This window comes from Leucoraja erinacea, chromosome 14 (genome assembly GCF_028641065.1).
Source record: "Leucoraja erinacea ecotype New England chromosome 14, Leri_hhj_1, whole genome shotgun sequence".
NCBI lineage: Eukaryota > Metazoa > Chordata > Chondrichthyes > Rajiformes > Rajidae > Leucoraja > Leucoraja erinaceus.
This window is the reverse complement of record NC_073390.1, coordinates 47139553-47211641: the sequence shown is the minus strand read 5'-3', so window position 1 is coordinate 47211641 and position 72089 is coordinate 47139553. Positions and strand designations below refer to the sequence as shown.

The 72089-nt window shown below is 43.8% G+C and overlaps 1 protein-coding gene and 1 long non-coding RNA gene across 2 annotated transcripts; one reads left to right on the top strand and one right to left on the bottom strand.

The window, feature by feature from the left end:
* Window positions 1-5410: 5410 nt before the first annotated feature.
* On the bottom strand, window positions 5411-8471 carry LOC129703805 (uncharacterized). Its single transcript, XR_008724629.1, has 2 exons — window positions 7632-8471; window positions 5411-5773 (listed from the first exon to the last, which is right to left on the bottom strand). It is a non-coding gene; the product is annotated as an uncharacterized LOC129703805 (long non-coding RNA).
* A 26865-nt stretch (window positions 8472-35336) lies between these two features.
* otol1b (otolin 1b) lies at window positions 35337-47411 on the top strand. Its single transcript, XM_055646338.1, has 4 exons — window positions 35337-35714; window positions 37554-37643; window positions 39903-39974; window positions 46522-47411. The coding sequence occupies exons 1-4, from the start codon at window positions 35372-35374 to the stop codon at window positions 47403-47405; spliced, it is 1389 nt and encodes a 462-aa protein (XP_055502313.1). The 5' UTR covers window positions 35337-35371; the 3' UTR covers window positions 47406-47411.
* The last annotated feature ends 24678 nt before the right edge of the window (window positions 47412-72089 follow it).

The window sequence follows — 72089 nt, the reverse complement described above, 5'->3', positions numbered from 1 at the left end:
ACAGGTGGAAATTTATCAATATTTATTCTTACATTTTAGAGCTTAAAAAGAGTCAGCTTCTGTATGAGCTTTCTCTTCTCTGCCATGACACTTGAGAGGAAATGACCAAAATGTCAATTTATTTGGGGGGTTCACCTGTTATGGGTCTACGAGCAATATCACTGAAACTGTTTACACAGTTTTGCTGTCATTTATTATTAGTTACTAAGATGGAGGTTCAGAAGAGAGCAAAACCAATATATGCTATGAGCTGGCATTGGTAGATATTGCAATGATTGGTAGACACTTGCTTATGCAGCATCCATCTATGGGTGGTAGTGATTCCAAAAGTGATGCTGGATTGCTGGTTTCATTCTAAACTCACTCCTGAAATTTATTATGGGCCACACTTCATTCACAGTTTTGGACTGATGCGTGCTCAAATGGAAGAAAAGTCCTTTTCAACAAGATCCGGGTGATATGTGTGGGAAGTCACACGAGATGAGATCCTGGCACCTTGAGCAAAACACAAAATGCTGGAGTAACTTAGGATCTGTGGAGGGAATGGACTCGGTGAGGACAAAAGGACCTGTTTCTATGCTGTATCTCTAAACAACTAAACTAAACACATAAGATCATAAGTGATAGGAGAAGAAATAGGCCATTTGGCCAATCAAGTCTGCCATTCAATCATGGCTAATCTATCTCTCCCTCCTAACCCCATTCTCTTGCCTTCCCATAACCTCTGACACCTGCACTAATGAAGAATCTATCTATCTCTGCCTTAAACATATCCACTGACTTTGCCTCCACAGCCTTCTGTGGCAAAGAATTCCACAGATTCACCACCCTCTCACTAAAGAAATTCCTCCTCATCTTCCTAAAAGCACGTCTTTAATTTTGAGGCTATGAACTCTTGTCCTAGTCTCTCCCACTAGCGGAAACATTCTCACCACATCCATTATCCAAGCCATTCACTATTCTGTACGCGCCAATGAGGTAATCTGTGGAGGGAATGGACAGGTGATGTTTTGGGTCGGGATCCTTCCTCATACTGATGATCAGTCTGAAGAAGGGTCTTGACCCATGCATTATAGGAGTATATTATCTTTATATTTTATATTCTTGGTGTTTGTAATACTTGAGATACTTAAATATTATCCTTTATCTATTATCCTTTGTATTAGCTTTGCTCCGCCTGTTTGGATTTGGCTTTGCTCTGCATGTTCGGATTAGCTTGTTTATGTTGAGATAAGACATTTGTGCAAGATAGTTGTGCTCGCCTTTTGTGTGCTTTGTTTATATATATTGAGGGGGAAGGTGTTTGAGTTCTCCCCTCAAAGCTAGCTCACCACTTAGCGTAAATCTGTTGTGATGGTTATATGACCTTTGTAACTTTGTAACATCCTTCGTTGAGACGACTAAGAGCGATAAAGGAGGGCTAAGATAGGAAAGTAGACGTTGGATTAGAGAAATAAGTGGCCCAAGAAAGGGGAGTCATGTAATTTAAAAATAGGAATTACGGAATGGAAAATAACTGGGAAGGAGGAAAAACGTAAATGCAAGTGATTGGTTATTGCTGAGGGAATGTTTGCAAGTGCTGGTGTACGGAAAAGCACTGGGGGTGGGACATACAGAGTTAAACATGCCATAAAAAGAGGCGACTCTTTGTTTGAAAGTGAACACTCAAGTGATTTGCTCTTTGAGTGTTCCAGCCTTAATTTGCAAATAAAGGTTTGAACTTCTTGAAGAATTCTCCGCGTCGCCTGAGTTAATTTTGAGTATCAGCAACCACAATAGTATCACCTCTCCATTTCCGCCCCAGATGCTGCCTGACCCGCTGAGTTCCTCCAACACTTTGTGTGGGAGTGGTTTGTGTTTGATCTGCAAATTGGATAACGTGCTGCTACTGTAGATCATCGTGAGTTGGCTGCAAATACTAAAACACTTAGACAATTCCATTCTATCCTATGGTAGCCATTACTAATCATCAGAAGATAGACACAAAGTGCTGGAGTAACTCAGCGGGTCGGAGAAAAAGGATGAGTGACATTTCGGGTCGGAACCTTTCTTCAGACGGAAAGTACTTCCTGACCCGCTGAGTTACTCCAGCACTTTGTGTCTATCTTCGATATAATATCTGCAGTTCTTTACCACACCTACTAATCATCATTTGCTTATCCCAGTTTCTACTCTGGGGCAATGGTCTGACCTTCATTCATCCACATAATTAACAGAACAAACTATGAATACTCATTCCAAAGGAGTGGATAGACAAATAAGCTGCACATCGTTTAAGATGCAACCTCTACGTTTCGATACCTTATAAAGTTACTGGTGAATGTAATATCAGTTTCTCATCTGTTGATTTCTTCTTAGTTTTTAAGAAGGAACTGCAGATGCTGGAAAATCGAACGTATACAAAAAAGCTGGAGAAACTCAGCGGGTGCAGCAGCATCTATGGAGCGAAGGAAATAGGCAACGTTTCGGGCCGAAACCCTTCTTCAGAGTTTTTCGTTTTTTTAGTTTTTCTTCATTTTTGTTGGATTGACAGTAATTTATATGAATCTGAATCTCAGAAGCTACTTCACTATAATTCCCTGCACTTGCTCTTGTATGCATAATGTTCTCTCCTGTAAATATAGTTTCAAGATGTATCACTCTGCTTTCTTAGCTGAACTGAGTTTAGTTATTTGATATAAATAGATGCGATTTGGGAAGTTAAGCAAATTTAATCATTTTGGACCTACTTATTTATATTCTGCATTATCATTACAATTTGAATAGATATGTTGCTGAGAACAAGTCACATTCTACACTTGCAGTAAACTCAGGCTTATCCACTTTTCATTCATCTTGAATTCTCATGCGATCAACAAAACTTTCCAATAATATTAAGAGTGAAGTTATTTCAGGTTGAGACGAAAGAAACGGCATTTGTTGGAATCTTGAGCAAAACAAACAGAGTGCTGGAGGAACTCAGCAGGTCAGGCAGCATCTGTGGAGGGAATGGACAGACTTAGTCTGAAGAAGGATCCCAACCCAAAACGTAAGTTTGAAGAACTGCGTGGCTTTTCTCCGAGATCTCCGATTTCCTCCGACATGCGGAAGACGAACAGGTTTGTAGGTTAATTGGTAGGAAAATGTAAATAAAAATATTGTGTTAATGTGTGGGGATCACTGGACGGCACGGACTCAGTGGGCCAAAGGGCCTGTTTCTGCGCTGTATCTCTAAACTAAACTAACGGGACCCAAAATGGGACCTGCCCATCTACAGATGCTGCCTGCCCTGCAGAGTCATCCCTCCTCCATACATGCAAATTGGAGGAACAGCACCTCATATTTCGATATATATGCAATATATCAGCAAAATGAACATTGAATTATATTTTAGATAACTTCCACTCTCCTCCCCTCGCTTCCGACACACGTGATGGATTATTACTTTAGCGGCATGGTGGCGCAGCAGTAGACTTGACACCGATAGAACTCGTGTATTGGTCATTACTGGTTGGCGCGGACGCGGTGGATCGAAGGGCCTGTTTCCACGCTTGTGTCTCTAAACTAAACTAAATTTACATTCTGTGGGACCAAGGATGAAGAGTCAAGGTGTTGCTCATGGTGTCAGGGTGCAGAGGAGAAGGACTATGTAGCTCACACATCCACCAAAGTCACTGTGGAAGGCTTCTTGCATTCTGAAAGAGCAAGTTTATTGTGAAAATGATCAGGATAGTTCTACAATGTAGCCCATACAAAATGTTGGGTTATTGTTCTCTGCTGTGTGCTCTCTAATGTATCTGACAAAAAGCCATAATGATCGAGTAGCCCGAAGAATAAAGACATTAGGAAGTTGATGAGGCTGCATAATCTGCTCGGACTAATACCTTCATTACACAGGACCTGCAGTAATTACCCAGTCCTTTTGTTAATGGCTTTTCCCAAGCATTATGTATCAGTTGTCCTTCCTAAAAATGCTTAATTTCAAACCAAAGTTAAACAGGTTTCACTCCCTTATCCCTAGATGTGCATCAGAATTCATGAATAAAAATTGAAGTATATTATTACAACCTTATTATTCCTTAAGATATGTTCTGTTGCTTTGTTTCAATATCTTAAGAATTAGATTTAAACATTTTAGTGGTCAGCAGGACGTAGCTGCAACTATATTATTCAGGACGAAGAATTTGCAAGTATGAAGCTATCAGAAGATACTAAAGCACAATGGCGCAGTGGTAAAGTTGCTGCCTCACAGTGCCAGAGACTCGGGTTCAATCCTGACTATGGATGTGCGAGCTCCCTGTGACCGTGTGGGTTTTCTCTGGGAGCTCTGGTTTCCTCCCACATTCCAAAGATTTGCAGGTCTGTAGGTTAATTGGCTTCTGTAAATTGTCCCTAGTGTGTAGGATGCAAAACTAGAACAAAATAGAACTGGTGTATGGATGATCATAGGTTGTGGACTCATTGGGTCAAGGGCATCTTTCCACTGTATCTCTAGACTAAACTAAATGTAAAAGTCAACTTTATACCCACACAAATACAGCATTTCCACACACAGGGGCAGTGAAAAGACAGCAAAGAAGGCGAAGGACAATGAGGAAGAGGTTATTTTTAGTACAGCACATTAATTGTCAAAAGCGCTTTGGACCCAATCTTTTCACTGCGAGGTTTCAAACGAAATGCCTTCGATTTAATTGTGATTGACAATATTGGTGCAGATCATAAAGATTACAAACACATAGAGCACCCAAGACAGACAACAAGAATTTACATAAACATCCATCCATCGCTGTGATGGAAGGCCCCCCACGCATAAACAGTATTTCTCGGTCACACTGCACTCCGTAGAGGCCCCCCCCCCCCCCCTTCTCCACTTTGAGTCAAAGGCAAAGATTCCCAGGGATCTGGCGATGGCGATTGTCAGACCGCGGATGGAATTTACATTAAAGCCACGCCGGCAGCATTTCATCTCCTCCCCGTCGCACTTTAACCGGTCTTGTGTTATTTAGAAAACCCCCGGCGTGCGCTAGATGCAGAGTCCCGCGGCCATTCCAAGTCTGCGCGGGGGGGCAGATTCGATCCCGACCGATTGCTGTCTGGACCCTCTGACCATGTAGTTTTTCTCCAAGGTTCTGTTTGCTTCCACACTCCAAAGACATACAGGTTTGTAGGTTAATCCATGCATGAATTGTCCCTGTATCTCTAGACTAAACTAAATGTAAAAGTCAACTTTATACCCACACAAATACAGCATTTCCACACACAGGGGCAGTGAAAAGACAGCAAAGAAGGCGAAGGACAATGAGAAGAGGTTATTTTTAGTACAGCACATGCCACGGATAGACAAGAGCACCCTGCAAGCAATGAGCAGAGGGGTCTTGCAACACAAAAGCGCCTCGTAGGCAAATGCAATTTACAATCTTTTCACTGCGCATGTTTCAGACCGTTTGCGACATCGCCTTCGATTTAATTGTGATTGACAATATTGGTGCTTGATCATAAAGATGTCATGGTTACATGGTTCAGAGAGCACTCCCAGAAGAGGAGCAGACGGAGGAAGAAGAATGGATTTTGAAGAGGCTGATGAAGTCCATGTGGGACTTGCAGTGGGACTCACCCCCACGCATTAGGCAGGAGTTTACAGGTGGATATTTCTTGAGGTGATGCACTCCTGCTGATTCCGTAGGGGCCCATTGTGCATGGCCTCAAGATCCTCAATGCTTTCCAAAGTGCTGCTTCTCCACTTTGAGTGGTCACGGGCCAGAGATTCCCAGGGATCATTGGTGATGTGCCACTTCTTAAGGAAAATTGGACAGACTTGAATTATATTTTCACAGCATGATGGAATTTACATTTTTTAAATAATTTGTCAGTGATCAACATCTCTGCAGCATTTCATCTCCCCCCCCCCCCCCCACCCAGGTATCTTTAACCTATTTTTTCCTGTTATTTAGAAAACCATTCTCCCATTTGTCCAACAAATAGATGCAATACCATCGTGCGGCACGGTGGCACAGCGCTAGAGTTGCTGCCTTACAACGCTTTCAGCGCCAGAGGCGCAGATTCGATCCCGACCGCGGTTGCTGTCTGGACCCTCTGACCATGTAGTTTTTCTCCAAGATGTTCTGTTTGCTTCCACACTCCAAAGACATACAGGTTTGTAGGTTAATTGGCTTGGTATGCATGTAAATTGTCCCTAGTGTGTATAGGATAGTGTTAATGTGCAGGGATCGCTGGTTGGCGCGGACTCGGTGAGTCAAAGGGCCTGTTTCTGCACTGTATCTCTAAACTAAACTAAAAAAAATAAACATTGTGCTGGAATCTTTTGAACCAATAACTAAAACAATTCTGAGTCATAGTTTGTAGAGTACGGAAATGGGCCCATTGTCCCAACTTGTCCATGTTGACCATGATGTCAATCAATGCTCATACGTTTGGCCCCCATAAGGCCCGTTTTTCTCTAAGCCTTTCCTATCCACACATCCAAATGCCTTTTAAACACTATCGTTATAATTACATCTGACTGCAATGTTGGAAAAGGGAAAGTCCTCAGCAGGGAGACTTGTGTGAGATTCTTTGAGATATCGCTTCACAGGAGAGGCTGGTATGTGGTATTTTTTAAGCTATAATGAGTTCTGAAGGCTGCATAGTTATGAAGCTGATGGAATGTAACCAGTCTATCCTGTTTGTGTCAGATCTGATCTGTTCTGGTGTAAGGTCATCCACCTGTAATATTAAATCAATATTTTCTCTCCTCAGATGCTAACTGAAGCGTTGAATATTTGCAGCATTCTCTTTCATTTTAGATTTCCAGCAGCTGTTCTGACCCTTCAGCGTCAGAGTTCAGTGTTCAACACAGACTATCACACAAACCAACCTCCCTTCCATTGACTCCATTTACACCTTGAGATGCCTTGGCAAGGCCACCAGCATAATCAAGGATGAGACCCACCCGGTCACTCCCTCTACTCCCCTCTCCCATCAAGCAAGAGGTATACAAGTGTGAAAATGCACACCTCCAGATTCAGGGACAGTTTCTTCCCAGCTGTTATCAAGCAACTGAACCATCCTACCAACAACTAGAGAGCAGTCCTGAGCTATCATCTACCTCATTGGAGACCTTTGAACAATCTTTGATCAGACATTACTGGGCCTTATCTTGCACTAAACGAACTTCACATTATTCCCTTTTTGAATGTATTTGCACACTACATAGCTTGATTGTAATCATGCATTACCTTTCCGCTGACTGGTTAGCATCCAACAAAAGCTTTTCACTGTACCGGTACGCGTGCCAATAAACTAAACTCAATTCAACCGGCGTTCTACGCCCGGTTTGATATTTCAATTTGTATATTCCACAATACTGTTGAGGTATAATTATTATTGTAAGGGAAGCACCAAACTGCTTGAAGAACTCCTAAAAACGTCTCCTGTTTAATACTACACCATTGTCTGGATCTGTTGAAAGGACAACAGACCTACTTCTGGTTCCACCGTTGCATTTTATTTTCTTTCCTGCTCCCATTTCTTCCCCTCTATTTATACTTCTCTGGACAGATGAGCTTTGATGAGCAGTGTAGGCAGGAACTGCAGATGCTGGTTTAAACCGAAGATAGAAACAAAATGCTGGAGTAACTCAGCGGGTTCCTTACCTTCCTTCTCTCGGACGGCATCAACGGCATTTCAAGTAGTCTGAACAATCTTACATTGGCACTCCTTCATGTGTATTCCCTTTGTTCTCCCCACTGCCCCTGTTCTGCAACTTAAAACATGTTCGTTTTTGGCAATTCCGACAAAAAAAGTCACGGACCTGAAATGTTAGTTTTGTTTCTCTCTCCGCGCATGCTGGCATACCTGCTGAGTTAGACTTTAGTTTAGAGATACAGCGTGGAAACAGGCCCATCGGCCCACCGAGTCCGTGCCGACCAGCGATCACCCCGTACACTAGCACTATCATACACACCAGGGACAATTTCCAACTTACAGAAGCCAATTAAGCTACAAACCAGTATGTCTTCCACTGTCTTCCAGCAGTTTTGCTTTTTATTTCTGCTTTCCTGCCAAAGTAAATTCACCCTGGCAGACAGAATCTGGGGTGTGTTGATGGGGAAATAAAGTGGGGTTATTGTAAATGAGGTCAGTGGAGATTTAATGAGCCAAAGGGCTTGCCTCCATGCTATATAATTGAATGAAATTGCATTTTTTCTGCTCACATTCCTGCAGCTTCAACCTATGACCCACATGTTACAGGAACACAGCACCCTCTGGTGACTTCTCAATGAAAAAGTATCATATCATTGCTTATATAAAAATGATCACAAGTAAATATGGGGTAGCTTTCACAGATTGCTATTCCCTCTACATGGCAGATGAAGAGCCAAGAGTGTTTAATTGTCATATGTACTGGAAACAGAACAAGGATATTCTTGCTTGCTGCACCATGCAGATCTGTAAACACAGTCCTCATATATACATAATAAACAAAACAAAAAAATTAAACGCATGAAAAACCTCAATACTAATGCAAAAAAGCCTGAAGTACTTGGAGCAACCAAGACAGTTTGCAATTCATAGTTTAGTTTAGTTTAGAGATACAGCATGGAAATAGCCCCTTCAGCCCACCCAGTACATGCTGACCATCGATCGCCTGTTCACACTAGTTCTATGTTATCCCACTTTCTCATCCGCTCCCTGCACAGTAGGGCCAATTTAAAGAGCCTACAAACCTGCACATCTTTGGGATAAGGAAGGAAATGGGAGCACCTGGAGAAAGCCCACGCAGTCACAGGAAAAACATACAAACTCTGCACTGGCAGCACCTGAAGTAAGGCTCCTCCAAAAAGCAAAAAAGTAGATTTTCAAATATTTTGAATTCTAATTTACTTTTTAATTATTGCTTTATTAGTTTACTAATTTAGAAATTGATTGGTGACAAAAACCAAAACAGAGGAAAGGGTATTTTTTAATTTTATTTAGAGATACACCGTGGAAACAGGCCCTTCAGCCCACTTTATCCACGCCGACCAGCGATCCCCGCACATTAACACTATCCTGCACATACCAGGGACAATTTACACACACACCAAGCCAATTAACTTACATACATGTATGTCTTTAGAGTGTGGGAGGAAACCGAAGATCTCAGAGAAAACCCTCGCAGGTCATGGGGAGAATGTACAAGCTCCGTACAGACAGCACCCAAAGTCAGGATCGAACCTGGGCCTCCGGCGCTGCAAGCGCTGTAAGGCAGCAACTCTACTGCTGCTCTACCGTGCTGCCCGGTATATTGTTGGGAAAAAAGTCGATACATGCACCAAGCGTTATCAGGCAACTGAACGGCCTTTTCATCAACTAGAGTGTGGTCCTGACCTCCCATCTGCCTCATTGGCGACCTTTGAACTATCTTTAATTGGAATTTAACAGACTTCAATGCTTTTATCCTTGTTTTATAACCCAGCCGTCTTTAACCTTCTGTTTCCAGTTATTTAGAAAACCATTTATCTTAACAAATAGGTGCAATAAAGGACACCTCTATTCCCTGATTAATTTTATTGGTATCACTCTGGTTTACAACCTATGTTTATCTTTACTGCAGCTAGCAATGCCCCGTAATCTAAACGCTTTCTAAATCTATTTATTACCTTTCCTAACACGATCCTAAAGTTCCCTTAATATGGCCACATTTCCCATCATGCTTCCCAAGAATGTAAGCTGTATGGTTTAGTGTGGTGATACAGTGTGAACAGGCCCTTCGGCCCACCAAGGCCGCACCGACCAGCCATGCCCACATATTACCACTACCCTACACTAGGAACAATTTACACTTATACCAAGCCAATTAAAAGGCCTGTCCCACTTGGGCCGTCACTTCCGCGACAGGCCGGTGGTGACGGTCCCGCGACGGTACCGCGAGTGGCGCGCGCGTCATCATGCGCCCACACAGCCGTCTGGATCGCGTGACGTCATTTGAAGATGGACTCAAAATGCAGGAGTAACTCAGCGGGACCGGCAGCATCTATGGAGAGAAGGAATGGATGATGTTTCGGGTCGAGACCCTTCTTTAGTCTGAAAGAAGGGTCTTGACCCGAAAAGTCATCCATTCCTTCTCTCCAGAGATGCTGCCGGTCCCACTGAGTTACTCCTGCATTTTGAGTCCATCTTCAATCTTCTTGGCCCCATTCTGGGAGTAGGAGTGGGGGCGGATCCGGATCTTCAATGATCGTTTGCCTGCTTCTGCTGCTGTTGGAGGTGAGATGTTGCGTCGCACCAGGGTCTTGGGCCTGTCCCACTTTGGCCATCAGTTACGCAACAGGCCGGTGGCACACGAAGATTTAGTGCAAGACGAAGTCCACACTCCTCCACGCCACTCCACACTCCTCCACACCACTGTGCCCGTCCCCGTGCTACCCACACGCTACCCACACGCTACCCACACGCTACCCACATGCTAGCAGGTCGCATAAATGGCGCGCGAAAGACAGCCAAGTGGGACTGGCCCATTAGCCTCAAACCTGTACATCTTTGGAGTGTGGGATGAAACTGAATGTCTTGGAGTAAACCCACGCGGTCACGGGGAGAACATACAATCGAACCCGAGTCTCTGGCGCTGCAAGTGCTGTAAGGCAGCAACTTTACCACCGTGACGTCGGTTATTCGCATAATTTTCAGTATTTCCCACATCAAGCCACACTATATATCGAAAATATTTCATCCGTCATAGAATCATACAGCTTGGAAACAGGCCGTCTGGCCCAAGTTGCCCATATGCCAACCAAAATGCCCATCTACACTATTCCCACCTACTTTTCACACAGAGAGTGGTGAATCTCCGGAACTCTCTGCCACAGAGGGCAGTTGAGGCCAGTTCATTGGCTATATTTAAGAGTGAGTTAGATGTGGCCCTTGTGGCTAAAGGGATCAGAGGGTATGGAGAGAATGCAGGCACGGGATACTGAGTTGGATGATCAGCCATGATCATATTGAATGGCGGTGCAGGCTCGAAGGGCCGAATGGCCTACTCCTGCACCTAATTTCTATGTTTCTATGTTTCTATCTGCATTTGACCCATATCCCTCTAAATCTGTCATTGTACCTGTCCAATGTATTTTAAATGTTGTTATAGTACCTGCCTCTACTATCCCCATATATCCATATATCTCTATATCCATACCTTTTCCCCACATGCCCAGTCCTTCATAGTCATTGATTGTAAATTCTCCTCCTCCTCAACAGCACTAGTGGAGTCTCTTTATCAGAAGGACTGCAGCAATCCAAGAGTTGCTCACCTCCACTTCCCACAATCTAAATTATATAAGGTATAAATACTTGGCTTCTTGGGACAGCCAGATCCTAAAATTGAATGTTAGTGAAACCACCCATTAAAATTATGAAAAGCTCATGTATTTTAATGGAAGTGAAGTGTAGACTAACTTGTCTCTTATGAAGGGTTTCGGCCCGAAACGTTGCCTATTTCCTTCGCTCCATAGATGCTGCTGCACCCGCTGAGTATCTCCAGCATTTTTGTGTACCTGTCTCTTATGAATGTATACTCCAACCAAAACTGTCAGCCAACACAGGGCACATGGGTCCCCACAAATCTTTACTGCAGTCCTCTGTTGGCAAATATATTGGGGGATGTGGGAGGGGTTGAGAGTGTTCAATGCTTCAATGGTTGCTTATTCTCATATGTATTGAGGTCCAGTGAAATGCTTCTTTTTGCTTACAGATCAGTAAATTATCACTACACATAAATACAATCCCAGATTAAATACAGAGTGTATGGAAATTGTCCACTGAGGACATATACAAGTGTTGTCGTGTTTTGGTGCCATTATCAAAGTCCACCTCGCTTCAAGTGCAGCTTCAGGTTTAGTTGAAGTTAGTTTATTGTCACGTGTACTGAGGTACAGTGGAAAGCTTTTGTCGCATGCTAACCAGTCAGCGGAAAGACAATGCATGATTACAATCGAGCCATTCACAGTGTACAGATATATGAAGGGAATATCATAGTTAAAGTAGGAAATGTTACTGTAGGTGTAGAGATTTAAAAGTGTGGAGCGATTGTAATGTATCATTGCAGATCCACATCTGTGACTAGCTCACAAATAGACAGTCCTCAGGTTTGCTGGGAATATGCAACAGTAACACTCGCTGTGCTATAGGTCCCAGTGGATACTATCATCCAACAAACAGTAATAAGCCCATTATATTTTCTCTTCTTCCACTATCCCCTTCTCAAGCTAGTCTAGCGACTCCCAAGGTCTGCATTTGACGAAGCCCTCTCTCCATCACTATTTATTTATCTCGTTCTCTTTTGAAGGTAAGAATGGAAGGACAAAACATGGTTACAATTGAGTCACTCACATTGTTACAGATACACAATGAAGGGAATTTAAAAGAGAGGAGCGATTCTAATCCGTGATTACAGAACCCCTTCGGTGACTAGCACACAGAGAGGCGCCTGGGTTTGGCGCCATCTTGTGTAACTTGTTGGCCTGACGGCATTGCAGGGACAGCTTCACATTTTAATTCAATTCAGGTACACAAAAATGCTGGAGAAACTGAGCGGGTGCAGCAGCATCTATGGAGCGAAGGAAATAGGCAACGTTTCGGGCCGAAGCCCTTAAATAAATTCAGTTTCAGTATAGAGTCATAGTCGTAGAGTGATACAGTGTGGAAACAGGCCCTTTGGCCCAACTTGCCCACACCGGCCAACATGTCCCACCTGCCAGCATTTGGTCCATATCCCTGTCCTATCCATGTACCTGTCTAACTGCTTCTTAAATGTTGGGATATAGAAAAATAACAACATAGAGCTTGACAATTGCAAGTGAATTATCTTGTAAAGCAGGAAGATTTTGCTGGGTGAATGTAGAAATTCACTGTGAAAATGTCCTTGGCAAATGCCACCGTTGCCATGCTGTGAGAACGGAGAGGTTGAGAAGGAGTTTCTTCCCAGAGGCCATTGGGACTGTAAACTCCTATCTCACCAAGGACTAACTTTACTGTACCATTCTACTGTTTTTTTAAAATTGCTGTTTTTATTCCCTGTTTTTTTTTTCCCTTTTTCCTTCCGCCACAATATTTAATATATAAAAGAATATGTGATTCTATGGTTACACAAAAAAGCTGGAGAAACTCAGCGGGTGCAGCAGCATCTATGGAGCGAAGGAAATAGGCAACGTTTCGGGCCGAAACCCTTCTTCAGACTGTGTATACTGTGTATACTCCACTGTGATTCTATTCCATTCTGTTTGTAGTTGTTTGTTTATTAGTTTTTTTGCACAAAGTCCGCGAGCATCGCCACTTTTCATTTCACTGCACATCTTGTACGTGTATGTGACGAATAAACTTGACTTGACTTGACTTGACTTGTTTATTGTCACGTGCACCGAGGAGCTTTGTTTTGGAGGCACTATGAACATTTTACATTGTAACAATTCATTCTCAGTGAAGTCCATATTTAAAGAAATAAATATGGTGAATGTAAATTACAACAATGCATCATTTTCATTTAAATCTCCATGAAAACATTCGCTGTTCAAATTGTGTTTTTTACGACTGTTATATTTTTGTGCTGTCCCCTAGTGGTCTGTTGCTGTAATCTTCATTAAATATTAATCCCAGAATTAGACTATTGATCGTTTAACTTGAGCCAATTTAATTGTGTTTTTCTTATCAAGTTGAACATATAAATTGTATTTCTCTTATCAAAACTATTTTATCGCACTGAAAAGATCACAGTGTTCTTGCGGGTCTTGAATAGAGTCTGTGATCATGGAGAACATAAAGGTAAGGCACAATAAAACCTCTGGTCATAGTCATACAACATGGAAACAGGCTCTTCGGCCCAACATGCTCATGCTGACCAAGATGCCCCATCTACACTAGTTTCACCTGCCTTTGATATTTGGCTCATATCCCTCTAAACCTTTTCTATCCATGTACCTGTCCAAATATCTCTTAAATGTTGTTATTGTACCTGCCTCAAGTACCTCCAATGGCAGCTCATTCCATATACCAACTACCTTTTTGTCATATCTTCAAAAAGCTCAATAAGATTTAAAAAAACCCTCAAAAGTTAATGTTAGTTTAGTTTTAGTTTTGAGATACAGCATGGAAACAGGCCCCTTGGCCTACCAAGTCTGCTCCAATCAGCGATCCCGCACACTAACACTATCCTACACACATTAGGGACAATTTACAATTTTACCAAAGCCAAATAACCTACCAAGTTGTATGTCGTTGCAGTGTAGGAGAAAACGGGAGATCTCGGAGAAAACCCACGCAGGTCACGGGGAGAATGTACAAGCTTTATACAAACTGCACCCATAGTCAGGATCGAACCCGGGTCTCCGGAGCTGTAAAGGGCCTGTCCCATGAGCATGCGACTGCATGCGGCAAGCGCGACCTAATGTGGTCGCCTTGCGGGGCCGGTCCCACTTCGATCGCCGGCGCCGTATCGAGTTGTGCGGAGCTGGTCCCGACATCGCACGAGGCTCCGAAAAACTGACACTGTTCAAAAATTCCGCACGACCACGGCTTGCCGGCCCGCAGCCGCATTAAGGCCGTATGCACCGCCTCGACGGGCGTATGCACGGCCTCGATGCCGTACGCAGCGTCTTGACGGCATACGCCTAGCGCAAACTTCCCGCGGACTTCGCTCGAACTTCACGTCAACTCGTACGGGATCACTCGACCTCCACGCGGCCCCCACTTCCGGTTTGGTCACGTTCGCCGCATGCAGTCGCATGCTCGTGGGACAGGCCCTGTACGGGGAACACTCGACCTCCGCGCGGCCCCCGCTTCCGGTTAGGTCACGCTTGCCGCATGCAGTCGCATGCTCGTGGGACAGGCCCTTAAGGCAACTCTACCGCCGTGCCACCGTCTTTAGTTTCATTTATTTATTTTGAAAACCTTGAATAGTCACAAGTTACGGCGATGCCATGCCACTTTATGCCAGCAGCACTGGTATTACCTGCAGTGTTTAGATGAGTTTTATGTGGATTGCTGGAATTTGAGGCGCGGCAGGGCACAATTGGCATCAATTAATTCAGACCAAGTGGAATCTCAAATTTATTTTAGCACACCGTTTTTGTCGAGCTTCCGATCATCATTCAACCAAGTGAATCGACCTCATCATAACCAAAAAACTGTGGAAATTACCCCCTAGTAATAGCTCATGCAGAACGCTAAAATGAGGTATAATCATTTATTGAGAAAGTCATTTTAAATGTAGGTTAGGATCATTTTTTTCTCGATTACCTCCCATTGTGAAAGCACTGTTATAAGAGCAGCATTGTGCCAGTAAGTGGGTTTTCTGGTAGTTGGAAATGTTATATACATTTTCTCCTGTTATTTTTCTAATTAACTGTCTTGAGTTGGAGTTTCTTGGCTTAGAAATTTCATTAACTTATATGAAGTACAAAGTATAGGATTCAATTGATTGTCAATTGAAAACAGTAATTATGATTGAGAACTGAAGCATGATGCTGATTTCATTTATTCCAAGATTATTAAAACATAAAAGCACAGGCAGCCGATATGTAATTAGTGAGCAAATGCCTCTTCTCAGTCATGCATGGTCATTCTATTTAAAAGACTTGCTGTTGATCGGGTAGCAATATTTCTGGTGAAAACTACCACAGCAAAAGTCAAGCTCTGAAGGTAAACTTGCATTCTTAGCACAATCAAAAAAAATGACGAGGGAAGTTTGAAGCAGAATCTTTAACGTTTTACAGCAATCAATTTTGAAAATGTTTTTTTTTGTGTATTTCCTTAAAATGCAAAAGTACTCTAATTAGTTTAAACTCTGATAGACACAAAATGTTGGAACTCAACGGGTCAGGCAGCATCTCTGTAGAAAACGAAGAGAGTGTTTAAGGTCGGAACCCGTCTACAGACCGCTAACTTAAATTAAGTTAAAATTAAGAGTGCGTATGTGATTTTTTTTTTAGCATTAATTTCTTTTGAGCAAAATATTGATGAATATTTATTAGGGAACTTATTTAACTTCAATGTTGATTCAAAAGGGTTTAGATTTCATTTAATGTGCAATTGAATCATAACACAATGGTAACTTTGACTGTCTTTTCAATGGAGTTGGTAAACTAAGCACTGAGCGGTGTTGTTGAACATTTGGAAGTGAAACAGTTGATTGAAAGTTTCTGAGAAATGCTCAAAGGCTTTAGATCCAAAAGATTCTACCAACTGATGGTTTCATGTTCCTTTTCAACATAAAACACAATTGCTTTAAGTCTTAGATGTCACAAGAAGAAGTGGTAAACAGCAATGTGGAAATGAGAAAAGACCTTGCTTCAATATAACAAGTTTCCCTTTACACTTTGTGTTCACTTAAAGTAATACAACTAGTTGAATGGTTGTGCTTATTCCTGAATAGCAAACGACATAAATCTGAGCGTCTCCACTATTTATATGATAACATTTTCAGCAATTAAGCTAGGTTGGTGTTTTCTTTAAACCATTCATCAAAGATAGACTTGTATATCAAGCTTGGTTCAAAAAACGGTGATTTTTAATTATATTTGCACTTTTCAATGGTAAGCACGTTATGCACTTTCTAATGTAAGTTAAAAACAATAGTGACAAGGTAAAATGTGTGGGAAGGAACTGCAGATGCTGGTTTACACCGAAGATAGGCACAAAATGCTGGAGTAACTCAGCAGCTCAGGCAGCATATCTGGAGAAAAGGAAGAGGTGACATCTGAAGAAGGATCTTGACCCGAAACGTCACCCATTCCTTTTACCCAGAGATGCTGCCTGACCCGCTGAATGACTCCAGCATTCTGTGTCCATCTTCAGTGACAAGGTAAATATCAACTCAACCTAAATGTTGAATATGCATGATGCAATCAGTTAAGATACTTTCTATAGTACATCTATAGAAGTGTTGTTTACTTAGTGACAAGATAATTACATTTCAAAGAAAGTGGAGGTGCTGCAACACCTTCTTCATAATTAACTGTATTTGCTGGGCCCAGGACAACACGGCACAGTGACGCAGTGGTAGAGTGGCTGCCTCACAGCGCCAGTGACTCGAGTACGATCCTGACTGTAGGTGCTGTCTGTGTGGAGTTTGTACGTTATCCCCTGTGACCGCGTGGGTTTTCTCCGGGTTCTCTGGTTTCCTCCCACACTTCACAGACGTGCAGGTTTGTGGGTTATTTAGCTATGTAAAAACTGGTAAATTGTCCCTAGTGTGTGTGGGATAGTGTTAATGTACAGGGTGATCGCAGGTCGGCGTGGCCTCGGTGGGCTGAAGAGCCTATTTCTCTAAAGTCTGAAGTCTAAAGGTTATCGGAGATGTTAACATCCAGGAATTTGAGGCTGCTAACGCATCCCACCACTGAAAACTGCCCTGTGGTCTCCCGACTTCCCATTTCAAGGTCAATGATTACTTCCATGGTCTTGTTGACATTGGGCAATAGGTTATTGTTGCAGCACCATCAATCCAGGCGTTCTATCTCTCTCTCCTGTGCACTGGTACAACACCGCTGGCGACTCAGCCAATGACAGTGATTTTGCTAGTGAAATTATAGATGGCATTGGAACTGTGCTTAGCTACATAGTCAAGGATATAAAGACAGCAGAGCAGGGGGTTAAGCACGCAGCTTGAATCTCCAGGTAAGTCCTCTTTGTATACGATGGGAGAGTGGAGAAGAGCGAATGAACAGGATGAAATAGACCCGTTACTGTGCTGGCTGCTTTCCTAAGGAAGCATGAAGTTAAGATGAGTATAGGAGCAGGGAGGTTCTACTGCAGTTGTACAGGGTCTTGGTGAGACCACACCTGGAGTATTGCGTACAGTTTTGGTCTCCTAATCTGAGGAAGGACATTATTGCCATAGAGGGAGTGCAGAGAAGGTTCACCAGGCTGATTCCTGGGATGTCAGGACTGTCTTATGAAGAAAGACTGGATAGACTTGGTTTATACTCTCTAGAATTTAGGAGATTGAGAGGGGATCTTATAGAAACTTACAAAATTCTTAAGGGGTTGGACAGACTAGATGCAGGAAGATTGCTCCCGATGTTGGGGAAGTCCAGGACAAGGGGTCACAGCTTAAGGATAAGGGGGAAATCCTTTAAAACTGAGATGAGAAGAACTTTTTTCACACAGAGAGTGGTGAATCTCTGGAATTCTCTGCCGCAGAGGGTAGTTGAGGCCAGTTCATTGGCTATATTTAAGAGGGAGTTAGATGTGGCCCTTGTGGCTAAGGGGATCAGAGGGTATGGAGAGAAGGCAGGCACGGGATACTGAGTTGGATGATCAGCCATGGTCATATTGAATGGCGGTGCAGGCTCGAAGGGCTGAATGGCCTACTCCTGCACCTAATTTCTATGTTTCTATGTTTCTAAGATGGAGTCGATGGTGGGAAGATGGGATGATGGTGAAGGATTGGGCTACATCCAATTTCTGCAATCTCTTGGATAGGAAGAATTGAGATGGTTAAGGGCCAAATGCAGGCAAATAGGACGCCCAAAATTCCAAATTTGGTTAGCATGAACAAAGTGGATCATCGGGCTTGTTTCCGTGCTGTACAGCTCTGTGAATCGATGACCATAGAGTCTCCGCCAATGATTGATATTATCATTGGAGATTCAGGCATTCGAAACAGATATCAGTAGTTCTAGTTTAGTTTAGAGATAGAGCATGGAAACAAGCCTTTCGTCCCACTGAGTCCTTACTCATCACCTGTACACGAGTTCTATCCTACACACGAGGAACAATTTACAGAAGCGAATGAACCTACAAACCTACACGTCTTTGGAATGTGGGTGGAAACTGGAGCACCCAGAGAAAACCCATGTTGTCACAGGGAGAATGTACAAACCTTGTGCAGACAGCACCCGTCGTCAGATCGAACCCGGGTCTCTGGCGCTGTAAAAGGCAGTAAATCTACCGCTGCACTACTGTGCCACCTATTGCTTTTTGATATCAAAGGTTTTTGGATATTAAAGCAATCGAGGAATATGGGGGTGGGGGGGAAATTATGTTTGATGTAAAAGCTCTGTCATGGTCTTGTTAATAATTGCAGCATACTTGAAGGGCTGAATGGCCTACTCCTTTTCCTATGTCTTGTGTCCAAATGCATTCTTAAATCAACATTACAGGAGGGATGACATACTTCAGGTGGGTGTTGGCATTGATCACACATGACATCTTTCCAGCACAACTCATGACATGGAGGGCATCCAGAAATCAACAGGATGGCACAGTGGCATGGTTGGTAGAGCTCCTGGCTTACAGCACCAGAGACCTTGGTTTGATCTTGATGTTGGACGCTGTCTGTGTGGCGTTTGCACATTTTCCCTGTGATCAATAGTTTCATAAGTTCATAAGATCATGTCATAGGAGCAGAATTAGGCCATTTGGCCCATTGAGTCTACTTCGCCATTCTGTCATGGCTGATCTATCTTTCCCTCTCAACCCCATCCATCTGATGCCCCCTTCCTCCAGTTTCCTCCATCATCGCAAAGATGTTCGGGGTTTGTAGGTTAATTGGCTTCTTTAAATTGCCGCTGGCTTATCGGGGGGTGGAAGCAAAAGTGGGATAACAGAGGACTCGTGTGAACGGGTGATTGATCATCGACATGGATTTGATCGGCCGAAGAGCTTGTTTCCCTGCTGTATTATTAAATCAATCAAAGGAATAGGTGCTTGGAAAATGACATGTATCCTGCATATTCTAGTAGGCAGAGTATAGCAAGAAAGAGAACAAGGTTGAGAGATGCAGTCAGACAGAATCTTGACACATTTACATCTACCATCCAGAAGTGAATTTAATAGGACTGATAAGATGAAGGAATGCCTGGCAGATGTAACCACATTGATTCATCAAAATGACTAGATTTGGCTAAAAATTGCAATCTTTTAGTTTAGAGATACAGTGCGGAAACCGGCCGTTCGGCCCACTGAGTCGGCACTGACCAGCGATCCATGCACATTATAACACAACCCTACACACACGAGGGGCAATTTTACATTTACACCAAGCCAATTATCCTACAAACCTGTACGTCTGGAGAGAGGGAGGAAACGGAAGATCTCAGAGAAAACTCACGCAGGCAGCTCACGGGGAGAAAGTACAAACTCCATACGGACAGCACCCGTAGTCAGGATCGAACCTGGTTCTCTGGCACTGTACAGCAGTAGATTTACTGCCACGCCACTGTGCAGTAATATTACCCAGCAGCACAGTAATCTATGTAACCAGTTGGCAACCGTAGCCAGAATAAATGGGAACAGAAAATATTCTGTGAAAATAAAATTATTCTTGTGGAATACATTGTTGATAGTGGAGCAAAGAAGTTGAGCAGATCCTAACCTTAGAGTTCTGCATCTGAGCTGGGAATCTGACGTTGGCTAGTGAATACGTTGGAGTATTTTATTCCCCCAACAAAGTGCTTACGTTGGTAAGTACACAAAACTCACAAAATATAAGCTATCTGAACGATTCTCTAAATATCTTTGTTTATCATGTTTTGGCACCTTGTAGAAATGCTCTGGACACTTGTGGTCATTTTGCCAGCATTGGCTTGGAGAATACAAGCTCAGAATGGAATCACCCCTGCAAGCATCGACTCCGATATGGCCTTCGCACCAACGGACCAGGGCGAATTTGGATCGAGTGAAAATGAGCCTGAAGATCTAACAACAACTGCCTCTTCAGAAGTTGAGACAATTTCATCCGAACTGTTCACAACCATTCAAGGGGGGTTTCAAGTGAATGAAGCCCGTATCCTAAATGCTGTGCCCCTACCACAGGTTACCACCCTTGTAAACGATGACAGCTCAGAAACTGACGAAACGCCCTTTACAGATGACAATGGTAATGTATTGATTGTTTGGAATCAATATTTTATTAAGAAGCACCTACCCAACCTTTCTCCCATAATAAAGGCCATTTTGTTTCATGAGAATCACAAAATGATAAATTCTTAATTTTCTTTCCTGCATCTGAACCAGCAATACGTCGGTAAAATTACAGGGCGGGCACTAATAAAGTAAAATTGAATTATAACTTACCAGATTGCTGCCTGGATTAGACGGTAATAGCAGGAAGGAAAGATTGCATAAACGGATTGTTTTCTCTGGAACGTCGGAGGCTGATGGAGACCTGATACAAGTGTATATAAATGACGAGAGGCATCGACGGACAGTCAGAACTATTGTCCCGGGATGGAAATGTCAAAGACTAGAGGGCATAGTTTTAAGGTGAAAGGGGCAGAGTTTAAAGGATATGTGCAGGGCAAGTTTTATGCACAGAAAGTGGTTGGTGCCTGGAACGTGCTTCCAGGGGTGGTAGTGTAGGCAGATGTGTTAGGGGCGTTTAAGAGGCTTTTAGATAGGCACATGAATATGCAGGGAATGGATGGATATGAATCACGTGCTGGAAGATGAGATTAGTTTATCATTGCATCATGTTTGGTACAGACATTATGGGCTGAAACGCTTGTTCTATGTCCTATGTTCTATGTCCTCTGTGGAATTCTCTGCCTCAGAGGGCGGTGGAGTCAGCTTCTCTGGATGCTGTCAAGAGAGAGCTAGATAGGGCTCTTAAAAATAGGGGATATGGAGAGAAGGCAGGGACGGGGTACTGATTGGGGATGATCAGCCATGATCACATTGAATGGCGGTGCTGGCTCGAAGGGCCAAATGGCCCACTCCTGCACCTATTGTCTATTGTCTATTGTTCTATGGTGGGGACGAATCCCATTGTCACCTTCAAACACGAATGAAATAAATAAATAGTGATGGTGATCAAATGCAGGTCTTTGGAGGCGCGGGACTAGATTGAGAAGGGGATAGTGGAGGAAACAGAGTGATTAGAATGGACATTACTGTTTGTTGGATGATAATATCCACTGGCACAATAGCACAGCCAGCAAGCTACTGTTGCATTGTACCAGCAACCTTGAGGACTAGCTATTTGCGTGCTGGTCACGGAAGTGGATCTGCTCCACACTTTTAAATCTCTACTCCTAAAGTAACATTTCTTACCTTAACCATGATATTCCTCGTATCATGTATCTGTACACTGTGGATGGCTCGATTTTAATCATGTATTGTCTTTCCGCTGACTGGTTAGCACGCAACACAAGTTTTTTCACAGTACCTCGGTACACGTGACAATAAATAAATAAACTAATAATGAAAAAATTCTCCCTGTGGTTTTTCCCGGATCTTCCCATTTCATCCCATGAGATGAGTAGGTCAGTTAATTGGTTGCTTTATATTTTCCCTGGTGTCGGTGAGGGTAGAATTAAGGAGTAGTTAAAATAATAGTTTACAGGGAGCTGAATAGATTTAGTTTAGTTTAGAGATACAGCATGGAAACAGGTATTTCAGAACATTGACTCCACCCTGAACATCGATCATCCCTTCACACGAGCTCTATGTTGTACCACTTTCATATCCACTCCCTACACACTAGGGACAATCTTCAGAGGACAATTGACCCACAAAAACGCTTTTATTTGGGATGTGGGAGAAAACCGGAGCACTAGGAGGAAACCCGAGAGAATTTGCAAACTCCACACAGACAGCACCAGAGGTCAGGATTAAACCCTGGTCTCTGGCGCTGTGAGGCAACAGCTCCACCAGCTGCGTCACTGTGCTATCCAAAGTCCGGTGAGAGCTGGCATTGAGTCGATGGGCCAAAGGGCCTCATGCTATTTTGTGAAAATATGAAATATTTTAATCGTACAAAATATCACAAGGGCAGAGGGAGTCATATATTCATTCAATAATATATCTCATTCCTCACCAAGAAAATGGATACGGTAAAGCCCTATTTCTATTCCATTCAGTTTTATGTCATGATATGCAATCTTAACAACATTTGCTCTTGTTTATTATAGACAATAGGATGAATTTTATAATTTATTGCAAAAATTTAATTTGTGTCTGTTTCTCATTCCACTTCTTTCACAGTGTAATGACAGCAGCAGCCAAAAGACTGTCTGCTTTGTTTTACTTTAACTCAATAACTCAATAATTGATGAATGACTCTATTTCAATGTGTCTGCTTTTTTATTGAAGGGCTGAGTTTCTAACAAGTGCTTTGCTCTGAATATTGTTTTCAGGCTTGTCTGACAACAGCGATGAAAACACTTTCACTGAAGAGCCAAATGGGAGTCAGGAATTAGAAGAAGACAGCGAACAAACTGATTCGGATGAAATGGAGCTGCCAGATGCAACGGACAACTCTGTGAGTCCATCCACCTCAACGGGCGAAATATCCGATGAAAGAAGCAATGGGAATTCTGGAAAGGAAGACAGTCCTTCGGGGGAGTTCCATGCTAAGCAAAAGGCATGGAACCCTAGAAAATAGGTGCAGGAGGAGGTCATTCGGCCCTTCGAGCCAGCACCGCCATTCATTGTGATCATGGCTGATCGTCCCCTATCAATAACCCGTGCCTGCCTTCTCCCCATATCCCTTGACTCCACTAGCCCCCAGAGCTCTATCTAACTCTCTCTTAAATCCATCCAGTGACTTGGCCTCCACTGCCCTCTGTGGCAGGGAATTCCACAAATTCACAACTCACTGGGTGAATTTTATTTTTCTCACCTCAGTCTTAAATGACCTCCCCTTTATTCTAAGACTGTGGCCCCTGGTTCTGGACTCGCCCCACATTGGGAACATTTTTCCTGTATCTAGCTTGTCCAGTCCTTTTATAATTTTATATGTTTTTCTATAAGATCCCCCCTCATCCTTCTAAACTCCAGTGAATACAAGGCTAGTCTTTTCAATCTTTCCTCATATGACAGTCCCGCCATCCCAGGGATCAATCTCGTGAACCTATGCTGCACTGCCTCAATCACAAGGATGTCCTTCCTCAAATTAGGAGACCAAAACTGTACACAATACTCTAGATGTGGTATCATCAGAGCCCTATACAATTGCAGAAGAACCTCTTTACTCCTAAACTGAAATCCTCATGTTATGAAGGCCAACATTCCATTAGCTTTCTTCACTGCCTGCTGTACCTGTAAGCCAACTTTCAGTGACCGGTGTACAAGGACGCCCAGGTCTCGCTGCACATCCCCCTTACCTAACCTAACCCCATTGAGATAATAATCTGCCCCCTTGTTTTTGCCGCCAAAGTGAATAACCTCACGTTTATCTATATTATACTGCATCTGCCATGCATCTGCCCACTCACTCAACCTGTCCAAGTCACCCTGCAACCTCCTAACATCAGGCAGGCATTGCTGATCCAAACAAGCCAACTGGTGAGTCCCGACCGGTACAGGCATTTTCAGTTGGAATATTTGATCAATGCCAACTTCCATCAAAAGACATTCCAGTTCGGTTTCAAAATGTTTTCTTTGATGAAAGGCAGTTGTATAATAACAGCACGGGAAAGTTTACAGTTGAAATTAATGGCGTTTACTTATTCGCCTAACGTGCGATTTTCTTAAGCAAGATTGCAAGGGCTGTTTTAATTGTTATCAACTCTCCTGTTATCAATAGTGATGTGTTCCAGGGGAAAGGAAACAATAATCTGTCTTCTGCATCTCTGATCTTGTAGGGATGAAATCTGGTTTGAATTTAAACTAGAGACAAAGAGCCGTAACCAAGAGGCCAAAGTGCGCACGATATTTACATTTTCGGGATTTCTGCTGTCTCACTAATTAATTGTACACTCATTGCTAAAATGTACTTACGGCAATGGAATATAGTGATGTTCTTTATCGTCCTTACAATTCGTTACTATATTGAACATATCTAGAATATCGAAAATAAAAATCACATATTTCCTACCTGCTGTAACACATAATGCCTTTTTTTTCTTTCTGTATAACTTGTGTATCATCAGAATAAAAATATTTCATCAGTAATCCTTTTGTGATGAAGAAAGGTACATATTTGTCGTGAGGTTTACGGAAAACACTGAGTTTGTAGCATATTTGCATCATGCAACATGCATCATCAATTATGAGCTGGTCTGCACTTACCAAAGACTTCACAGTGGTTTCCCAAGGGAAACTAGTTGAACGGAGGAAGCTTCGTTCTCAGTGGGATATGCAACATATAAGTGCTGCTTCAGGGGAAAATGGATGAGGTGTGATAGAGATCAGAGGAAGAGACTCTGCCATGACAATGCAGGAAAAGACATTTAACTTAAATGGACAACTTAGTTGGACGTCCAAACTTTTAAAATGTAAAGCTTATGATTACTTCTTTATCAACATATAATGTGCTGAAGACACTCAATAGGTCAGGCAGCATCTGAGGAGGGAATGGACAGGCAATGCTTCAAGACTGGGCTCTTCAGACTGATTGCAATGGGTGGGGTGGGGGTGGGGGGAGAATGCTGGAAAAGAGAGTTGGGGACAGAACAAAGGCTGGCAAGTGGTATATGTATAAACACAAAAAGCTGGAGGAACTCAGCGGGTCAGGCAGCATCTTTGGAGAAAAGGAATAGGTAACGTTTTAGGTGAAGACCCTTCTTCAGAACTTCTCGACACAAAATGTCCTGCTCCTTTTCTCCAGAGAAGCTACCTGACCCGCTGAGTTACACCAGCTTTTTGTGTCTATCTTCGGTTTAAATCAGCATCTGCAGTTCCTTCCTACCCAAGTGGTATGTGGATACAGGTGAGGGGTGTTTGTGATTATCCACTAATCACTTGTCAAGCTTAGTCCCACCTCCACCTCTGTTTTCCAGCTTTCTCTCCCCCGACAACCACCCCCCCCCCCCTCCCACACACCCCACCCCTCTCCTTCTGCAATCAGTCTGAACAAACACCAACCCGATAGGTTGCTTGTTCATGTATTAAGGCATTTTTGCATCCTACACCCCCTGGGGCTAATTTAAAGAAGTCAATTAACCTGCAAACCTGCACGGCCTTGGGATGTGGAAGGAAACCGGAGCACCCGGAGCAAACCCACATGGTCACAGGGAGAACATACAAACTACGCACAGACTGCACCCACTGTATAGGATAGTGTGTAGGACTCGGTGGGCCGAAGGGCCTGTTTCCATACTGTATCTCTAAAGTAACCTAAACTAAATATGTACAAAATTGTTGAGATTTCCTCACGAAAATTGAGCCCAATAATTGAACATTGAGATAAGACACAAATAACAATGATACTGTGCATCTATAACACATCCTTGAACACTCATTTTGCATTTCATTTTACTTGGGTTTATCTAAAAACTTTGTCTAACCAAACTTTGATTGGAATAAGGGGCGGTTGAAACTTTACTGAATCCAGTTCAATTCCAAATGATTTCCTTCAAGTACAAAGATCCCTGAAGATGGTGAAGATATAGACACAAAAAGCTGGAGTAACTCAGCGGGTCAGACAGCATCTTGGGAGAAAAGGAATATTTGACATTAGACGGCATAAAATAAGATTTGATTATCTTGGCATCATGTTTGGCACGGACATTGTGGGCCGAAGGGCCAGTGCCTGTGCTGTACTGTTCCATGTTCAATGTTCTATGAGACCAATGTTTAATAAAATGGCTTTGCTTTCTGCAAAGACAGCATATATATTTAGGTTTAAGTAAAAAAAATGCTAATGCCTGTGAACAGATGTCCAGATTTGTGGGTTAATTGGCTAGATTAAATTGTAAATGGTCCCTAGTGTGTGCAACATTGTGTTAGTGTGCGGGGATCACTGGTCGGTGCAGACTTGGTGGGTCGAAGGGCCTGTTTCCGCACTGTACCTCGAAACTATACTAAACTAAACAACTCAACAAATGTCGATGGGTACAAAAAAGGCTCATTATTCCAAACACCATTTTTCCATACATTTACTGAGTAATTTTTTTGAAAATTTGATTTGTTTTGGTTAAGCAGTTGACATCACTGAATATCTCCAGTCTATCTACATGTCCAGCATTTGAGCATGTCAGGACTTACACTTTATCATATAATTTAACTATTTAAACTCTCTTCGTTAGTTTGTTTGTTTGTTTGTTTGGTTGGTTGTCAGTCACATCTCCTCCAAAACCCAATGCCGAAACGGGGATGTTCACATTCCGGTAGAGATTTACCTCATGATTTAAAAAATCTCCTCATCTGTAAATTTGGTTAATTATTTCCCGAGTTTTTCACTAAAATTGTTCACAAATCTGACTTTTTTTTTCAAATCTAACTGCTGGCCGGCTGATGACGTCACAATGCCTTTGCCTGTGGCCCGCCCCCCTCCCCCCCCCCCCCCCCCCCCCCAGCTCTGGATTAAAGCAGCTGCTGTCAACGCGCAGGCGCACTGTTTTCCACCTTCACCACCCTCCCCCCTGATTTTCAAAAGGCGCTGAAAGAATGAGCCAATTCTGTAGATCTCGAGGTCCCTGAGGTCACCAGAGGTCACCTGAGGTCAGAGGTCACCTGAGGTCACCAGAGGTCCCTGAGGTCACCAGCGCTCACCATCTCCCAGTGCTCCCGCTCTGCTTATGAAGAACTTTCTCTTCACGCCCTGCGCACGAGTGAAGTCACCGTCCCTCCCCCTCCCTTACTACCTCCCGCTCCCTCTCCTATCCTCTCCCCCCCCCCCCCCCCCCCGCTGCTACTACCCGCTCTGGTTTTCCAGAGAGTGGGGCCCTGTACTCTCTCCCCAGACTATCTACCCCCACTCACTCCTCGGCTCCCCTCCACCTCTCCCCCCCCCCCCTCTCCCCCCCCCCTTTCTCCCCCCCTCCTTCCTTCCCCCCTACCCCCCTCTTCCCCCCCCACCTCTACCCCCTCTCTCTCCCCTTCCTCTCCTCTCCTCCTTTCCCTCCCCCCTCTGCCCCTCTCACCTTTATCCCCCCCTCCCCCCCCCCTCCCCCTCCATCTCTCCCCCCTCCCCTTCTCCCCCTCCTCTCTCCTCCCCCCTCCTCCTCCCCCTCCCCCTCCTCTCCCCCCCCCCCCTCCCCTCTCCTCCCTCCCTCCCTCTTCTCTCCCCCCTCTCCTCCCTCCCCTCACCTCTCACCCCCTCCTCTCTCCCCCCCACCTCCTCTCTCAGTATTTCAGTATTTACTTTAATGTCATTTTAACCGAGTACTTACATACACAGGTTAAACGAAAACATTGTTTCTCAATCAGTTCCCATCAGTGCGGTTAATAAAAACAGAATAAATACATATAACTTTAAAAAATAAAATTACCATATCTAAAATAGGCCTAAAATTGAAATATAAACAGACATTCAGACCGAACAGTGGCTTTGCTTTGACAGGTGCCTGGCTGTCAAAGTATGGGCGAGGTTAGATGTGTTGGTGTATGATATATGGGGAGGGGACACAGTACGTTAACTCTCCCCACTCCTCTCTCCCCCACAACCTTTCTCCCACTCCTCTCTCTCCTCTACTCTCTCTCTCCCCCCTACCCCCCCCCCCTCCCTCTCCCCCTCTCTCTCCCCATCCACTCTCCCCCCTCCCCCCCTCTCTCCCCCTCCTCTCTCACCCCCTTCCCCTCTCTCTCTCCCCTGCTTCCACTCTCTCCTCTCCTCTCTCCCCCCTCCACTCTCTCTCCACATCCCCCCTCTCCCCCCTGTCCCCTCTCTCCCCCTCCCTCCCCTCTCCCTCCCCTCCCCCCTCCTCTCCCTCCCCTCCCCCTCTCCCTCCCCCTCCCCCCCTCCCCCCTCCCTCCCCCTCCCCCCCCCCCCCCCCTCTCCCCCTCTCCCTACCCCCCTTCCTCCCCTCTCACCCTCCACCCCCCTCCCCCCTGTGTGAGTGTGTGGGGTGGTTAATGTGTGTGTGACGCTGTGCGTTGAGGGAACAGGACCCAACGGGTCCCCCTTGGTCTAGTTGAGATTAAAATCATAATCAAATTTTTAAATGTCCACACCTTTGATCAAAATTCCCCTCTTTGCGCTACAAACGTCTGTTCATCGAATGACTCTATGTGTCAGCACTGTGGGAATACCTCAACAAGACAGATTGCCATGTTTCAAGGTGGAAGCACTCCATCTCATTCACAAGGGCCATAAGGGAATAGTGATGAATTTTGGACTTGCTATTAACATTGCAGCAATTTGATGAATAAAAAAAAAGAAGGTTGTTACTTTTCCACGTGAGTAAATAAACCAGTATGGCACTTTAATCTGATGCCACCAAGTTCCGTACTTGATGAAATGCCCTTTTTAATGAGGTTGATCTAAAACGATTATATTTTCTGATCAATAAACAATAGACAATAGGTGCAGGAGTAGGCCATTTGGCCCTTCGAGCCAGCACCGCTATTCAACGTGATCATGGCTGATCATCCCCAATCAGTACCCTGTTCCTGCCTTCTCCCCATATCCCCTGACTCCGCTATTTTTAAGAGCCCTATCTAGCTCTCTTGAAAGCATTCAGAGAACCTGCCTCCACCGCCCTCTGAGGCAGGGAATTCCACAGACTCACCACTCTCTGTGAGAAAAAGTGTTTCCTCGTCTCCGGCTTACTCCTTATTCTTAAACTGTGGCCCCTGGTTCTATATCATAGTCATAGAGTGATACAACGTGGAAACAGGCCCCTCAGCCCAACTTGCCCACACCAATATGTCCCAGCTGCACTAGTCCCACCTGCCCACGTTTGACCCAAACCAATGTGCAGACCAACAGGTATTGCATGTCAATTTTTTCCTAATGGAGCTGGTTCAAGTGCACTCCAGGAACAGTAAATAAAAATTAAAAACATGCAGCAACTCACTTATTCCTGAGTGCTCTCGGTTACAGCTGCAACCTTTGAAACCTCACCTGTTCAATATGCAGGTTAGTAATTCATCGCACAACCACTGGAATACTGGATGCAGCAATCTATTTTTCAACGAGGTATTATGCAATCAATATTAATATTTATAACAGTAATGTACATGTTCACTGACCTATCACAGTTCATAGTAATTTCAATATCTACAAAAATGGTAGTTACCTGAACAATTTTCATCAACGTTAGCACCGTACTGCAGACATTACACTTAACATTTGGAATCATTTTCTGCCTTCTACGTTGAAGAAGATTCATTGCTACAAAGTGCCCTTTTGGATTTGAATATCTCAAATTCATTCAAAAATTATGCATTTCATGATACAGGCGCACAGCCTTTTATCCGAAATTCCAAATAACGAAAAGCTCCGAATAGCGGACATGTTATCGGTCCTTGAAGAAAGGTCCTTGAAGACGTTCACCGAGGGAGGCCCGTAGAGGTGACAGCGGAACCTCCGGTCGGTCCTCGAAGAAAGGGGAACTAAATCCCCATTCATAAAAGAGAAGGTGAGGGCATATTGCGCGGGAGGGTTAATAATTGACAATCTGCTGCTGCCTGCCCGCTGAGTTAAAAAGTTCCCACGGTAGACCCACGATACACAGTGTATCGTGAGTCTTGCGTGGGAACTTTTTAAACTCAGCGGGCAGGCAGCAGCAGATTGTCGCTCCCTTCAGTTTCACCCCACCTACACCCCTCTGCTTCCCGGCCATGTGTGCGACCCCTTCCCTCCCCTCTCCAGCTCCCCGCCCATTGCACCGGCGCGGGGGTTTTGTACTGTCTTCACGTCGGCAATGCCAGCAGGTCAGTGCCAGTCACAGGAGACGTCAGGACCAACGGGACTCCGATCCCCAGGCCCACTGCAAGCACGGAGACCCCAGATCAGCAACTCCAGCCGCCCACAGCCTGAGCTGTGCCCCCTCATCGGGACACCGACCCCCAGGCCCACTGCAAGCACGGAGATCCCAGATCAGCAACTCCAGCCCAGCCCAGAGGAACATGCAGGAGCAGAAGCTGATGGTGTGCGAGGTACGTCTTGTTCTTGGGGTGGCGCAGCTTGGGCTGTGGGCAAACTGCCACTTGTCGCCATAGCGGCCCATCAGGGAGCGGATTCCTCTGGAGTTAGAGGGGGAGGGGGGTATTGTGCTGTTTGATCGCCCCCTGCTATCCCAGGGACAGGGAGACACAGCGGCTTTTGAGAATGGTGGGAAATCACTTCCAAAGTTCTGCCCACACAGTCAGTCAGTCAGTACACCTCTCCTACACTTGTCTCCCGCACTAAGATTATCTCGCAGAGAATGATCCCAGCCTAACCCTCCCTATTCTCTCCTATTCTGCAAGAAAAAACTACATTGAAGACTCAAACTCGCGATCGAGTAACTGCCGGGATCGAGGTGCAAACTCGCGACCTTGCGGATATGAGCCGAGCACTCTACCACTGAGCCAGCCGTTAAAATCTACGCTAAAAATCTCCCATTCCGAAAGCCGAAAAATTCCGAATTACGAAAAGTGTCTGGTCCCAAGGCTTTCGGATAAAAGGTTGTGCACCTGTAGATGAAAATGTCCCAAAAAGCAATTCAATCATCATAAACATAAGGGGTGGCACTGAGGCGCAGTGGTAGAGTTGCTGCCTTACAGCACCAGAGACCCGGGTTCGATCCTGACTCCAGGTGCTGTCTGTACGGAGTTTGTACGTTCTCCTCATGACCGCGTGGGTTTTCTCCGGGTGCTTTGGTTTTGCACAGGTTTGTAGGTTTATTGGCTTCTATATAGATTTGTAAATTGTAGGATGGTGCTAGTGTATGGGGATCACTGGGCAGTATGGACTCGGTGGGCCAAAGGGCCTCTTTCCCCGCTGTATCTCGAAACTAAACTAAACTAAAGATGTTAAAATAATAGTAATTACTAGACTAAGTTGGGTCCCAGCATCACACGGGAGGGCTGGTCACCCAACAGAGAGACTGGGCAGTAGAGAGAATTGCGATTTAAAAAAAACATTAATATCTCTCAGATTTTTCATCGGTGGGAAAAATCCTCTGGTCCAGTCCGGCGGAGGGGGGCTCTGAGTGAGGTGTCTAAAAATGACGGCTGTAAGTGGCGGTGTTCTCTCGGAAATCACATCGCAGTGTCAAAAGCGGTCAAGAACTTACTTTTAGTAATATAGATTTACAGTGCAGACAGAGGGAAGGGGAAGCCAAAAAGTGAAGAATGCGGTGGGTGTTCTGCTCAGCACAATGGCTGGAAAATGGCCAACGAATTTAACTAAGTTCCGGTGTTTAACCCACGGAACTGATTCACGACCGTGTACCTGAGCAAGGTCTGACTCAAAGATGGCCCTTTAGTATCCAGATATAAATGATAGCGTTGGTTTTTAGTTTTAGAGATACAGCATGGAAACAGACCCTTTAGCCCAACGAGTCCACGTCGACCAACTGATCAACTGTTCACACTAGTTATTCCACTACACGCTCGGGGCAGTTTACAGAAGCCAATTAAACTACAAATCTGTACGTCTTTGGGATGTGGGAGGAAACCCCCCCTTCCGACCATGGGGAGAATTTGCAACCTTCACATAGACAGCACCCGAGGTCAGGAACAAACCCGGATCTCTGGTGCTGTGAGGCAGCAGCTCTGCCGCTGTGCCATGGTGCTGCCCAGGTACTGTTTGAAAATATAATTACACTGAACATATTCCATTCTAGTTTTGCTCTTTTAGTTTCGTTTGGAAATACAGAGTGGAAACAGGCCCTTCGGCCCACCAAACCTGTGCTAACCAGCGACCACCCCACACACTGGCACCATCCTACCCACTAGGGACAATTTACAATTTTCACCGAAGCCAATCAACCCACAAACCTGCACATGTCTTTGGAGTGTGGGAAGAAACCGGAGCAACTGGAGAAAATGCACACAGTCACAGGGAAAACATACAAACTCCGCACAGCACGCATAATCAGGATCGAACCCGGCTCTCTGGCACTGTATAGCAGCAACTCTACCGCTTCTCGAAGTTAAACAACAACGGAGCATTTATATACATGAATGTTCTCGATAGCTAGTTTTATTTCCTTTGCCTACTAAGACTTCAATAGATTGGGTACACGACACGCTTCACTGTTTCATTTTAAGTTGATTTTCAAAGATCTGCGGTAACATCAAAACAGCCAATGCAGAAAAATTCTGACATCCATAAATTGGAGCTTTTTTAATATTACACGTTACATTTAAGATGAATCGCTGAGACTCAGATTTCAAATTCCACGTTGACTCTCCAAAAAATCTTTAAACATACATTGCAACCATAGAATAAAAGTTTGCAATGGCCTTTTCAAATTAACCAGTTGGCATTACACAAACCCATTTGCAGCGAATTTAGGGTTGGCTGCATGGCTCATTTTACAGAATCCCTGCATTGATTTAATATTCAGCTTTGCCTTGCAAAATGTAGGCTTCCGAACTCATTCTTTTTGAAACCTGCTGTCTGTTATTATAACACAGTAATGTGAAAATATCTCTTACATACAAAAAATGGATTTAATTCTTTTGGACATTAATTATCTAAGACTTGCAATAATCTCTGCACAATTACATAACAGCATGGCATAATTCGAAACTAATTAAAAATGAATAACACAATATAATAGCTATTATCAATCCTTTAGTTTTAACTCCAAATATGCCATTTGAATTGAAAGGTGACATCCTTTTGAAATTCATTTCTATAATTAAATAGTTGAATCACATTTTCAAGAAATAGAAGGAACTGCAAGAAGTCATTGAGATACAGAATACAACTGTTAACATACTTTCTGCCTCATCATTGGAGTTTAGAATTAGGTTAAAAGAAAAATCAGCCAATCCCCCTTCTGAAGAAAAACAATCTCCTAGATTGCCATTGGTCCAGAGTAAGGATAATTAATAAATAAATCAGTGATTGTAAGTCAAGTACTACATTTAGTCCAACTGATGCTGGGTGACTGGAATAAATGGTAAGACAGCAACACAGCAGGTATGTCCATATGTTTAGTGGCATTTGCTTCACTATTTTGTTCATTCACGGTGGAACAATTAACATTGGTATGTTCCAGGGTGGTGTAATACTTACTGAAAACATGGCTTTGCGGTTCTAACTATACGTAATAATCAACAACGGGCATTTAAATGATTTATTTTGTCATTACAAACCGTGAGTAGTTTAAAGCAAAAAGAAAAATCACACTTTTTATTCAGTTGAGGTGCAATTTTGCTGGTGTTATTTGGCACGAACGACGCTATAGTCCGATAACTCTTAACATTTCTCTTTGAATCCTTAACCCAATTACCGAGAAAACTGTGCTAATATGTTGCTCTTTCCGAATCCTGTTTGGTATATCAATGGCCAGTACAAAATAATCTAATGGGAGTGCTAATGGTAGTGTTCATACATTTATCAACATAATTATTTCCTCCTGTTATGATTATATATAATACAAATGATTGTGTATAAGATGGGTTCTTGTATATATATATATAAATACAATTATTGTACATAATATTGAATATTCTATGTATACAATATGATGAACATTTATAATACTGAATTACCATATAATAACCATATAACAATTACAGCATGGAAACAGGCCTTCTCGACCCATCTCGAATTGTAGGCTTAACAACTTTGAAATTTACTTGGGAGTAATAAGAACTGTTAAACTCTACCGCTGTGCAAAAGAAGCGACAAATATTTGATTTCAGTAGTTTTAAAGAACCTAAAGGGCAGAGTTACAAAATACTCAAGTTACATTTTGCAACAAAGACTTGAGTTGTTATTGGGTAACTTGGTTTTTGGTTACCCCAATGAACGTCAAATAACCCTTTGTCATTAACATATTGCACTAGCATGGATATGCTCGTACCACTAAGTGTTCAGCACAATAGTGAGTCTGTTTGTGTCTTTCTATTGCACTTTATACAAGTGGAACCGAGAACTGCTCAGTGATACCTGAGTTAGGCTATTGCTTTGAGAAACACATAATATCGGCTCCATTGGAAGTCATATGACCAAAAATCAACAATCAAAGGCAAACGGCAAATATTTGGTTTCTCCCTTTTCACTTGTGAATAGGGACTGTAAAATATGTTAATGATCATTATTTGCTATTTGAAATGGTGAATTACACTGTTATTTTGTGCTTTTCTTTTTGAACTGCCCCCAGGCAAAATTTAATTTCTGTTAATGTATAATATGAATAATTCAACAATGGCAAACAATGATGGCACAAGAAACTGCAGATGCTGGAACCTTGAGCAACTGTTGCACTAATATTGGGGTTGGTGCTCTCATTGAGTACAGTGGTTTATATCTATTGTGCACTGTGTTTACAAGCCTTTTGTGCTGCTGAAAGTAAGAATTTCATTGTTCCGTTTCGGTACATTTGACAATTAAACATTCTTGACTTTTGACTATCGTTTTTATTTAATTTATTGATCTCTTTCTTTGAGAAATGGATATGCTGCAAAGCATCAGGATGATATAAACCTCCAGAACAAAACAAAGTTGTGGCCTGTTCACGTTTAAGTAATTTGTGTTAAACGTTTATTGAACAATAAGAACAAAATGACAATGGTTTCTGAAATACAATTTACTTTTTTTTAGTCCTGCACTATTAAAACATGTACTCATCTTTGTTTTCAGCTGGAGAAAATGTTTAGTCCTTCATGGCATACCAAACTGCTGTTGTTCCTCTTCATAGCGCAAATGTCTGCAAAAGATGAGTTCAAGAAAGATGAAGATTTCACACGAGCTCTAGTCCCAACCTCAACTGCATCTGCAGAAGAACTTGGTACTGATAATGTGGACCTTTCATCTGAAAGCTCCACGTTGAAGTCGACATCTCTACGTCTATTTGACACCTTCCCAACGGTGCCTCCATTTGAAGATAATGGAAACTTTACTGTCGATTCAGCCGAGTTCCTGTTTAATTGCTGCGATTGCTGCCCGCCCATACCAGGACAAAAGGGAGACCCGGGAGAGTCAGGAAAAGCAGGTGACCATGAAAGAGTGGTAGAAATATCTAGTCAATCTTCCACAACCTCTTTTGAGCCAGTGCTCCTCAACACATCTTGCTCATTGCCATCATTGTCATCAATATATATCACATTTATATTTAAAAAAAACTGCATTAAAGAGCTATAGTCATACACCATGGAAACAGGCCCTTCTACCCAACGCCTATGCCAACCTAAATGCTTCACCTACACTAGTCCCACCTGCCGGCATTTGGCAATATCACCACTCTAAACCTGTTCTCTCCGGGTACCTATTCATATGTCTTTTAAATGTGGTTATAGTACCTGCCTCAACCACCTCCTCTGGCAGCTCATTCCATATACCCACGACCCATTGTGTGAAAAAAGCCGCCATTCAGGTTCCTATTAAATGTTTCCCCTCTCACCTTAAACCTGTGTCTTCTGGTTCTTGATGCTTGAGTTATGCATGAGTTTGGTCACCCATGCTCTAAGTTATGTGATGCATGAATGCCCTCATCATCTTGGGGTTAACTTGGTGCAAAACCCTGGGAAGCTTTGGCCTATGCACTCACATTTGCCATAAATTAAGTTGAAAACATTAAGATTCCAATTATGTAAGCTCCTTAAACAGATGGAGCAAAGGATATTATCATTTCTTGTATCTTGTTTGAAGGGAAGCAGAGCTAAATGTGAATGACAACCGTATCCTAAGGCAGCCTGCAACTCAATAATGCCACCCCTGGTTGCCTGCACATGATGAGAGTTACACCATTTATTCTGAAATGTTTTAACATGTAATATGACAGGCAGCTGTATTAACATGAAAGAAAAATGGAAGTAAAGAACTGCAGATGATGGAACTCTGAAATAAAAACAGAAAATGCTGGAAGCACACAGCAGGTCAGGCAGCATCTGAGGAAGAAGTTTCACCATGTAAATTGACCCTAGTGTGCGCAAGATAGTGTTAATGTTCTGTGATCGCTGGTCAGTGCGCATTCGGTGACCCAAAGGGGCTATTTCCACGCTGTATCTCTAAACTAAACCAAACTAAACTAAACTAAACTAAACTAAACTAAACTAAACTAAACTAAACTAAACTAAACTAAACTAAACTAAACTATCAGTCTAAAGAAAGGTTCTGTTCCAAATCGTTGGGGTAAAGTGATGCAGTTACAGGGACTAGGTGCTAACTCCACAACTGAGTGCATTGGAGGCTAGGCTTGAATGCAGGCTGTTGGAGCTGGGAGACAGTTGCACAAACCGCAACGGCAGTGGATCATACCCAACGGGTTTCTGCATGTCCTTCATCGACCATTTTGAGATACCTAAGCAGTGAAAGGCTTCATTAGACAAATAGGTTAACAAATGGGCAAAAGGTATAGAAGTGTGAAAACGCACACTTCCAGATTCAGGGGCAGTTTCTTCCCAGCTGTTGTCACGCAAGTGAACCATCCTACCGCAACTTGAGAGCAGTCATGAACTACTATCTACCTCATTGGTGACCCTCAACTATCTTTGACTGGACGTGATTGGCTTTATCTTGCAATAAATATTATTCCCTTGTCATGTATCTGTACACCATGTGTGGTTCGATTATAATACTGTATTGTCTTTCCGCTGACTGGTTAGCACGTAACAAAAGCTTTTCACTGTACCTCGGTACACATGACAATAAACTACTGCTGAAACTCAAACAGAGTTGGAATGAGGTCCCTTCCAATATTGCCAACTAACAATTGTGGTTACTTTATTACTTTATGGTTTGATGAAACTGTCTGCTTTGTCTATTAATGACAACACAGAAATGCTTCAGAATTTTCAACTCAACACTTATTATGTTGTAATTTTTTTCACAGGACCATCAGGTGAAAAAGGAGATCAAGGGGTAGAGGGCTTGCCTGGGGCTACAGGGTCACCTGGCATAAAAGGTTCTGAGGGAGAAAGAGGTAAGCTAAATATGATATCCCTGTCCATGATTTAACCAGTTGCCTTGTTCTTTAGGTACCAAAGGCATTAACATTTGGTACCGATTCTGAAGGGCACATTTGCAGTTTACTTGAGCAGCACATCAAATTGACTAGTATGCTTATGAGGTATCTGACATGTATAAGAGCATCGCTGGAGATTGGAAGTATATCATGCGTGTCACTGATTTGATAGCTTCCCTGTCAAACTGGGTCGAGCCAATATATTTAGCTCACTGTGTAAACTATGCATAGGAAGCTTGATCTAACCTGTAGGAAGAAATCCCACTTGCATTATTTAAAGAGATCTTCACATTCAAATAGTTTTGGGAGTATACTGTAACTAGGTTGGGATGTATAAAATCATGAGAGGAATAAATGGTGTAGATGCACATAATCTCTTGCCCAGAGTCGGGGAATCGGGAACCAGAGGACACAGGATCAAAGTGAAGGGGAAAAGATCTAATAGGAATCTCAGGGGTAACCTTTTCACATAAAGGGTGATGGGTGTATGGAATAAGCTGCCAGAGGAGGAGGTTGAGGCTTGGACTATCACAAAGTTTAAGACAAAATTAGATACATGGATAGGAGAGGTTTGGAGGGATATGGACCAAATGCAGGCAGGTGGGACTAGTTTAGCTGGGACATGTTGGCCAGTGTGGGCAAGTTGGGCTGAAGGGCCTGTTTCCACACTATATCACTCTATGACTCCATTGAATGGAGATTGTTATTTTAAAAACAGTGCAGGAAAACAACTTTGAAGGAAGAGATGTCATAAGGTCTTAAGTGTTAGTAGAATTAGGCCATTCGGCCCATCAAGTCTACTCCGCCATTCAATCATGGCTGATCCATCTCTCCCTCCAAACCCCATTCTCCTGCCTTCTCCCCATAACCTCTAACACTGTACTAATTAAGAATCTATCTATCTCTGCCTTAAAAATATCCACTGACCTGGCCTCCACGGCCTTCTGTGGCAATATGTGTCGGAATATTATCTGTGCCACAAAATGGAACTTTGGCTGCAGATCTTCTGGCCCTCCAATGAGAGCAGACAGAGGAGGACAGAGCTCCAGGAAGGCCAAGTTGACAGAGAGGTAGAAGGAGGAGGAAGAAGAGATATTCTGCTGGTGTCTAAACAGCTTAAACAGACCCTTCGGCCCACCAAGTCCGTGCCAAACAGTGACCACCCCATACACTAACTCTATCCCTATCCCACACACTAGAGACAATTTACAATTTACAGAAGCCAATTAACCTACAAATCTGTGTGTCTTTGGAGTGTGGGAGGACACCAGAGCACTGGGTGTGCGGGTCTGTGGGTTAATTGCCCTTTCAATTGCCACTAATGTGTGGGATGAGAAAGTGGGATAACATCATGTGAATGGATGATCCATGGTTGGTGTGGACTCATTGGGCTCGTTTCCATGTTTTATCACTAAACTAAACTAAACTTTGAATGAATTGCCTTTTCCTTGAGTAGAGAGCAGGTGCACCCCAAATGTGATACGTGCAGTGAATTGTGACTCTGGCCAGCTACAGGTTCATACAATGATCTTAAGGCCAAAAGGCTTAGTGTCATTGTGGTCTTCACATCCATTGTAGGGTGGTCCAACATGGCTCTACGAATGAAACTTGGTTTGATGCAAGCCGACAGACCTCAGCACTGACCTCTGGTGAACCTCACCCTTTGTGGGGCATAGCAGCGCAGAGGTAGAGCCGCAGTTACAGCCCCCAGAGACCCGGGTTCGATCCCCACTTCGGGTATTGTCTGTACGGAGTTTATACGTTCTCCCCGTGAACACGTGGATTTTCTCCGTGTGCTCCCACACTCTGAAGCCATGCGGTTTTATACGTTAATTGGCTTCTGTAAATTGTCCGTAATGTGTAGGATAGAACTAGTGTGAACCGGTGATTGGTGGTCAGTGTGGACTTGGTGGGCCGTAACATGATTAACACAGGATAGATGCTTTGGTTGTTATTTAGATGTCAGGTACACCAAGCACCGGGTAGAATTGGCAGAGATTACATGTATATCTACAACTCAAGGTCATGTTTGAGAGTGTGAGCCCGTTTCTCTATCAGTATATTTTCAGAAGGAATTCCATGTTAATAAATCTTTCCTATTGACAAATTATCCTTTTATTTGGTTGAAGTTATTTATTACTGAACTTTCATACACGGCGCAATTTAATAGGACAAATTTTGCTTTCATGGTTTAAAACAATATGCTCTTGTGTTTAGGACCTAAAGGAGACCGTGGTCTGGATGGATTTGATGGGCTTCCAGGATTTATAGGAAAACCAGGGGAGAAAGGTATGGTAATGAAAATGCTACAATACATACGGTCTGTAATAGATCCAACCACAAGATCATTGCATGTAGGCGTAAAGTCTAATGAAATGCCCCGTTAAGATGCGAGGTACCAAGTAATATCAGCTGATTTTAATATCAACTATTTTAATTGAAGGCATTTTAGTTGATAATAAATGGCTGATTGTTATTTACTGCATTCGCTGCAGAAGATAAAACAAACATTTCCGAAAATAACATATCTTCATTTGCTCCTAATCCCAAACAAAACACTTAATACAAAACCAAATACAATTTTGATTTTGGTTTAAACAATGGCAGTATGCAGTATCTAGAAAGAGCTGCTAGACGTAACTATAGAAACGACAGAAATGGATACAGTTGTGACTTTTAAAATATATTTGGATGCATATATGTATAGGAAGGGTTTACAAGGCTATTGGGCAAATGCAAGGAACTGGGACAAGCTCAATATGCCAACTTGCTCAGCCTGGACAAGAGGGGCCTAACGGCTTGCGTCTGTGCTGTTCTGGGACCATCTCTGATGCCAAGCAACATAAACACATAGATAGACACAAAAAGCTGGAGTAACTCAGCGGGACTGGCAGCATCTCTGGAGAGAAGGAATGTGTGACGTTTTGGGTCCCGACTCTTCTTCAGCTTTTCCCTTACTCCAGCTTTTTGTGTCTATATTCAGTTTAAACCAGCATCTGCAGTTCCTTCCCAAACATAAACACGTATATAAGATTAAAGGGGTAGGAGGTTTCGAGCCACCCATTTAATCCCCCCTGTTCATTATGATCATGGCTGATCGACTCAGACACCAATTTCATTACACCTTGATCTTTCAACATTGTATCCATTTCCTCTTTAAATTTCCTCTGATCATTTGATCTCACTCATGGAAACATCTCAATATCTACCTCATAGGTTTAAAGGGAGAGGGGAAGGATTTAATAGGACTCAGAGGGCCAACCTATTCATGCAGAGGATGGTGGTTGTATGGAACAAGCTGCCAGAGGCCGTTACAATAACATTTAAAAGCAATTATAAACACAAAGGATTATAAATGTTTCAATAAAACCTACTCCTTGTTCTTCTCCAAAAAGAACAAATCTTTTTTTAGCTGTTTGTGATAGGATAATCCTCTCATCCCAGGAACTAGATCAGTGAATCTCTTCCTGGCTGCCCCCTAAGCTAGTAATTGTGTTCTTAAATAAGCAGACCAAAGCTGTATGCAGCACAGCACAATATACCATTTGCCACATTCACCTGCTACACCTACACGCTGACCTTTTTTGCGTTTCATGCAGAACAGTTAGAGCTTTCTGTATACCTCTCATTTGCAATCTTTGTCCACATAGGCAATGGCTGCTTTTTCATTCCTGTTTTGACATAATACCTCGCGTTAATCCTGAAATTCCGTTCCCTCCAAATACTTGAAAAACTTGCTCTTCAACCTCACTGCCATCCACTTTCAATGGATGTGGATTCAATGGATCCAACATTCACATTCCACAAAGGACCCACATTCAATGGATCCAACATTATCAGCACACTGTGTGATGTTACCACCAAACATGCTTGCCTGCAAAGGGCATGTCCTAGGAGCAGATGCCTTTGTGCCACATCATCTGTCCTTCCATTACTTTTCATCTCTTTTCACACAGAGAGTGGTGAATCTCTGGAACTCTCTGCCACAGAGGGTAGTTGAGGCCAGTCATTGGCTATATTTAAGAGGGAGTTAGATGTGGCCCTTGTGGCTAAGGGGATCAGGGGGTATGGAGAGAAGGCAGGTACGGGATACTGAGTTGGATGATCAGCCATGATCATATTGAATGGCGGTGCAGGCTCGAAGGGCCGAATGGCCTACTCCTGCACCTAATTTCTATGTTTCTATGTTTCTATTACCATCTCCCAACAACCACCTCTCCTGTTCCTGGCATCGTCCCATGCAAGCAACAGGGTTAAACTGGCCATTTGACTTTCTCCATTTTGACTGTCATGGGCACAAATGTTTTTGGGTGAAGTATTGATTTATTGCACTTATTTCAATTGAGTATGTGGCACCTGGTCCCTATAATAAGGTCTTCTCTACATTGTAAGACCACCAGCTGTTGCTTTGCACTAGAACGTCTCTTGTTATTTAATCTCTAATTCCCTTTTTCTTTTTTACTTTACCTCATCTTTCCCTCACTCTTATACCTTGCTTTTCTTCTTTCCTATTGTCGATGAAAGGATACTGGCTTGAAATGGTCGGTTTGATTTTGTTGGCTTTTGTTGATGGTTCAGTTTGGAGTTGCCAATGCTTGACTATCGAAACAGCAGGTAGACTGGAAACAGTTCCAGGAACGTGTTTCAAATGCAGACGCTCCAGAATTATTGACAGATTCAGGACACTGGGGGATAACAACCCTCTCCGTTTGTTCCTTCAGTGAAGTCTTGTTGTGTTCCTCATCTTTACTTTGGGCATTGACGCCTTTGATTCGGCACCAGGGTCCCAGAATTGTAGGACACTGGATCAAGAGACAAAGGGAAAGATTTTGGTGTTATTCCTTCTTTATTTTTTCTTTAGAAACATAGAAACATAGAAATTAGGTGCAGGAGTAGGCCATTCGGCCCTTCGAGCCTGCACCGCCATTCAATATGATCATGGCTGATCATCCAACTCAGTATCCCGTACCTGCCTTCTCTCCATACCCCCTGATCCCCTTAGCCAGAAGGGCCACATCTAACTCCCTCTTAAATATAGCCAATGAACTGGCCTCAACTACCCTCTGTGGCAGAGAGTTCCAGGGGGGTGAAAAAAGTTTTTCTCATCTCGGTTTTAAAGGATTTCCCCCTTATCCTTTAGCTGTGACCCCTTGTCCTGGACTTCCCCAACATCGGGAACAATTAGAACATAGAACATGGAACATAGAACAGTGCAGCACAGGAACAGCCCCTTCGACCCACGTTCTCAGCGAGAATGTACAAACTCTGTGCAGACAGCACCCATAGTCGGGATTGAACCCGCGTCTCTGGCACTGTATAGCCGCAACTCTACCGCTGCACCACCGTGCCGCCCCCAATACCTTGCAGGAGTGAGAACCTCCTCTCCCTTTTCCATACCTCCTAGGTGTAGCAATTGGATAGGACTCTTTATTCAAAATGGACTTTAAAAAAACCAAAACGAAATAAATAACCAAAGGGTTTTGAAAGATGCAAGATGAAATTTCAATCATTTTCTTCTTGAACATTATAAATTGCAGTGTAAATTAGCAGGATATGTACATAGTTACAATTACTGAAGGATGTGTCATTGATAAACTAATAGTAAGCTGTACGTTTTCTGTTGACTTGTGAGGAGCTTGGCATACTTAATCTACAGCTCGGAATCGATAATCATGAAGGAACTTAGAGCATAGAACAGCACAGCACAGGAACGGGTCCTTTGGCCCACAATGTTTGTGCCCAACATGATGACAACGGATCTCATCAGCCTGTACATGACCCATGTCCATCTATTCCTTGCATTTCCACGTGCCGATCTAAGAGCGTCTTAAACACCGCTATTGTATCTGTCTCCACCACCGCTCCTGGCAATGTGTTCCAGGCCCCCCGCACTCTCTGTGTCAAAATACTTGTCCCGCGAATCTCCATCAAACTTTCTCCCTCTCACCTTATAACACTGCCCTCTAGTGTTAGACATTTCCACCCTGGGAAAAAATAAGTTCTAAAAAACATAGAAACCTAGCAAAATAGGTGCAGGAGTAGGCCATTTGGTCCTTCGAGCCAGCACCGCCATTCAATATGATCATGGCTGATCATCTCAAATCAGTACCCCGTTCCTGCTTTTTCCAAATCTCCCTTGATTCCTTTAGCCATAAGAGCTAAATCCAACTCTCTCTTGAAAGCATCCATTGAATTGGGCTCCTGTGGCAGAGAATTCCACTGATTCACAACTCTTTGGGTGATTTTTTTCTCCTCATTTTAGTTCTAAATGGCCTACCCCTTATTCTTAAACTGTAACCCCTGATTCTGGACTCCCCCAACATCGGGAATATTTTTCCTGCATCTAGCCTGTCCAATCCGTTAAGATTTTATATGTTTCTATAAGACACCCTCTCATCCTTCTAAATTCCAGTGAATACCAGCCCAGTCGACCCATTCTTTCATCATAAGTCAGTCCGGCCATCCCCGAAATTAACCTGGCAAACCTACGCTGCACTCCCTCAATAGCAAGAATGTCCTTCCTCAAATTTATGAACCTGGTGGTCTCACCAGGTCCATGTACAACTGCAGTAGGACCTCCTTGCTCCTCAACTCAAATCCTCTCACAATAAAGGCCAACATGCCATTAGTTTTTTTCACTGCCTGCTTTACCTGCATGCTTATCTTCAGTGACTGATGTACAAGGACACCCAGGTCTCGTTGCACCTCCCCTTTTCCTAATCTGACACCATTCAGTTAATAATCTACCTTCCTGTTCTTGCCACCAAAGTGGATAACCTCACATTTATCTACATTATAACCATATAACCATATAACCATATAACAATTACAGCACGGAAACAGGCCATCTCGGCCCTACAAGTCCGTGCCAAACAACTTTTTTCCCTTAGTCCCACCTGCCTGCACTCATACCACAACCCTCCATTCCCTTCTCATCCATATGCCTATCCAATTTATTTTTAAATGATACCAATGAACCTGCCTCCACCACTTCCACTGGAAGCTCATTCCACACCGCTACCACTCTCTGAGTAAAGAAGTTACCCCTCATGTTACCCCTAAACTTCTGTCCCTTAATTCTGAAGTCATGTCCTCTTGTTTGAATCATCCCTATTCTCAAAGGGAAAAGCTTGTCCACATCAACTCTGTCTACATTATACATTATACTGCATCTGCCATGTAGCTGCCCACTCACCCAGCCTATCCAAGTCACCCTGCAGCATAGCATCCTCCTCGCAGCTCACACTGCCACCCAGCTTTGTGCCATCCGCAAACATGGAGATGTCACATTTAATTCCCTCGTCTAAAACTTTAATATATATTGTAAATAACATGGGTCCCAGCACTGAGCCTTGAGGCACCCCACTAATCACTGCCTGCCATTCTGAAAAGAACCCATTCATTCCTAATCCTGTCTGCCATCCAGTTCTCTATACATGCCAATATAGTACCCCCAATACCATGTGCTCTAATTTTGCACACTAATCTCTTGTGTGTGACCTTGTTAAAGGCTTTTTGAAAGTCCAGATACACCACATCCACTGGCTCTCCCTTATTATTAGTTTTATAGACCTGCTTATTACATCCTCAAAAGATTCCAGATTCAAGCATGACTTCCCCTTCATAAATCCATGCTGATTTTGACCGATCATGTCACTGCTTCCCAAATGCACCGCTATAACATCTTTAATAATCGACTCGAGCTTCTTCCCCACTACCGGAGATCTCGGAGAAAACCCACGCGGTGAAGGGGAGAACGTACAAGCTCTCTACAGGCAGCACCCGTAGTTAGGATGGAACCCGGGTCTCTGGCGCTGTAAGGCAGCAACTCTACCACTGTGCCACTGTGCCACAGTAGTAACCCGTCACCACCATCGGTAAATTGGCTGTGAGAAATAATAAATAGAAATAACATGTCTATAAAAAAATAAACTACAGATGCTGGTTTATACCAAAGATAGACACAAAGGGCTGGAGTAACTCAGTAAAACTCCATACAGACAGCCACCCGTAGTCGGGATCGAACCTGAGTCCCCTGTGCTGCAAGCTCTGGAAGGCAATAACCATGCCACACCGGTGGTTCCCCTACACCAGGACCTCCCGGGTTACCTCAAGATTCCACTTAGAATTTGATTGCTTCTTTTCTGTCAGGACTATTTCACCAAATATGCCATAGACTTCTCATGCAAATTGGTTGATATCAATAAATAAACTGCTTTGATCAACCGTTTTTTGTATTGTATACTATACATATAAAGTATGTGATAAAAACAAGATTAGATTCAGATTAGTTTATTGTCTTCTACAACAGGGTGCAATGAAATTCCTTGCTTGCATGGAGCTCATAAACACACAACATGTATAATAATGTTAGACACAATAGTAAATACAATGAAGAAAGTAAAGCAGTAGACTGATGCAAAGATTGGAATGCAACATAAAATGTTCGCTACCCTCTGCCGCGATGTTAGTGCGAATAATTGATCAAGAAATGGATATGGAATTCAGCGGCTTATCATTTCTCCTTTATGTCAATTAATGTGCTTTATAACAGAATATTCATTGTTTTTTTTGTAATTCTACTTTCTCGATTAGGAAGGGCATCAAAAGTTTCATGGAAGAAATCGGGAGAATGTGGTAGAGAGGGAAAAATGGATCGGTCTTGATTGAATGGTGGAGGAGACTCAATGGGCTGAATGGCCTAATTCTGCTCCGATGTCCAATCGTCTTATGAAATGTGCTTCTGGATTAGATTAGTATTGTCATATTAGACGCAAGCAACGCAACACTTATGAAGATTCTCCCAGCCATCTTTGTGTTCCTTTTTTTATTTCAGGTGAGCAAGGAACAAAAGGCGATAAAGGAAACATTGGCTTCCCCGGAATTAAAGGGGATAAAGGAGACAAAGGAGGTCTCTGTGAAAACGGAACCAAAGGAGATAAGGGGGACCAAGGTGAAGTGGGCAAAATGGGGCTAACTGGAGAAAAAGGTGAGAAGGGTGGGAGAGGAGATATGGGAGAGAAAGGCGACTGTGGGGATGATGGCGAGAAGGGAAGTCGAGGAGAAGCTGGTTTACAAGGTGAGAAGGGTGACAAAGGAGAAAACGGGGAGCCGGGGACTGATGGCATGAAAGGAAACGATGGAATTGGTGGAGAGAAGGGAGATCAGGGACTAAAGGGAGACAAAGGTGAGCGAGGATTACAGGGGCTGAAAGGATTAGTGGGACCAAAGGGAAGAGACGGTGGAAGAGGTCTGCGTGGGAGAAAAGGTGGTCCTGGACCAAAGGGTGCGCCAGGACAAAAGGGCAAGGATACAAAGATCACGCCATCCGCATTTAGTGTAGGATTGTTGCCGAATAAGTCCTTCCCTCCAGTCGGCACGCCAATAAAATTTGAGAAGATTTTCTACAATGACCAGGATGCCTACAACCCAGAAACTGGAAAGTTTCACTGCAGTATTGGTGGGGTTTACCTCTTTTCCTATCATTTGACGGTGAGAAGTAGGCCGATAAGGGTTAGCCTGGTGAGAAATGGCACTCGGGTCCTGAAGAGCAGAGATGCAATATTTGGACAAGATATAGACCAGGCTTCTGGCATGACAATTCTCAAGTTGCAACCCAGCGATGAGATCTGGCTGATGATAACCCGGGAGTGGAATGGTGTGTTTGCCAGCAACGATGATGATAGCACATTCACAGGATTCATTTTGTATCAAGCCTAGACTATATATATATATATATATATATATATATATATATATATATATATATATAATTGGTGGAATTTTATATAATTCCATCATTTTGCAGCCACCTTCAAACGCTGTTGAATGTACTGCTGGTCTTAGATCTAGTTCTCGCTGGGTCAAAGAATGAAATAGTCAATATTTGAAATAATCATAAAAATGAAAGTTATTTCTTTGATCTTTGTTTTGAATGTATTTGACACTGTACTGAGTACACAACATTAGTTTATTAAATCAATAAAGACAGTGAGGATTTGGCATTTAGTTGATTTTCTTTGCCGCAATTTTATACCATCAGTTTGCACTAGGCATGTATCTGTAGTGAAATACTGGTTGCCTGCCATCCCATACATCAGGGGTCGGCAACCTACGGCCCGCGGGCCGGATCCGGCACGTAACCCGAAATCATCCGGCCCGCAGGCGGTTTTATTTTTCAATTCATTTTCGCGACCTGGGAATTGCAGTCTGTCCCTGGGATGCGAGCGGATCTGGGAACTGCAGCCAGTCCCTGGGCATGCAAGCAACCTGGGCGCTACAGCCAGTCCCGGGGCAGGCGAGCCGACCTGGGAACTGCAGCCAGTCCCAGGGAACGCGATGGACCTGGGAACTGCAGAAAACGAATTGAAAAACACGTGCAAACTAATGCGAAAAACAACACCAAGTGTCACACTATGGCGATAGATGTGGCCCGCCATCCGCTCACAGACATGGGCCCTGGCCCCTATGCAGAACAAGGTTGCCGACCCCTGCAATGCATGTTTAGTTTGGTTTAGTTTAGAGATACAGCATGGGAACAGGCCCTTCGGCCCACCGAGACCCCGTCGACCAGCGATCCCCGCACAATAACACAATCCTACGCACACGAGGGACAATTTGCAATTTTTTTACCAAGCCAATTAACCTACAAACCTGTACGGCTGTGGAGTGTGGGAGGAAACCAAAGATCTCGGAGAAACCCACGCAGGTCACGGGGAGAACGTACTGAATCCGTACAGACAAGCCCCCGTAGTCAGGATCGAACCTGTGTCTCTGGCACTGTAACATAGAAAATAGGTGCAGGTGTAGGCCATTCGGCCCTTCGAGCCTGCACCGCCATTCAATATGATCATGGCTGATCATCCAACTCCGTATCCTGTTCCTGCCTTCTCTCCATACCCCCTGATCCCTTTAGCCACAAGGGCCACATCTGACTCCCTCTTAAATATAGCCAATGAACTGGCCTCAACTACCTTCTGCGGCAGAGAATTCCACAGATTCACCACTCTCTGTGTGAAAAAAGTTTTCCTCATCTCGGTCCTAAAAGATTTCCCCCTTATCCTTAAACTATGACCCCTTGTTCTGTAACGTGTGACGTGTTTGGTTTTGTTCATCTATCACACTTGATGTATGACGAGTAATCTGAAAGGTTAGTCCCTGTTCAATGCCTTTAAAAGTCTCCAAAATGCTCCCATTGTATTTGCCTCCTCCAGCACATCTGGCAGTACACATCTGCCTCTTCCAGCACATCTGGCAGTACGCTTCAGGCACCTTCCCTCTCTGTGTGTAAAGAAACATCTTTCAATGTTGCAACCTCACCTTAAACCTATGCCTTCAAGGATTTGTAATTTCCACACTGGGGAAAAAAGGTTCTGACTGTCTACCCCATTTATGTCTCTAAATATTCTATATATATTTTAAAAACATTTAGACAGGTACATGGATTGGACAGGTTTAGAGGGATATGGGACAGGCGCGTGGGACGAGTGTTGGTGGGACATGTTGGTTGATGTGGGCAAGTTGAGTTGAAGGGCCTGTTTCCACGCTGTATGACTCAATCACTGTATATACTCCCCGCAACCTCCTAGAAAACAACGCAATATGTCAAACCTCTCCTTATAGCTATTACCCTCTAATCCGAGCAGCATTCTGGTAAACCTCTTCTGCAATCTCTCCAAAGTGTCCACCTCCTTCCTTTATTGGGACAACCAGAAATGCCTGCAATACTCCAGGTAACATTGCATAAGCATCCCTGCACTTTTTTTTCCTGAATTTGTGTGTTTTGGAGACACAATTGAAGGTAAACCAATCACATTTTATGGATCAGAGAAATAGAGACATTTCGAGGCAGAAAATGTTTCAATTACATTTGCGGTAAGAAGGAGATACTATCATCGGGCAGTGCTATGTTGTAGGACTGTACAGATAGCAGAGATGGGAATGTATCAGCTGGTCACATAAAAGCTGGTGAGATGGGAGTAATAGCATGTAGAGCTCAGTCACCGTAGATTAGAGTGGAGAAAGTGGGACATGGAATGAACTTGGGAAGGAATACTGCACAGGAACCAGAGGAGAAATGTTAATTGAAGTTTAATGAAGGGCTATGATATTCTTAGTTAAAAAATAGTTGGTGTTTTCATATAAGACAGTAACACAATATAATAAGCTAATTGCTGCTAATAAAAGAATATAATACAATTAAGGGCTTTCTGCCATTTGTTATAGTCAGATAATTAATCATATTGATTCTCTGCTTTCCTGGTGTGAGTTTGAGAGTTTCATTAATCATCTTTCCAATTTTAGTCCTTGGATTTAATTTTTTCATCATAGACCTTTTCCTCCCACTGTGGTTTTCTATTTTTCTAATTGTTCTGTAGTGCAGTGGTAGGGTTGCTGCCTTACAGTGCCAGAGACCTGGGCTCGATCCTGACTATGGGTGCTGTCTGTATGGAGTTTGTATGTTCTCCCTGTAACCAGCATAGGTTTTCTCCAGGTGCTCCGGTTTCATCTCACACTCTAAAGACATTAGGCTAATTGACGGTAAAAAATTGTAAATTGTCCCAAGTGTGTGTAGACGATGGACAATAGACAATAGGTGCGGGAGTAGGCCATTCGGCCCTTCGAGCCAGCACCGCCATTCAATGTGATCATAACTGATCATCCCCAATCAGTACCCCGTTCCTGCCTTCTCCCCATATCCCCGGACTCCGCTATTTTTAAGAGCCCTATCTAGCTCTCTCTTGAAAGCATCCAGAGAACCTGCCTCCACCACCCCTTGAGGCAGAGAATTCCACAGACTCACAACTCTCTGTGAGAAAAAAGTGTTTCCTCGTCTCCGTTGTAAATGGCTTACTCCTTATTCTTAAACTGTGGCCCCTGGTTCAGGACTCCCCCAACATCGGGGGCATGTTTCCTGCTTCTAGCTTGCCCAAGCCCTTAACAATCATATACGTTTCAATGAGATATCCTCTCATCCTTCTAAACTCCAGAGTGTACAAGTCCAGCTGCTCCATTCTCTCAGCATCGCTGAGATCGCTGGACGGTGCTTACTCATGTCTGTTTCCACGCTGTATCTCAGAACTAAACTGGAAGAGTGGCGACCCACAGAATTCTCTGCCACAGAAGTAAGTTGAGGCCAGTTCATTGGCTATATTTAAGAGGGAGTTAGATGTGGCCCTTGTGGCTAAAGGGATCAGGGGGTATGGAGAGAAGGCAGGTACAGGATACTGAGTTGGATGATCAGCCATGATCATATTGAATGGCGGTGCAGGCTCGAAGGGCCGAATGGCCTACTCCTGCACCTAATTTCTATGTTTCTATGAAGTCCATGATAAGTTAAACTATTATGAAGTTCACACTTCCTCCCACCCTGTTTCCAGGAAGGCCTCTTTTCTGTTCAATGTTAGTCACTTCTGTAGTGCTATGGGGGTGTTATTGAGAACCTCGAACCATTCCTCAGGAGAACAGAGGACCTGTGTGGGAAGCAGAGTGACTATAGCACCACAAGACTTTACCAGCCAACTCTTGCCCCATCAATCATAGTGGGGTGGGAGATTGCAACCTTCACGTGGTCCGCCCTGTTTCAACGAATGCAATCAACCTGGCGTGCACAATCAAATAACATCAAATAGAACAGGTTGTCCCACAACTTTAGGCTGTGCACACCATACGCAAGAAGAAGAAGTCATAGAGTGTGCAGTTGCCTCAATGACCACATCAACCATCTCAGAGCCACAAAATGGGAGAATGAGTACGTCATCCTCAATCCCATTACTGCCTAAGCAGAAGAAGAAGAAATCTTCAAAGATTAAGGCCAGCATGGTGGTGCAGAGGTAGAGCAGCACACCAGACCCGGGTTCGATCCAGACTGCGAGTGCTCTCTGTGCGGAGTTTTACACTCTCCCTGTGACTGGTGCTCCGGTTTTCTCCCACATTCCAAAGCCGTGCAGGTTTGTAGGTTAATTGGCCTCTGTAAATTGCCATTAGTGTGCAGGATGCAAAAGTGAGATAACATGTAACTAGTGTGTGGGTGATCTATGGTTGGAGTGGACATGTTGGGCTGAAGGGCCTGTTTCCATGCTGCATCTCTAAACCACACTAAAATTACATTTGAACTTAGTTCAACTTTAAGACATCGTATTTATAATACCATTCTCATTTAATTTTTTTACACTAAAATCAAATCTGACCAATATTTTCACATTGACTATACCCACCAACTAAAAACACACTTCTCCAAAGTAAAGATGAAAACTTTAAAAGAGCATGCAGGTAGATAACGCCATTAAAAGTTAAACCATTTTGGGTATTATAGAGTCATAGATCCATATAGTCCAGCATTAGGCCTTTCAGCCCATTATATTCATGCTGACCCTTTTGCCCATGTACACTAATTCCATTTGACCTTTCATATTTTCTGTCTCCCAATATAGAAAGAATATATATATATACTTTTTTAAATTTATTTATTGTCATTGTCTTCAATTAAGAGACAACAAAATTATTTTTCCCTTAGTCATACAAATAATAATTTAAAAACATATATATATATATATATATATATATATATATATATATTATCTGCAGAGAGTGTACATTGGCAGATTGTTTGTTTATATTTTTGATGAATTTGTGGAACATATTTTTTTTCATTTCTTCATGATATGGATGTTACTGTAAAAAGGCAACATCTACTGCTCATCCTTCCTTGCTCCTGGGCAGGCCATTCCTGGGCCATTTACTTGAAATATTGAGCTCATTCCCGTGAATCTCTTCTCACAGCTAGCTAATGGGTAAGGAGTTCCAGGATGTAGACCCAGGAACAATGATTTAGTGGAGCTGTTCTTTAAAATCATTAATGTTTTTGATAAACTGACTATGGAAAGTTGAAGTCCTCTGTGTAGATTGACAATTATTGATTGCAAGGAGTTAAGAGGAATTTCTTTCGGAGGATTGTTGAAATGCTCAATTCTTTGTTACAATGAATAATTGGGGTGGATGCTATTGAATCTCTTGAAGGAAATAAATTGCTAAAACAAAAATGGATGCATAAGAAGTCATCATGCTATGGGTATGGGATGGGGCATTGGGTGTGATTGATCCAGTGAGGAATATGATTAGTACATATTGGGGTGGCACGGTGGCACAGCGGTGGAGTCGTTGCCTTACAGCACTTGTCATCATGCTATGGGTGTGGGATGGGGGGCATTGGGTGTGATTGATCCAGTGAAGAATATGTACAGTACATATTGGGGTGGCATGGTGGCACAGCGGTGGAGTCGTTGCCTTACAGCACTTGCAGCGCCAGAGACAGGGGTTCGATCCCGACTACAGGTTGTGTATGGAGTTTATACGTTCTCCTCGTGACCGTGTGCATTTTTTTCCCAAGATCTTCAGATTTCTCCCAAAGGGAAAGGCTTGTATTGTTTGAATTGGCTTGATATAAATGTAAAAAAGATTGTCCTTAGCGTGTGTAGGATAATGTTAATGTGCGGGGATTGCTGGTCGATGCATCTCTAGACTAAACTAAACTAAACAAAATATAAAGGGCTGATTGGCCTCTGTTGTGATGTAAGCTTCTGCTACTTGGTTCTAAATCTTAGGTAATTGTGCAAACCAAAAAAAAATATTTTTGGGCTGATTTTAAGAAAGATGATTTTCCAAAAGACAGTTCAAGTGCATCACAAGTAGTTGTATCATTTTTCTACAATGACAAGCTAATGAATAATTTACAGCTCATCCCATTTTAAATGTGACACATTCTGACTTTGAGGCCAGCTATTTGTTTAACCTAGTGCAGCGTTTAGAGCTGCCTTTGACAGTGAACCAGAATGTGCCATAAATCTCATGTCTATTGGTACTATACGTTGTTTCAATAGACAAGTTTCCAAACTACTTACAACACCTCCAATGCAAAGAGCGGCATACCCATTCATTGAGCAACTAAGTTCAGCTTAATTAATTCCAGGCAATCACCAGCCTCGCTTATACACAGCGTCCACCCTGTACACCAGCACAATCATACAGACTAGGGACAATTTATAATGACACCAAGCTAATCACCCTAAAAAACCTGTACATTTTTGGAGTTTGGGGGTAAACCGGAGAAAACACAAGCATGTCACGGGGAGAACGTACAAAATGCTTACAGACAAGCGCCTGTAGGCAGGATCTCTGGCGCTGAAAGGCAGCAAATCTACCGCTGTGCCACCGTGCCACCCAGGTGACAAGTGACCTGAAAATACTGCACTTAAATACTTTGGTGGTGTCAAATTCTGTACCCTCAGAAAATAACTCCTAAAGCCCCTGTCCCACTTAGGAAACCTGAACGGAAACCTCTGGAGACTTTGCGCCCCACCCAAGGTTTCCGTGCGGTTCCCGGGGGTTCCCGGAGGTTTTTGTCAGTCTCCCTACCTGCTTCCACTACCTGCAACCTCCGGCAACCACCTGCAACCTCCGCGAACCGCACGGAAACCTTGGGTGGGGCGCAAAGTCTCCAGAGGTTTCCGTTCAGGTTTCCTAAGTGGGACAGGGGCATAACAGGGGAGCTCAAAATACTGGATGCCCGTAGTTAGTTTTGACTGGGAAAATTACCAGATGCAGGTTAGCAATACCTTCTTGGTGAACTTCTATTGGAACCCCAGCTTTAAATAACAGTGCAGCTCAGCTTTGTTTTGAAGATAGAGCATGGAAACAGAGCCTTCGGCCTACTAAGTCCACACTGATTTTTGATCACCCGTTCACATCAGTTCTATGTTACCCCACTTTCACACCCCCCTCTAGGAGCAATTTCACGGTGACAAATTAACCTACAAACTTTGGGATGTGGGAGGAAACCGGAGCACCCGTAGGAAACCCGGGTGCTCGCAGGGCGAACGTGCAAACTCCACACAGCCAGCACCCGAGGTCAGGATCGAACCTGGGTCTCTGGCACAGTGAGGCAGCAGCTCCACCAGCTGCACTACTGTGCTTTGTAGTTAAGACACGAATCATCAATGGAAATCTAAATGGTTGTCAAAATTATTTTGTTTGGAAAGATCCTATTATTGCCATTGTGTGATTCCGTCCGGCATATTTCTGTAAGCATTGCACAGCCCATGTGCGATTAAAATCTCATCTATGAGTGGAGTATCAATAGTCAAGAGTGTTTAATATTCACATGTGCTGACAATGGAACAATGACATTCTCACTAGTTTCCCCACAGCTTCCCTAGCTTCCCCTGTAGATACTATAACACAAAGATAAATATATAATGATCAAAAATATGATAAATTAACAACCGATTTCCAAGGGACATAAAATTCAATCTTTAATATATACATGCTTCTTATTGAATTTCTCAATATCATTCTGTAATTCAGCACTCAGGAAAAATAATAGTCCAGTGGAAGTATAAATCACAATTTTCGCAAAAGCGTAATACGGATTGGTATAATGTCATGTAAGTAATTTACTATATGCAATAATTCACTTTTGCTTCCATTCACTGTTACTGTGTGCTATCATCTTTCCCCGTCTTTTCTAATCAACATCAATCTCCTTTGCTTTTCATCTTTCTCCGTGAAGATTGTCAAAGTAAATAATAACCTTGACCTTGTGAATCAATTTATTTTAACTCCAGTATGTTGGTGTATCTCAGGATTTTTGCCCATGGTACAGGTGCATCGGATAAAGAACACAGTTTAAGGCAGGGGTCTTCAGACATATGATTTTCTCTTTAATGGCGACGAGATGTAATCAAACAATGGGAAATTATTTGTATTGGACCTGGCGTGATTTGATCAATATCTTTGATTTCGGAGAGTTACTTTAAAGCAAATACATTTTAATGCTTCAACAAAAAGTTTTTCACTATTTCATATATAATTTATATTCTAGAACTATTTTGCGAATCATTTTATTTTAACTTCAGTTTGTCGGTGTATCTTAAGGGCCTGTCCCACCAGCATGCGATTGCATGCATCTAGCGCGACCAAACGTGGTGGCTTGAGCCGTAGGGCCTCGTGGGGCCGGTCCCACTTCCAACCGCGGAGCCGTGTGGAGTTGTGCGGGGCTGGTCCCGACATCATACTCACCAATCAGCTGGGCAGGAGGCAGGCCGACTGAATTTGGACATCGCGGTTACGTCATTGCACAACGGCACGCCTGGCGGTGACGTCATCGCGCAATGCCACGCGCTAGGCATACGCCGTCAAGACGCTGCATATGGCGTCGAGACGCTGCGTACACCCGTCGAGGCGCTGCATACGGGCTCAATGCGGCTGCGGGCCGACAGGCCGTTGTCGCGCTGAATTTTTGGACAGTGTCAGTTTTTTGGAGCCCCGCGCGATGTCGGGACCAGCCCCGCACAACTCCATACGACTCCGGCGATCGAAGTGGGACCGGCCCCGCGAGGCCGTACAGCTCGTGCTAGCCGCATGCAGTCGCATGCTGGTGGGACAGGCCCTTTAGGATTTTTGCCCATGGTACAAGTGCAGTAGATAAATAATACAGTTTAAGGCAGGGAACCTTTCATTTGGGGTCTTCAGACATGATTTTCTCTTTAATGGCGACGAGATCTAATCAAACAATGGGAAATTATTTGTATTGAAACTGGCGTGATTTGATCAACTTTATCTTTGATTTCAGAGAGTTACTCTAAAGCAAATAAATTTTAATGCTTCAATAAAAGATTTCTCACCATGTCATATATAATTTATATTCTAGAACTATTTTGCGCCTTAATGCTAATGCTTGGTGACACTGACCATAATCTATCACATTTCCCATGGCAAATTATATAATCCAATATATGTAATATTGTTACAATTTGGTGCACACACATAAAAAAACAAATTTCCTAAATTGATGGTTCTTCATGAAGAAGTACTTTCAGTTAACAATGAAAACTGGAGGACAACAAGCAGCAATACATTCTAAGGCATACAAAAATTGCTGGAGAAACTCAGCGCGGGTGCAGCAGCATCTATGGAGCGAAGGAAATAGGTGACGTTTCGGGCCGAAACCCTTCTTCAGACTGATGGGGGGTGGGGGGGGGGGGGGGGGGGAGGAGGAAGGATGGGAGGGTGGGAGGAGACAGCTAGGGGCAAGGAGGAGGAGACAGCAGGGCTAGGAGAATTCAATGTTAATGCCATCCGGAGGGTGGGAGAAGACAGCTAGAGGGTTAAGGAAGGGGAGGAGACAGCAAGGGCTAGCAAAATTGGGAGAATTCAATGTTAATGCCATCCGGATGCAAGGTCCCCAGGAAAGTGTCCGGGGTGGGGGTGGTGCGGGAGGGAAGGGAAGAATTGACAAGGGAGTTGCGGAGGGAGCGGTCTTTGCGGAAGGCAGACATGGGGGGAGATGGGAAGATGTGGCGAGTGGTGGTGTCACGTTGGAGGTGGCGGAAATGGCGGAGGATTATGTGTTGTATTTTCCGGCTGGTGGGGTGAAAGGTGAGGACCAGAGGGACTCTGCCCTTGTTGCGAGTGTGGGGATGGGGAGAGAGAGCAGTGTTACGGGGTATGGATGAGACCCTGGTGTGAGCTTCATCTATGGATGATAGCAATACATTCTAGTCGTGTTGTGTTGTGTCTGCTAGAAAGAATAGTAACCATATTTGAATGGAGGATGCATTTGGAAGTTGTTAAGCACATGTTTCATCACAGATTAATATCCTTTCGCTATTCAAAGATCCAGTGATGCTGCCTGACCCGCTGAGTTACTCCCACACTTTGAGTCTTTCGTTGGTAACCCAGCGTCTGCAGTTCCTTGTTATTGCTTCCAGGGTAATGCCATTGATTTTGCGAAGACTTCCAGAAAATTCTGCTCCCAATTGATTTGTGTATGATTGAATTGCGTGCTACAAAAATGAAGGAACTATCTCACTTTGAAGTTACAAGGCAAACGGGAATAAATAAAGAAAGCAAAACTAATTTCCCAAAGCATAATCAAAGCAGTAAAATTTTACTCAGAGTCAGCTGATATAAAACAGAATATATTCATGGAAGCCATCTTTCAAATGGTGTAATAATTATTTATCCACAAGCCTCATAAGCAGAACAATCGCTTGTTGTTATGGCTGACTGTTTCCACACATTTGTTTGTTGCTATGCATAATAATCAAAACTGATGGTCACATTTCTATGAAAATGAGCATGAAAAAAATGGACCGAAAACAGAAAATTTAGTGCAAGAAATGCTAATGGCGTGCAGATGGGGTTTGGAAGAACATTTTTTAAAGTAATGGTTGCAGGGATGAAAGAGACAACGGTAAATCACAAGCGGTGGCACAGTGGCGCAACGGTAGAGTTGCTGCCTTACAGCGCCAGAGATCGGGTTTGGTCTTGACTACCGGTGCTGTCTGTACGGAGTTTGTACGTTCTCCCCGCAACCTGTGTGGGTTTCCTCTGGGTGCTCCGGTTTCCTCCCACACTCCAAAGACGTACAGGTTTGTAGGCTTCAGTAAATTTGTAAATTGTTCCTATTGTGTGGGATAGTGGTAGTGTATGGGGTCAGCGTTGGTCGGCACGGACTCGGCCTGTCGAAGGGCCTGTTTCTGTGCTATTTCTTTAAAATCCTTCAAAAGAGAAATTCCTTGTTCTGTGGAGCCATTGAAGAGTGCGAGTTTAGTTGTGCGGTACCTCTATAGCTCAGGAACAATTACATTTTCATCTACTGAGTGCTTAATTCATTCAGGAAAAGATGTTCCCAGAGACACAATGACATTCATCAAGATGACCTGAGGACTTGTCCAACTGCACTCTGCAGCCCTTTCCATCCTGGACAAACCATCTACTGCAACAACTAATGTTCATCTCCTGTGTAAAATGACTGAGAGATAGGACTACATCTCATCATGTGTAAGAAAGAACTGCAGATGCTGTTTTAAATCGAAGGTAGACACAAAATGCTGGAGTAACTCAGCTGGAGACCCGGAACGTCGTCCATTCCTTCTCTCCGCAGATGCTGCTAGACCTGCTGAGTTACTTCAGCATTTTATTCCCACATCACATCACCTGGACTGTCTTAGGCTCAGTGTCTCTTGTAGAATCTTCAGGTAGACTCAGCTACGTTTGTTGGTTCTGTTCATGACTTTAGCCTGAGGGTGGTGAATCTGTGGAATTCCTCATCAGAGCCGGCTGTGGAGGCCAAATCAATGGATATTTTTAAGGTGGAGAGTGACAGTGAATTTGTACGAGTAAAAATTTCAACTTTAAAATGAAAGAAAAAAAATCACCAGAGATGGCTTGAAGGCAGACCCATCTCACGACAAGGTTCTTGGTTCTTGGTTCTTGGCCCTCCAAAATATTCCAAATGGAATTTAAACTGGAGGTGGTGAGGGGAGGGCTTAAGCCAGAAAGGGTTATTGGGAAGAAAGAGCTACTTTAAATTTAGTTGCATCTGGTTGGGTAACTATAGTTGGGTGGAGATTATTCCATGCTTTAATTCTGCGGGGGAAGAACAAATTGCTGTACACATCTGTCTTTGTAGCTGGGATCTCAAATTGCATCGAATGCCCTCGTCTGCTCCTAATCGGTTTGGGTTTGGTGTAGGTCTTGTAGTCTATGTCGAGCTGACCATTTAACATTTTGTAAAAACAGGTCAAACGGTGAGCTTCACATCTGTCTTGGAGAGGGTTCCACCCCAGAGAATTCAGAAGTTTGGTGACACTCGCTTCTCTCTCATAGGTGTTAGTAACAAATCGAGCGGCCTGTCTTTGGACACGGTCGATGGAAGAAATGTTTTTATTTGTGTATGGGTCCCATGCTGCAACTGCGTAGTCCAAATGAGGTCTAACGAGGGTGAAGTATAGCTTATAGGTAATAAGTATAAGTAGAGTTAATAGATAGACACAAGATAGATAGGGGAGCAAGACAAGAAAACGGGGAGAGAATAGAAAGGGGTGAGAAAGGAAATGGAGAGGGAGAGGATGAAAGGGAGAGAAAGTAAGGGGGAGAAAGTGGAAGACTCTGTACTAACTGTACTTTTCCCAGGCTTGGACAAAAAGCTGGGCCGACCAGCACTCTCTTTTGAGGTCAGAGCAAGCGAGAGAGCCTCTGGGACAGATCCAAGATAGCCAGTGCCTCCTCACTGATGATGAGGAACTGCGCCCCCTCATGGGCACGGACCAACTCAACTCAAACCTTCTCGTCACTGTTGTCCTGACGACGGGTGCTGTCTATACAGAGTTTGAACGTTCTCCCCGTCACCCGCGTGGGTTTTCTCCGAGATCGTCAGTATCCTCCCACGCTCCAAAGACGTGCAGGTTTACGTGTTAATTGGCCTGGTATAAATGTAAAATTGTCCCGAGTGTGCGTAGGATAGTGTGCAGGGATCGCTGGTCGGTGCGGACTCGGTGGGCCGAAGGGCCTGTTTCTGCACTGTATCTTTAAACTAAACCAACACTAAATGCCATTCAAGATTCTCTGGACTAAGCCTGTCCATGTGGCACCATAGAACAGCAGAGAACATGGCAGTAGATTCAAGTATGAAAGGTAAAAAATCATATTGTTCAAGCAATGCTCATAGGTTCTTTAATAATAGGAGAAGAATTACGCCATTCGGTCCATCAAGTCCACTCCGCCATTCTATCATGGATGATCTATTTTTCCCTCTCAACCCCATTCTCCTGCCGCCTTTGCCCCATAACGCCTGACACCGTGACTAAGGGTCAACGTACACTAGTTCTATGTCCTACTGTCCTATCCTGCACAACAAGAGCAATTCACAGAAGCAATTAACCTCCAAACCTGTATGTCTTTGGAATGTGGGAGGAAGCCGGAGAACTCGCGGAAAACCCATGCAGTCACGGGGAGAACGTACAAATCCTCGGCTGGCAGCACCCGTAGGTAGGATCGAACCCGGGTCTCTGGTGCGCTGAGGCGGCAGCCCAAACGCTGCACCACCATGCCATCCACCTTCTAATCCAAAGACCTGCGTGGGTTTTTTCTACTCTGAAGAGATCTTAAGAGCTCATCCAGTGCTTGCTGAAAATCTTCAAGTGCGGTGTTGATCCAAATGGCATTCTTTTCTAATGATGTGTTCGAAAATTAACAATTACATTCTCCGAATGCTGCACTTTTCTCATTTGCTGTGGAAAAACAAGAATCCTGCCAATCTCCCAGTTAATTAGGTATTCATTTGGCTAATTGTCTCAGAGCTTATGCAATATAAAACTATGAGTTGTGCTAAAGCACAGTATGTATATGTGCCATGTAACATCAATGGACTGTGGACTTGGAGCAAAGAGCTACAATAATCTCCCTCACTAAATGGCAGCAACGTTCATAGAGACAATGAGTCATACCAAGAACGGAACTCACTATCAAAACATGGAGGGGACGGGGACACAATTTTTTGGCGGCCGCACGCGCATGCGCACACTCACACACGCGCGCGAGGCTTCGGAGGCTCAATCCAGAGCTAAATGCAGCTGAACTCTGCCTGTCTCACCGGGTCTCACCGGGTTAACTACAGCCCTGTCTGGACTGACGGGATACCAGCACTGCTTCTACGCGCTGGCCATATTTCCCGCAAGCCCAGGCAGGTTAACCTGGTGGGGATGTCGCCCACCTCTCAAAACATGGGGGGGACGTGTCCCCTCTGGCCCCCCCCGGGTTTTCCGCCCCTGAGGCATACAACGTGGAAACAGACCCTGCAGCCCAACTTGCCCACACCGACCAACATGTCTCATTGCCACGTCCCACCTGGTTGCATTTGGCCCATGTGCCTTTAAACCTGTCCTATCCATATACTTGTCTAACTTTCCTTAGCGTTCCAGAACCAGGGGCCGCAGTCTTAGAATAAAGGGGAGGTCATTTAAGTCTGAGGTGAGAAAATACTTTTTCACCCAGAGAGTTATGAATTTATAGAATTCCCTGCCACAGAGGATAGTGGAGGCCAAATCACTGGATGGATTTAAGAGAGAGCTCTAGGGGCTAGTGTAGTCAAGGGATATGGGGAGAAGGCAGGCACAGGTTATTGATAGGAGACGATCAGCCATGATCACAATGATCACAATGCTGGCTCGAAGGACTGAATGTCCTCCTCCTGCACCTATTTTCTATGTTTCTATGTAAAGAATTTTAAGGCATATAGTCCCTGCCTCAACTACCACCTCTGACAGCTCATTCCATGCACCCTTTGTGTGAAAAAGTTACCTCACTGTGTCACTGCGCCGCTCATATGTTAAGTGAACTCCCCAATCAAGACCTCTCTAGAAGGCCCATGCTTTACAGAAGATAATTGTTCCACTTGCATCTGGTGAAACATTCCCTTTCATCGGTTTTATGAGCAGTATTAGGCCATTCGGCCCATCAAGTCCACACCACCATTCAATCATGGCTGATCTATCTTTTCCCCTCAACCCCATTCTCCTGCCTTCTCCCCATTACCTCTGACACCCATACTAATCAATAATCTGTCACTCTCTGCCTTGAAAATATCCATTGACTTGGCCTCCACGTGGCAAATAATTCCACAGATTCACCACCCTCTGAGTAAAGAAATTCCTCCTCATCCCCTTTCTAAAAGTACATCCTTTTATTCTGAGGCTATGTCCTCTAGTCCTAGACTCTTACACCATTGGAAACATCTTCTCCACCTCCACCCCTATCCAGGCCTTTCTTCTTCATTGGGCAGTGACTCCTTTTCAACATTGAAATCTCGAGGATTGTGGTGGATTGGCATATAACCATATAACCATATAACAATTACAGCACGGAAACAGGCCATCTCGGCCATACAAGTCCGTGCCGAACAATTTTTTTTCCCCCTTAGTCCCACCTGCCTGCACTCATACCATAACCCTCCATTCCCTTCTCATCCATATGCCTATCCAATTTATTTTTTAAATGATACCAATGAACCTGCCTCCACCACTCCCACTGGAAGCTCATTCCACACCGCCACCACTCTCTGAGTAAAGAAGTTCCCCCTCATATTACGCCTAAACTTCTGTCCCTTAATTCTGAAGTCATGTCCTCTTGTTTAAATCTTCCCTATTCTCAAAGGGAAAAGCTTGTCCACATCAAACTGGCTCTGGCATCTTCTCTGATTCCTCAGCACAAAAACCGTTCTGGATACCTGGGTAAGAGTTCTTGTTGAGGCTGTTATCTACGCCTTGGTTAGTCTTTCCAAACTAAGCTTCAGTTTTTTCCTTGAGAGCCACAGGGATATTCCTTTTGTCCCACATTCTGCAGCATGTTTTCCCTGCCATTGGCCATCAAATATATCTCTCGCCTGGCTTTGGATGGCTTCACAGTTCTGCGAGTGTGTTTACAATCTTTCCGAGTCAACTCTGTGGTGGGTAGTAACTGCTCCCTCAGGCTGTCAGCCTGCATTCTACAAATTTGATCCCTAATGAGAACGTCCTTCAAATCTGTGAAACTGCAGGTATCTCCTCAACGAGTATCAAATAATGCTCTCTGCTTCTGGTTGCTTATGAAGGAACCTGTCAATTGTTTCAATATGAAGTGAGTTGCAATGTTTTTCTGTGCATCTAATCCACTCTCCAGAGCTTTGTTTGTGGGCTTTACAGTATGAGTCTCTCCCTCTGCGATTAATAAGATACAACAACATCTCAACTGTATTCTGCTGTGGTTTATCTGCCAGAGGCAACTTGATATGAAGTGTAAAGTTTTCCCTCTTCTGCCTTCATATTTTTGACAAATTATTCACCTGCAAGTCCAGTGTCTTGGACATCTTTATTTGTCTGTTGTCTACCGACTGGCTTGATCCACAGTGCTGGCTGCCTCTCGCACATATTCTCATGAGTGATCGCCACTGGGAAGGATCACACTAGTATTTGGTATTCCAATTCAGACTTGACATAAACATTCCATAGTTTTATTAAACAGTAGTTTGCAAGGAAAATTAGGGAGTGTATTGGAAGGAACTGCCAATGCTGGCTTACACCGAAGATAGGCACAAAATGCTGGAGTAACTCAGTGGGACAGGCAACATCTCTTTGATAGAAGGTATGGGTGATGTTTTGGGTCGAGACTTCTTCAGACGGGGATAGTGATCGACTTCAGGAACACATACCACACGGAACACATTTGTTTGACGGCGATGAAGATGGTTGAAATGGCTGAGATGGCGGAAAGCATTGAATACCTAGGAGTGAATATCACCAGCAACTTGCCCTGGACCACCCATATTGAAGCAATGGTCAACGCCTCTACTTCCTGAGAAGGGCCAATGAGTAACAGTAATTCCGGCCCTCCTTTATGCTTCTGATATTGCACCAGTTACAACAGGTTCACTGAAGCAGGGCTGTCTTAATGCATGGGCACGCTGGGCAGTTGCCTGGGGCATCACAAGCATAGGGGCCCCATGCTAATCTATTGTGACTTGCTGCCAATAAATAAATACTATACTATACCAAACTATGAATGTTTGTTATTGGAAAATGCATATGTTTTACTAAAGATAATGAACAATATTAATGTTAATTTTGATGATAACAAGTGGACATTGGCATTCGCCTCTGATTTAGTATCAGGGTCACCTCTGCAACCACACTTGCATGTAGGTGTATGTATCTCACGCGCTACATAACGTAAAAGCGTATATGTCAACGTGACTTCAACACACTGGACAGTTAATAGCAATGATATTGGTTATATTTATATGCCATTGGTTATTGGAGATTGAATCTGAGATTCATTAGGAACGCTTGTAGGGTGAGCATGTGGTAGTCATTCAAGATTACGAATTTATGATGCAGTATTGATAGTTTGTGATATATGAATGGACAAGCTGTTTATATAAGATGTGAAAATTGTAGAATGTAGACCTAGACAGAGATGAGGCTAGGCCTTGCCTCACAGTGGGCCATCATCATGTCAGAATCATGATAAGAACCTTTCAAACTCACACAGAGTGTATAAAGGAGTTAGAGGAGAGAATACTCAGACAATGTGTTCAAACGTGAACTGCGGAATGGCGAGTGTGTAGAACGTGAATGGCTACTCTATTCACCATCCCAAGGTCGTTTGTGCTGTTTTGTATGTCGCCTATTGTCCAAGACAGAATCCACCGTTGCTACTGGATTCAATGACTGGAAGCACAGCAATGCTATTGTAGAACAAGAAAACGGAGGACATCGCAAGTGCATGACTCGGCATGAAGAAACTGGAAGTATAGATTCTTCATTACTTGAACATCATCGCTCAGAGCAGGCATATTGGCATAAAGTGTTGACACGTGTGGTTTCTGTGATTCACTTTCTTGCCTCCAGAGGTTTGCCATTTCGTGGAGAAAATCAAATTATTGGGTCAGCAAAAAATGGAAACTATTTAGGTATTGAGCGAATTTGACCCTTTTTTGGAAGAACTTCTCAAACTGTTTGGAAATCCTGGAAAAGGGAACGCATTGTAATCATCGGCAAATATTTGTGAGGAACGTATTGAATTAATGGGACAACATGTTCTTGGTGCCATTCTTGAAGAAATAAAAGAGTCAAAGTATTAGTCAATAAGTGTGGCTCCCACTCCAGGCATCTCACACAGTGAACAACTGACATTTACTGTCCGGTACATTCGAAGATGTGAACCTGAGGAACGTTTCATTGAGTTCATCTCCATCTTTTCACATGGAGGAAAGAATCTAGCAGACACTGTTGTGGATTTCCTTAATGAGAACAAAATTCCACTATCAAACTGCCTTGGTCAGCCGCATGACCACACCTAGAGTATTGCGTACAGTTTTGGTCTCCTAATTTGAGGAAATACATTCTTGCCATAGAGGGAGTACAGGGAAGGTTCACCAGACTGAAGAAAGACTGGATAGGCTCGGCTTGTACTCGCTAGAATTTAGAAGATTGAGGGGGGATCTTATAGAAACTTACAAAATTCTTAAGGGGATGGACAGGCTAGATGCAGGAAGATTGTTCCCGATGTTGGGGAAGTCCAGAACAAGGGGTCTCAGTTTAAGGATAAGGGGGAAATCTTTTAGGACCGAGATGAGAAAAACATTTTTCACACAGAGAGTGGTGAATCTCTGGAATTCTCTGCCACAGAAGGTAGTTGAGGCCACAGTTCAATGGCTATATTTAAGAGGGAGTTAGATGTGGCCCTTGTGGCTAAAGGTATCAGGGGGTATGGAGAGAAGGCAGGTTCAGGATACTGAGTTGGATGATCAACCATGATCACATTGAATGGCGGTGCAGGCTCGAAGGGCAGAATGGCCTACTCCTGCACCTATTTTCTATGTTTCTATGTTTTTATGACAATGCCTCAAATATGTCTGGATGCTATACTGGATTGCAAGCACAGATTCATCACCTGAATGAATTCACCATCTATGTCCCCTGTGCTGGACACAGTGTGAAATTTGTGGGAGTAAAAGCTTTGCCTTTGTTCAGTGTCTGTATTCCTTTTTCTCTGCTTCTGCACATCGATGGAATGTCCTGGCATCATCTTTAGGAAAAAAGTGTTGTGGTCAAGGCCCTGTGTGGCTGACACAAGATGGTCGTCACATTTTGATGCTGTTCGTGCTCTGTGTGGGGGTTTGGAGAAAATTAAACATGCACTGGATTCTGTATCAGCTGACGCGGAACAGGAAGTGAACACAAGGCGGGAGGCACTAGGATTGAGCAAGAAAATGAAGAACAAGGAAACGATCATTCTCACAATTCTTTGGGAATGACTTTCTTGAAAGAGTGACGAAAACAAGTAAGGTCCTGCAGATTCAGATTCAGATTCAGATTCAAACTGTATTGTCATTGTGCAGTGTACAGTACAGAGGCAACGAAATGCAGTTAGCATCTCACCAAAAGAGTGGCATAGAATATGGGCAATAAATAAATATATTTACGTGTATACATTCATGGTAGTGCAATTCATTTTTTTCCTGGTGGAAGGAGTGTCCGGGGGTGGGGTGATTGGCAGTCACCGAGGTACAGTGTTGAGTAGTGTAACAGCCGCAGCGAAGAAGAAGCTGTTCCTGGAACTGAGACCTGTAGCGCCTCCCGGATGGTAGGAGGGTAAACAGTCAGAGGATGTGAACATACTTGTTGCCATGAATAGAAACATAGAAACATAGAAACATAGAAATTAGGTGCAGGAGTAGGCCATTCGGCCCTTCGAGCCTGCACCGCCATTCAATATGATCATGGCTGATCATCCAACTCAGTATCCCGTACCTGCCTTCTCTCCATACCCTCTGATCCCCTTAGCCACAAGGGCCACATCTAACTCCCTCTTAAATATAGCCAATGAACTGGCCTCGACTACCCTCTGCGGCAGAGAGTTCCAGAGATTCACCACTCTCTGTGTGAAAAAAGTTCTTCTCATCTCGGTTTTAAATCTTCTTGAGTCTCTGAAAACCTATCTTTGAGACTACTTTAGTGAATCGGAATTGAAAGCCAGGAGTAGGTGTCCAGATTCAGATTATAGCGATGTGAAAAAACGGGAATGAAAGCAAAGTGTGCGTCTTACTAGATATGACGGATCAGAAGAAGAGGCACTTCTCAGTAAAAGTGAGAAGTTCAAGGTGGAAACATTCCTTCCTGTTCTGGACTCTCTAATCTCTGAACTGACAAAACGTGCAGAAGCTTATTCATTGATTGGAAATCTGTTTTCCTTCTTTAATGAATTGAAAACAGTTGGTTCTACTGAGCTAAACCAAAAGTGTGAACATCTGGCTAATGTGCATCACAAAGAGTTCAAGAGGGAACTGCAGATGCTGGAAGATCGAAGGTACACAAAATTGCTGGAGAAACCCAGCGGGGAGCAACAGCGGAAATTGGAGGAACAGCACCTCATATTCCGACTGGGGACCTTGCGTCCGGATGGCATTAACATTGACTTCTCCCAATTTTGCTAGCCCTTGCTGTCTCCTCCCCTTCCTTAACCCTCTAGCTGTCTCCTCCCACCCTCCTATCCGCCCGCCCTCGGGCTCCTCCTCCTCCCCTTTTCCTTCCTTCCCCCCCTCCCCCCTACCCCCCATCAGTTTGAAGAAGGGTTTCGGCCCGAAACGTCGCCTATTTCCTTCGCTCCATAGATGCTGCTGCACCCGCTGAGTTTCTCCAGCAATTTTGTGTACCTTGCATCACAAAGACCTTGATTATGGTGACCTTTTTAAATGAATGTAAGCATCTCAAGCACCACATGGTTCTTGTTGAAAATTGTGAGACTCCCCCTGCATCGTACAGAAAAATAATTTGGGACAACTTGAAATCTGTGTTTCCCCAATGTTGAAATTGCACTCAGATTGTTCATGTGGATGATGGTGACCAACTGTGCAGGAAAACGTTCACTTTCAAGACCGAAACCTGTAAAAAAATCAGCTTCGCAACACAATGGGACAGCAGCTTTTGAACTGGCGTTCACTCATGTGTATGGAAATTGACATCCTGAAGACCATTGACTTTAAGCCAATTATAAAACAATTCTCTGCAAAGACATTTTGCAAATGTTTGTGTTGAACACTTGATTAATAATAAATAATTCATAGTAATTTCATACTGTTCCATCTCCGTCTGTATGGTTCATCAATTGAGTATCATTTATACATTGTAATGTTTGTGTTTTTCAAGGCTCATGTTATGTTGTTCAAAGGTTTGTGTTGATTAATATTTGCTGTGCAGCATATTTTTTAATGTTTAAACACTGATTTTGTTGGAAGTACCAGTAAATATACGTTTAATTTTATCCACCTTTTACATTTTTATTCCTGTGAGTGGTTGTGTAGGTAGGGGTCCCAGTGCACTGCTTTGCCCGGACACCCATAATGCTGTTGAGACGGCCCTACACTGAAGGGCCCTGAGAGTCATGAGTGTTTAATTGTCATAGGTAGGTAGGTAGTGCAGCGTAGGTTTACAAGGTTAATTCCCGGGATGGCGAGACTGTCATATGCTGAGAGAATGGAGTGGCTGGGCTTGTATACTCTGGAGTTTAGAAGGATGAGAGGGTATCTTATTGAAACATATAAGATTATTAAGGGTTTAGACACGCTAGAGGCAAGGAAACATGTTCCCGATGTTGGGGGAGTCCAGATCCAGGGGCCACAGTTTAAGAATAAGGAGTAAGCCATTTAGAACGGAGACGAGGAAGCACTTTTTCTCACAGAAAGTTGTGAGTCTGTGGAATTCTCTGCCTGGTGGAGGCCGGTTCTCTGGATACTTTCAAGAGAGAGCTAGATAGGGCTCTTAAAGATAGCGGAGTCAGGGGATATGGGGAAAAGGCAGAAACGGGGTACTGATTGTGGATGATCAGCCATGATCATATTGAATGGCGGTGCTAGCTCGAAGGGCCGAATGGCCTACTCCTGCACCGATTGTCTATTGTCTATTGTACTGACAACAATGAATTGTTCCCTGCAGCAGCTTAACAGGCCTGTAAATGCCTGTAACACAGATAGTGTATAATAGTTTTTTTTAAATCAATATATTAATATCCATAATACTAGTGGAAAAAACCTTCCAAATTCCTTATGTAACCAAAGGCAGTCTTTAGAAGTTTATTGTTGGTCTTGTCATAAGGTCATAAGTGATAGGTGTAGAACTAAGCCATTCGGCCCATCAAGTTTACTCCGCCATTCAATCATGGCTGTGCTATCTCTTCTTCCTAACCCCATTCTCTTGCCTTCTCCCCATAACCTTTGACACCTGCATTAATCACAAATCTATCTATCTCTGCCTTAAAACTATCCACTAATTTGACCTCTACAGCTTTCTGTAGCAAAGAATTCCACAGATTCACGACCCTCTGACTAATGAACGTTCTCGTCATCTCCTTCCTAAAAGAACGTCCTTTAATTCCAAGGCTATGACCTCTATTCCTAGACGTTCCCACTAGTGGAAACATCCTCTCCACATCCACTCAATCCAAGCCTTTCACTCTTCTGTATGTTTCAATGAGGTCCCCCCTCATTCTTCTAAACTCCAGCGAGTACAGGCCCAGTGCAAACAAACGCTCGTCATAGGTTAACCGACTAATTCCCGGGATCATCCTTGTAAACCTCCTCTGGACCCTCTCCGGAGCCAGCACATCCTTTCTCAGAAATGGTACGCAAAATTGCACACAATATTCCAAATGTGGCCTAAGATTCAGATTCAGATTCAATTTGCGCTAACCAGCGCCTTAGAGAGCCTCAGCATTACATCACTGTTTTTGCACGCAAGCTCTCTTGAAATAAATGCTAGCATTGAGTTTGCTTTCTTTACTACCGATTCGAATAGCAGATTAACGTTTTGCGAATCCTGCACCAGCGCTCCCAGGTCCCTTTGCACCTCCAATTGTAGTTTTCAAGAGCATGACAGCTGATGGAAAGAAGCTATTCTTGAACCTGGTTGTCATGGTTTCCAGGCTCCTGTACCTTCTTCCCGATGGTAGCATATTCCCTTTGTTCTACCAATCCTTCCTCCACCTTCCTTGCTACGGAAAAGTAACTTGTCTCGCCTTCTCAGGAATCCACATCGGAAACATTAACCGTTTCTATATCTACAGTTGCTGCCTGATCTTCTGAGTGTTTCCAGCATTATCTGTTTTTATTTGAGATTGCTGGCATGTGTAACTCCCCGCACCCCCATCTCTTTACTCTGAGCTCCCCTCCCTGGTGTGCACCCATTTGTTCCACTATCCTACCCCTCTTCCATTGTCCCCCCCCCCCCCCCCCCCCCCCCCCCCCCCCCCCCCCCCCCCCCCCCCATCCCCTTCCACCTATATCCCTCCCTCTGGCTTTACAACTCACTCATCTTCTCTCATTATCTGACACCCCTTTGTCTCCTTTTCAGCTCCTCTAGACTTTGTCACTTACTCCAATCATGTGGCAATCAACCCCGTCCCCTCACCTTTATACACCTGACAGTTTAGTTTAGAGATACAGCGCTGAAACCCACTGGGTCTGCGCCGCCCAGCGACCCCATGCACATCAACACTATCCTACACCCACTAGGGACACTTTTTGCATGAACCAAGCCAATTAACCTACAAACCTGTACGTTTTTGGAGTGTGGTAGGAAACCGAAGATCTTGGAGAAAACCCACGCAGGTCACGGAGAGACTCCGTACAAACTCCGTACAGACAGCATAGCCCGGGTCTCCGGCGCTGCATTCGCTGTGAGGCAGCAACTCTACCGCTGTGCCAATGTGACTGCCCTTTGCCAGGCTTTGCCCTGCCCCCACTCCTCCTTTCATTATTAAGAATATTACAATGTCTGAAGAAGGTTGCCTGAAATGTCATCCGTCCACTGCCTCCACAGATGCTGCCTGACCCTCTAAAGTTCCTTTTCATTGAGAAAATGCATCGAAGCAGGCCCTTCAGCCCACTTAGTCCATGCTGACCATCGATCACCCGTTCACACTAGTGCTATGTTATCCCACCTTCTCATCCACTCCCTACCCACTTGAGGCAATTAGCCTGCAAACCTGCCCGTCTTTGGGATGTGGGAGGAAACCGGAGCACCCGGAGTCACAGGAAACCCACACAGTCACAGGGAGAACATGTGGACTCCACATAGAGAGTACCCATAGTCAGGATCATACCCGAGTCTCTGGTGCTTTAAGGCAGCAGCTCTACCTGCTGCACCACTGTGCTGCCCGTGGTACTGTTCCTCCAGCACTTTGTGTTTTGCTCACGATTCCAGCATCTGCAGGTCCTCATACTCCAGAATGTCTAAAGGTGCTGGAGTAACTCAGCGGGTCAGGCAGCAACCCCGGAGGACATCTCCAGAGACGCTGGCTGACCAGCTGAATTACTCCAGCACTTTGTGTCCATCTTGGGTATAACTTGAGTCTGAAGAAGGGTGTCGCCCCGAGGTGTCACCTCTCCAATTCACACTCCCCAGATGTGCTGCCTGTCCCGCTGAGTTACTCCAGCATTCTGTGTCTATCCTGATTCACACACACTCTCTTCCGCGCTTTAATAAAGCGATATTGGTGGGTCTTGTGTCCAAATGTGTGTTGCCGAGAAGACCCGGAGCAACCTTTAAGCAAAGGGCAAGGCAGGAGAGTTGCTCTCTCTGCAGCGTTTGTTGGTGAGAGCGGTCGGGAGAAGACGCTGTTGCTCTGTGTATGAGCAGCAGAGGCGCACAGACACAGCCGCATACACATGTGTATGTGTCTCTCTCTCTCCGGCGCTGCCAGGAGCGCCTTACCTGCCGACGTGGCGGGTCGCTACCTGCACACACACTCTCTGTATGCCGGCAATGTGAAAGCGGATGGCAAACAACAGTGCGGAACATCGGGGGGAAAGCTGCCACCGCCACCTTGTATGAAAACAAATTCAGTGTAGCAAGCAATACTGGGAGTAATGGCACCCTTGATATTCCTTTATGTTTTGTCTGCATTTCTTTACACTTGGGTCTAAATAGGCTGATCTTGATGACTCACAACATGCATGATTAAATGGTTCTTTATTTTCCTATGCATGTATGGAGGTGATCATCAGGTTCAATGATCTCAGCAATGCTCAGT

Bases quoted from the DNA above. Each gene is read 5' to 3' on its own strand.
- otol1b (XM_055646338.1), top strand. From the start codon at position 35,372: ATGTTTAGTCCTTCATGGCATACCAAACTGCTGTTGTTCCTCTTCATA. The intron at 35,715-37,553 runs GTGACCATGAAA...TTTTTTTCACAG, and splicing joins GGGAGAGTCAGGAAAAGCAG to GACCATCAGGTGAAAAAGGA. The intron at 37,644-39,902 runs GTAAGCTAAATA...TCTTGTGTTTAG, and splicing joins AGGTTCTGAGGGAGAAAGAG to GACCTAAAGGAGACCGTGGT.